The sequence below is a fragment of the Scomber japonicus genome, chromosome 21, assembly GCF_027409825.1.
Source record: "Scomber japonicus isolate fScoJap1 chromosome 21, fScoJap1.pri, whole genome shotgun sequence".
Lineage (NCBI taxonomy): Eukaryota > Metazoa > Chordata > Actinopteri > Scombriformes > Scombridae > Scomber > Scomber japonicus.
Genome location: NC_070598.1, coordinates 22402551 through 22472336, shown reverse-complemented (window position 1 = coordinate 22472336; position 69786 = coordinate 22402551). Strand labels below are relative to the sequence as shown.

At 39.3% G+C, this 69786-nt stretch overlaps 2 protein-coding genes across 2 annotated transcripts; one reads left to right on the top strand and one right to left on the bottom strand.

Moving 5' to 3' along the window:
* The first annotated feature begins 9757 nt into the window (after nucleotides 1-9757).
* On the top strand, nucleotides 9758-40715 carry zcchc2 (zinc finger, CCHC domain containing 2). The gene is made up of 14 exons (XM_053342212.1): nucleotides 9758-10674; nucleotides 15997-16117; nucleotides 16370-16440; nucleotides 21406-21477; nucleotides 23334-23434; nucleotides 25815-25918; nucleotides 28933-28995; nucleotides 30384-30444; nucleotides 30721-30844; nucleotides 32535-32602; nucleotides 32794-32867; nucleotides 33835-33951; nucleotides 34711-36324; nucleotides 38354-40715. Exons 1-14 carry the CDS (start codon nucleotides 9883-9885, stop codon nucleotides 38413-38415), a joined length of 3444 nt encoding a protein of 1147 aa, XP_053198187.1. The 5' UTR covers nucleotides 9758-9882; the 3' UTR covers nucleotides 38416-40715.
* A 7114-nt stretch (nucleotides 40716-47829) lies between these two features.
* ift74 (intraflagellar transport 74) lies at nucleotides 47830-61723 on the bottom strand. The gene is made up of 19 exons (XM_053342213.1): nucleotides 61595-61723; nucleotides 61185-61320; nucleotides 61001-61049; nucleotides 60642-60740; nucleotides 60425-60485; nucleotides 58371-58430; nucleotides 57693-57754; nucleotides 52074-52212; nucleotides 51792-51854; nucleotides 51492-51635; nucleotides 50985-51025; nucleotides 50515-50594; nucleotides 50192-50245; nucleotides 49886-49983; nucleotides 49622-49748; nucleotides 49374-49537; nucleotides 48873-48998; nucleotides 48042-48102; nucleotides 47830-47945 (listed from the first exon to the last, which is right to left on the bottom strand). Exons 1-19 carry the CDS (start codon nucleotides 61721-61723, stop codon nucleotides 47830-47832), a joined length of 1809 nt encoding a protein of 602 aa, XP_053198188.1.
* Between the last annotated feature and the right edge of the window lie 8063 nt (nucleotides 61724-69786).

Genomic DNA, 69786 nt, shown 5'->3' with positions numbered 1-69786 from the left:
CAGCCATTATTAATGCCGTCATACATACCTGTGCTTTACACAATAAATAGCTAGATCCTGGCCTTTATATAGGAATCAATGTGCTGCTCTTGCTTTGTCTGAACCACTATGTTGGATTTTTTCCAAGACAAGAAGACTTTTGGTCGGCAAAACAGGCACCAGAAACTAGGAGAAAGATACAAGAAAGCAATGTGAATCACTTATTATTGTACACTAAAAACTTTCTAAAAAAAACTGTCAATCTCTGCGTTTTGTGAAAAAGTAAGCTGGCTTCAAGAGGGGAGCGTGAGCAGAGCTTCAGTTTGAATGATGGTTAGACAAGCCTTGTCTAACCAGCTGAGCATGTCTGTTGTGATCAGCTTCACATCAGCTGCAAATTACCTGTGTCCACTTATTTCTGGAGCCTCTGTAGTATATTTTTCTACACTTGGCACTGGGCCATTACAACCCACCACTATGTAAATGTTAGTCACAGTTGTTCCATGACATCATCATATATTTAGATACTACAGTCACTGTTCCTTGAGAGACAGGAGTAGATTTAATTATATTAATTACCCCAACACTGCAATGTTTTCTCAAATACAGGATTGTGCATTGTTAAACATGAAAAAAAAGAAAATTATGCGTTTACAAGCAGTGGACAAAATGAATGGTTTGTTTGAGGAAAAAATCACGCTTAACTCATCTATCCAGCATTGTATGGTGTCAAAGTCAAAGTACCGCCTTTAACCAGTCTCCAGTTCAACAAACATACTGTATATAGACACACGCCCAGTCATACCAAAGGAAAATTAAGACTGACTGTTACTTCAATCTGACTGATCAGAAAACATGGAGGGAAAGACTAAGAGTTTAAGGGCCTGTATTCAGATTTATACTAAAACTGTCAGTACCAGAAATAGTGAGAAGAGACACAGTTTAGATGATTAATTTCCCCACTTAGAGTGGCAGGTCAGGTGGCTTGTTACATCCTAGCTTTAAAAAGTGGAATTAGTAGATTTTGCTGCAAGAGACCACTATTCACTTCAGTCAAACTCTGAAACTTCTGTGACACTTACTGCTGCCATGCTGATGAAGGTTGTTCCGACTTTAAGAAACAAGTAACTTTAACCCCTCTCCCCACAAGTGATCCCAAACCATGATTTGGGTTAAAATCATGGTACATCAGTCTTCAGTCTATTGGTAAGTCACCAGGCTTCAATATCAGATAATGAGGTAAAACATCATTGAAACTTTATTCATCACTGATGAACTGACTCACTATAGTATATGATTATTGAGCTTAAACCTCAGTACATCTCTGTGTTTTTGGCCTTTTTGTTTACATTTTGGTTAATCTGCATCATGAAAGATTGTGCTACTTTGACTGCTAATAGTTCCTGTTCAACCTGTACAGACAAAACATCATCTGCATTACTTTTATACATAAGAAAAAGTCTGAATCTGATGAGTATGGGGTGAGATCTGAAATGAAAAGCCTATAAAAGCTTATTTATATGATTTATAAAAGGATGTACCGATGTCTATCCTTGTGTGACGTTTTGGTGACAGGTCTGGGGATTGTGTCTGCTGGGGGGTGAATATTTCTGCAAAAATCTGGATGCTTTATGTATCTGTTCAGAGCGCATATTTGTTTATACACCTGTAGAACAAACCCAGAGTAAAATCTTATGGCTGTGGAGCCAAAGTGAATAACACTGAGACAACATGCCTAAAAATCGCCATATCTAAAAGTGTCTCTACCAGGATCCTCAAAAAAACCTTCATAGACACTCTTTTTCTTCTTCTTCTTCTTCTTCTTCCTTAAACCTATCTATACATCCTTTGCACCATGCCTCCTCTTTCATCTTAAAGCACGTTAGTCATTACAAACACACAGTGGGGATAGGTGGGTACCGAACCTGAATTCCTCCTAACCTCACTCTACATTTGGCAAACCAGAAGTGCAGCAGAGCAACCACATCAACCACATCAACCAGCTCCACTGGCTTCAGCACCACAGAACATTCCTTGTGCACAGATGTTGCTGGGACTGCTCAGTGCCTTTGGTTGGTGTACGAAACAAATATGACTACAGAGAGCATAGCCAGTACCACCTATATAATAATGTATATATATTTTCCTACCATGCTTATATCCGTTTCTTACTGATGGTTGAGAACATTTTATGGTCTTTGTAATAAATATATTATGACATTTAGGGTCTATTGAATGCCATTAAATACTTTCTTTCGAAGACCACACCAGTGATTTTGCATGTTGAGGCCTCTTAACTATTTATAGTTGACCATTTCCCAAAGCGTGCTGTATGGTTTTTTTTAGAACTTGAATGTGGTTTTACTACTTTCCAGGCAGTGTTTTTCTTTCTTGTCACTACGGTATGACAATCTATTTTCAGTTGCATGTAAATCATCACAAGATTATTATTATCATATTTACTGTATCATTGCATCATCAAGCAAGTGACAGTGCGGATTGATTTATAAGGCCTGTGGTTTAACATGCAGATGTGACGCTCGCTGTGGTGAATTTCCGAGCATATGAAAATGTCGCTACTAAAGTGGCACCAGTGACTGTTTAGAAGATTATTAAAAAATGAGTCTGAAGCAAGAAATGAAGATATTTTGTTAAAATAACAAATGCATACAGATTTTATGTTGCAACATATCTGTATATAGACACTTAACATATTTATCAGTTTATAGCCATTACTGTGTCTGTCCCGTCTGCATATTTGAAAATTATACCTTAAAACTGAATACAGATAGTTGAGTTGAGCAAAGCCCTGTCATTCTCTTCTTGTTTGGGCACAGCAACAGCATCCATCTCAATCTCAGTGTTCACTGAAGTGTAGCCTTTCATTTTTAATCAGAAGAAACTGCCCAAATGCTTCAAAAAGTAGCCCAAATTATCAGAAGCCAACAAGAACCATTTTTGTCCTCCCAGTTAAAAAAAAACAACCAGTCTGGCAACATTGGTACCAAGCGCAAAACTGAGTGAGGCCTCATTCCATATAGACACACATAACGTAAGATGAAAAATGGAAACATTAGTTTTCACCTGTCATTCAGCAGCAATGTGTACTTCCAATGGTATTTTTGTGATCTCAAAATAAAAATAAAATATTTGAATCCAATATTTCTACATACTGCCACTGGCCATTCAGAGATAACGCAGTCACGATGAAGAGCAGAATGGAAAGATAGATGGAAGAGATATGTTTTTGTATTTAATCGACAGCTGATAGTGGAGAGGTAGGGGACAGGGAAGAGACGGGGGCATGACACGCAACAAAGATCCCTAGACAGAGTCGAAGGAGGTTGTGGTTATGTGGCAGTCACTGTAACTGTTTGGCTACCACAGTGCTCCAAAATGTTTTAAAGTTACAGGAGACTTAAAAATGTCTGTGGGATCACTGAAAGGGCAGCTCTCTGCTGATGATGGATTTATGTCACCAAATAACAGGATAACATAGAGAACACAGGGTCACAGATAGGGCTATCGATATGCTCCTTTAAATCTAAGTATTATAGCTAAAAGTAGCTCAAGTAAAGAAAAGTCATAAAGTCTGAGAGAACTTACTCAATAATGTCAGTCTCACAAAATGTTAAGTCTGCTAACATTAGCCAGTTGACAGAGGTGGAAGAAACATATTACATATTAATTTATAGTACTAACGTTACTATAAATTGAGTGTTTTGTTTTTGTTATTTTTGAAAGCCAGTAGTTTTACTTTTTGCTCAGATCAAATATTTATTCAATGAATTCAAATGTATTGGGATAGGTATCGCTATGGGAACATGAAATGGTCTGGATATGAGATTTTGGCCATATCGCTATCGCTATATCAGAAATAGCTAAACGTTTAACACACCTCTATTAATTTTCCAGTTGATTGCATGGATGCATGTGTAAGGTAACCTTGGGGAGTAATTAAATAACTTTTACTTTCAGTACTTTTTTAGTGAGCTACTTTTGGTGAGTCAAGTACTTTTCCCTTTACTTGAGTACAATATCAATCAAATAGCAGCATTTCTACTTAAGTAGGATATTTCCGTGCTCCCCACAACTCTGCATGTTAACCACCATAAGCTGGTCACACCAGACCAAACAAAACTGAATTTGAATTTAGCACAGGTAAAACTCATCTCCATGTGAATTCCACCTTTTTAAGTGTAGTCTAATAGTCTCACTTTAAAGTACAGTATGTCACAAATTACTCCCACAAAAAGTACAGAAACATAATATTTTAGCATCAGGTATAGCATGTAGATCACAGATAATGAAATAATATTTTCATGATGTGCCCCAAACCAAAAATGACTTGATGCTTAATCCCTCATTTGTCTTAAATACCATCCCACACACACCTTCTCCATAATTTCCAATTCATCCTGTAGTTGTACAGTAATTAGTACAGAACACAAAGTTATTTCAGGCTGCAGACTTTAGTAACACCATACCTTTGAAATGCCAAAAGACTCGGAAAAAAAGAGAGAGGGAGACTGCTGCCTTGCCCTAAAGCAGAGGACCTCTCTGACCCATAATCACAGAGGTTGATGTATGCAGTTATACTGTATATTTAGCTTGTCTTCTCTTTGTCCTGATGGCTGGTCACTTCTGGCCAAACCAAACTCATGCCATGGTAACATTAAGTTTTAAAAAGGCTAAAAAAAACAGCGATGATATATATATATATACATATTCTATACACAGCTAGAGATGAAGTGGTACACCAACCTAAACAGAGATTGCTTATATTTTGTAAAACATCTAATTAATGCTTGTATAACCCTGTCTCTCTATATATAACACCAGTTTGATACTAGTTTAATGTACAAATGACAAAATCACCTCTTAACATTTATCTATTCTCTAACAGTTGCTACTCCAAGTTTAGGCATGCTAAAACTTCTGTAAAATGCTTCCGTATAACAGCACATACAGTCAATAAGTGATGGAAGGCCCTTACCTTTCTGTTTCAGCTGGAAGAAGGCAATGATGAAGGTTGCTGTGTGAGGAAGAAGGTGAAGAGAGGGAAGTCCTGACTTGGTGGTGACAGTCCTCCCCTCTGGTTGGCAGAGGGTTTGGTAGGAGTGTCAGAGCAGCATTTATAAACCGTGGCTAGTTTCACCACAGTGTGTGACACTACAGAGACCAGTGCGGGTCCAATGTTTGATATACACACATACACACACACACATATCCGATGTGTGGATTCACCACAGTGTTTGTGTGTTTTAGCGTCTGACTTTCAGTTTTGACTATTTTGGGTAACATCTGACATTCATTTCAATGTTAAACATGATTTTATGACATTTTACATGACATGTTAAACTCAAACAGCTACTCTGACAGCATGCTCCTATGTAAAGGAAGCACATAAAGGAAGCATGTTTGGAAATTTGAAGGAGTGATCAGTAGTCATGTGATAAGCTGGTGCAGCTCTGTGGTTTAACAGCCAGTGTGTTTCTACTGCAGCTGTGCAGAGCTTTAATTAAATTACAGGCTCCGCACAAGAACCAAAATTGCACGTGTGACATGTTGAATCACTGACTGTAGTGATTTAAACACCGAATGACTCAAATGGAATTAAAACTGACTGAATACATTTACATGTTTGCACATTTATGGTTGCAAACATGTAAATGTACCTTATAATAACATATACATAACATATATATTTAGAATGTTTTCCTTCTGTTTATCATCAGAAAATTTGAAGTTGACCTGGCCTTGAAAGTCAATTCTTCTTATTAACAAAAACAACAAACAAACAAAAATCTTATCTCGAGCTTTTCTTACGAGCTTTTCTTTTCAGTGGATCTGCTGAGGAAACCTGGGATGTGGTTGAAAGCTCTGGAAAAGGCTAGTAAGTGGACATCATATCACATTTTTAGCTGACTGCTCTGATCTGTAGCTAATAGTTCCTCAAATAAATTTGTATTTTATCTTAAATGTATGGAATTGTACTGTAGACCAACATATGTGTAATATTAATATGTATTCATCCTTTTATTTTGCGCTTGAAATCAATTTTCATATTATTTTACACATGCAGAAAAGGCATGAGTGTGCTTTTTAATTGTCTAAACATTGTCTTCTGAATTATAATGTTGTTCTATTGATGCTTATAATGAGGGAGTCACCATATCTGATCATGAGTTCATTAATAAAGCCAACTTTAAAAGGGTCATGATAACCTTAAGCTAGATTCATCTTAAACTACCAATAAAGAATTGAGCTCAGGTTTAAAAAATAAGCTTAACACAAGGTCCACTTACCAGCTTTTTCTTTAAAAGAAACTTTTAGCTCAGTTGTTATCAAGAAGGCTTGTGTGAAATCAACAACAAAAACTACTCTGGAGTTCCCTGGAAGTGACTGAACCAGCGAGGACAGTGTCAATTATGTGTATGGCAGGCCATGTTTTTCTAAGCAAGAGTAAAGAGTTTGGGCTTTGCCCAGGACAACAAAACTACATTCCATGTGGCATCTTTGAACAGAAGCTCAGAGAGATGCTGCTGCTTCTGCTTCTGGCTCCATCTTCATACCAGGACGAGGAACTCTGAGCTGGTGTTGCCCCCTGTTGGTGTTCTCAGAGACCCTTATGAGCAGGGTTGCTACTTTCTCTGTGCTGGTGCCAAGGTAGTCTGAGCTCCGAAAAAAAAAATAGCAGCAAAAAAATTGAAAAGAAAAAATATGTTCCCTCACTTCCTTCCTTTGTTTATTGCAGAGGAGAGCTGAGGAAATGTCAGCACCCTTCAGTTTTGGAGGCATAGGCAGGTTTTTGTTTCTTACATGCAGAGATTATCCTCAGTAGGTATCCTGTTTTACTGAATTTCACCACTGTATTTATTCTAAGAGACTTCAAAAAGACTTAAAATACTGAAGATGTACTAAACACACTTTCAGCAGCATAATATTAACCATTTTCATATTCTCTGTCCCTGAAGTCCAATGGTTCAAAAAAATTGACCATATCTATTAATCCAGTAAAACGGTGTACAGTTTTTAACTCTATGCTCTTATACACTGGACTTGGAATGAATTCAAGAGAGCACTGGATTATAAAAACATTAGAGGAAAGATTAAACAGCTTGCTCCTTTTGACTTTTTTTTTTTTTAGCACAGAGAATTAAAGCGGTTGCCTCTTTTTAGCAATCACAAGAGGGAGTTACAGCTTTAGATGGAATCATTAAAATTAATGAAAACCAGATATGCAAGTAACTTCTATGATGTTATAGACTAATGCTGAATGAATAATTTTAATCATATTTTATTCTGTTTGAAATGGAGTACAGCTCTTTTATTGCACACATGGTCAGTTCAGTGGGCGTCTCTCAGCACTAAGCTGCAGTAGATGTGGTTATATAAAAAGGAGGCAGTTGTTTTGGCTGTTCAAATACAGTCTAAGCAAATATTCCAGCAGCCACTGTCACTGATCAACACATTTTCACACACATATGAAGTCAGTGAGGCTGCAACAAGCAGACATAATCTAGTTTCCTTTTATCTGTAATTGTCACCTTTTTTCACTAGAGGGCAGTATTGGCTATATGAAAGTAGGTACAAACCCCATTAGCCATATTTTCAACAGTCTGCTGATTATAGAAATAATAAATAATTTAATAAAAGAGGCAAACTTATATATGTAAATCTAAAGTTTCAATGTAAAAAGTTTCATATTTAACAAATTATGAGGATCACATCTAGATAATATTTTTAGATATAAAAAAGTGTCTGATGAGGTGTTTTTTCTTCATACACACAAACACACACACACACACACACACACACACACACATACACGATGTCTCAGTGTTTGTGCACTGGGGTCTTAGTTGTATACTGGACCATGATTGGCTCCAAATTAGTTGTGATGTAAAAAAAACTGCAAAATGTTCACCCTCCAGCAGATGAATGTGGGGGAAAAAAAGCTTTCTAATGTTAAACTCTGCACATTTTTTGAATGGAAGGAGGCTTTAAACTCAATTCTTGTGTGAAATTTTCTAATCAACTACACAATTACACCACATTAACTTGGCATGTTATTAAAGCACAAAATAGGCTGTCACACATGCCTGAATACTGCAACTAATGATTCACAGCTACTCCACATGGCCTACTTATGTTTCTCAACTATTTTCAAAAAGATCCTTTAAAGGATGAGTTCACAATCAAGTGTGTCTTAAAATAACAGTCAGGTATACATATGAACAGTGATAGAGGTTTTCCTCACAGTGATCATTCCTCCTGTTCGGATTGACAATTGTGTGCTTTCAATGGAAGTGATGGAGGAAGACATCTACTGTGTTTGACTCATTTTGACAACTGAAGATGCATATTTGCTTAAGATAAATGTTTAAATACATATTTGCACAGACAGAGGACTGTGGATTTTGTCTTCCATCACTTACATTGTAAGTGTATTATGAAGGGATCTTCTATTATGATCACTGCAAGAAAAACAGGTTCCAGTGTTCATTTAGACTGACTGTTGCTTTAAGCGACAGTTGGAAAAATGAATCTTTTAAATGCAGATGCAACGTGACTAACTCACCACTTGGAGTAGGATACTTGTTGATAATAAGTAGAAACAAGTGAGTTATAATTAAAAGCAAAAGTTGTAAATGTTGGTTCAATTTGTCCATTTCTTTTGTAATATTACTAAATAGTGTTCTACATATGCTTGAATATTGCAACATATGATTACAGCTACTTCAAAAGCCTCCTTATGTTTCTTTAAGATCCTTTCCAGATATGAATAAAGATATACGAAAATACTAAACAATAATATGTGTCTGAGATGTCTTTTCCATTAAAAAGTGTAATTATGTCAAAATGACATCTCCTTCTTGCTGGCACAAACCTGTCACTAAGCCAGATCACAGTAATATTACTGCATTGCAGGTCAGTTCACAGTGATATTACTATACTGTAGTAGGTCATATTACAGTAATGTTACTGTACTGTAGGTCAGATCACAGTAATGCCACTGTATTTTAAGTCAGAATGTTGGTATGGTCACATAAATAGCCTATTACTGTATTGTAGGTCAGATCAGAGTTATATTACGGGATAGTAGATCAGATTATGGTTTCGCTGGTGAGATTGCAATAATATTACTGTATTGTAGGTCAGATCACTAATTTTAAGGTATTGTTGGTCAGTTCACATGTAGCTCAGATCGCAGTAATACTGTATCGTAGCTCATATCGCAGTAATACTGTATTGTTGGTCTGATCACAGTAATATTACTGTATTGTAGGTAAAGTCGCAGTAATATTAAAGGTATTGTTTGTCAAATTGCAGTAATATTAAAGTATATGTGGGCAGATTGCAGTTATATTAAAAGTTATTGTAGGTAAGTTTGCCATTATATTACTTTATTTTTGGTCAGATCGCAGTAATATTATGTATTGTTGGTCAGATAGCAGTAATATTACTGTATTGATGGTCAGATTAAAGTATTTCTGGTCAGATTGCAGTAGTATTAAAGTAATGTAGGTTAAACTGCAGTACTGTATTGCTGGTCAGGTTGCAGTCCTGTTACTGTATTGTAGGTCAGATCGCAGTGATATTATGTATTGTAGGTCACAGTACTGCAGTCGAACGGGTGGTGGCAGCAGCGGGCTGACCGCACACAGCTACTCTGCAGGAAATGAGCCGTAGAAGAAGAAAGTAACGCTTGGAAAAAAAGCAGAAAGCTCCAGTACTACCGCCGCGTCAGATGGTTAACCAACAGTAAAAACACTGCTAAACGTTTGACACTTCGTCTTTTTACTTTCCAGCGTTACAACACGGGTGTACGTCGTCAATAATGTAGTTCTATTAGCCCGTCATTTCCACTTTTGAAGCCCTTTTCTTGCAGCGCTGATAATGCTGAAGATGAAGCTACCGATGAAAACGGGCGAGGAAGGAGGCGACGAGACGGCCGAGGACGAGTCACTGGATCGGTCGGAGCACCAGCAGCATATCCCCGGGGCGGTCTCCCACCTCTCCTCTGTGTCCGACGGGCTGGAGGATTCGCCCAGACCTCATGTGCACCCACCCCAGCTGGACAAGGAGACAGTTTTCGAGTGGTTCGGCCTACATCTAAACCCCGCTAAGCGTGTCGAGTTCATGTGCGGGCTGCTACATATGTGCCAGCCTCTGGAGCTCCGCTTTTTGGGATCTTACTTAGAGGATCTGGCTAGAAAAGACTATCATGTTTTACGGGATTTCGAGTTTCGGGCTAATAGCCCGAGCGATTTGGGGTTGTTAACGGACGTGATCGACCCGGTGGTTAGATCCAAGCTCTTGGTCTGCCTGTCCCTCCTCGGGTCTGACAGGAGGGAGTGTGCCGGGATACTCTATCGGATACTGAGCCGTGTAGATCCGGCCTCGTTCTACAGAAACTACTCCCTTCCTCCGTTCAGGGATCACCCGGTTCACCCACCGTGTCAGGGCGGGAGTGTGACCGGACGGACAGAGCAGCCGTGCGGCGTCTCCTCTAACGACGCCGCGGTAGGAGCTCTGGAGCAGTTGGCGCTGCTGTTCACTATGGCCTCCCTACACCCAGCTTTCCATTTCCACCAGCGGGAGGTGGTCCGAGGGCAGCTCGACAAAATAGAGCTCGCCGTAGAAGAGGAGAGACGTCAAAGTCAGCTTGGAGTAAACGCCCAGACGACGGTAATAAGCAGTGAACGCATGTTAGTAACGTTAGAGCTGTCCTCCATATAGCAGGGCTTTAAGTTACAGCCCAACCACCAGCTGCTGGTTAAAGTCGGGGCCGGTGGTTTGAACCGGTTACACCAGCCATGTTCAAATGTATGGGATACCGCTATGACTCAGTTGCCTCCCGTTATGTAACGTTAAATGCATTGTGCGGTGACTGTCATTAACTAACAGGCTAAGTGGATGTTAAAGTTGCCCATTCCACTCTAAAATATGTTGTTTGTTCTTGTTGCTTCAGTTGAATGTGTGAGTTTCATCGTGCTGACTGGTGTTAGGATAAAGTTTGTTTCATATTCATCTGTTGGAAGTGGAAAGTTTTATTTGGAGCTGACTGAAAAAGGTCAGATTTTAAGCGGTGGGCCTAGGAGCAGGATTTGTGACGTCACAACAAGTTGTGTAGCTGATGGTGGTCCGATATTCAACTTACACAAGAGTGATGTGGTAACTTGAAGCCTCCAGTGCACAACCACTGTGAATGGAATGTACAGTGAAGTAGGAGGAGACATCTTGTGTGCAACAATTACATTTTTGAAATTAAAACAAAAACAATACTTAGATATTCTGGAATTTTGGGGTGAAGGCATCAATATTAAGGATTTTAACAAAATCATTTAACGTTTTTTAATTTAACTTTCCAAGTGGAAGCTATACAGAGTTCCCACAGTCATGGAATTCCTGGAAAAATTATGAAATTAGAAAAACTGTTTTCCAGTCCTGAAAATGGTTTGGAATTAGGTGAATGTTTTGGAAAAGTTTTGAATTAGGGATGGCCCGATCTCATATCAAAGGTATTAAGACAGGCTGCATGAACTTGGACCCCCCACACACACTTTTACCATGTCAAAAATCAGTAGATTAATTTAATATGAATATACAAATCATCAATTTCCAAATTTAGCTTTTTAATATCTTCTAATATGCGACCTGGGGTCAACGCTTCCCCTGGATGTAATTACAAAATGCACCCATCATTTAGTGAGATCATAATCAAAATACCTGTTAAAAGGCACCAGAATACAGGAAATGACATCTACTCTGTTAAAAATATTCTGGGGGAGGACCCTTTGTCAAACCTTTGTTAAACTACTTAAATTCAAAGTAATTGAAATTGGGTAAAATATTATGGAATAGTTACGGAAAAGTTTTGAAAATTCATTGGTAAAAATGTGTGGGAACCCTGGCTACAACACAAGGCAACCAGACAGTACATTTACAACAAGCATAATAATGTAATTGGATACATACGTTAATATTTGCCAGCAACCACAAGATCACACCACAAACCACAACAATCGCTGCAAACATCCCACAGGTCCTCACCAAGGTACCAACACTCCCCTCCAAAAAAAGAGACATCTTATGAACTTTGTCATAACTATTGGAACAGAAATGTGCTAAATCTATTTTATAAGTGAGAAAAAAAGTTTTTGGTGGAAAAACCAAATCAGACACAAATTATTACACAAAGTAGAGTGTTTAACAGAAATCTTAAAACATGTCTGGAGGGGATCATTAAGCTCTTTATTAAACATACTATATCAAGATTTAGCATCACTTCCTGTTCTGACAACACTGTCCAATTAGCCAACAGCCTGCACCTCCAGATTGCCAGTCCCAGCTGCTCTGTGCTGTAGCTCCGCTGCAGCAGGTGTTTGACAGTGTACTGATTCACTTGCAGCTTTTGAAATATGTGCAATGTGTTTTCAGTCCAACCAACCAGGACAGCAGCTAATTACACTAATTATTTCCAGTGCAAAAAAACAGGGTTAGATTATATTGTTGAAATCCTGAACATTACATCTACTCTGACATTGAGCTTGTCTAGTACCTAATTAATTGGAGTGAAAACTTAACAGACGTGTTACTCTTCATCAGATTCTGCTTGATGTGAATCATCTAAGAATAAAGTGATCAGGCAAGCTGACGATGACCTAAATTAGTAAACCTACTGAGCTCCTGTCTGCTTTTTCACGCAGCTGTTTCCCATTTCATCTTTTGATCTCTTGTCTGCCGTCAGAGCAAAAAACAAAAAGCAAACAAGTTTTGTAATGAAGACCAGCCTGAGAACTAGACCATATGGGTTAGAGAGACTTTATTTACAGGGCATACAGGAGATAGTGCAGTTAATTTTGGTTTGGTTTCCTTGCTGGTTGTGCCGCTGTTAGGAAAGCAGGGTTTCAGTATTAAGGCTCAGTAGCATTGTTGCTAAAATGGAAGGCCGACTATTGAAAACATCTAGTTACACAATATTATAATGTTGCTGTTGTTTACCAGTTGCCACCCCAAAAAAAAAATTGTGTTAGGAGGTAATATAGTAGCTCATTAGGCTCTTATATTTACCTGCAGGAAAGCATAGAGTGTAAACAAACTATGATGTATCGTCCTTAAATGCATATTAAGAAACCAGGTGTCTCTAACACAAAGCAGGTTCATTCAGTTGAACTGAATATGCTAACTGAACCTCATAACAAACAAGTCTACCTCAGCTAACGCTCCATGGGTATTTTTTGGAGCTTTTTCTCCACAAAGGTATCCAGATAACTCTTGTTAAATTGGTCCCTGGAGTCTGGGTTTGTGGAGCGATGGGGGGGTTGCCAGTGTGGGTCTAATGTCGGATGAGCAAGGCAACCTCAAGGACTGAGACATCTGCCAATCAAGCAAACGTATCCAAAGATGTATTCATACTTATTTGTTCATTTTTACTTTACTGCCTATCCTGTAGAGGGTCATGGAGGAGCTGGAGTCAATCTCAGCTGACACCCTGGACAGGTCACATGTCAGTCACAATCACAAGGCTAATTTATAGTATAGAGACAGGCAACCATTCACACTCACATTCACACGAATGGGCAATTTAGAGTCACCAATCAACCAACCCTATGTGTTTTTGGTCTGTGGTAGGAAGCCGGAGCACTCCAGAAAGAACCCACATAGGCACAGGGAGAACATACAAACTTCACACAGAAGGGCGTCAGTTGGCCGGTTGGTCCGAATCCAACCACTGAACCGCCTCGCCGTCCCAATATTCATATGATTATATTACAAAATTGCCAATGGGACACACAATTGAAGAACTGAAATTGGTAACTGTAACTTTATACCCAGTGGCTAGTATTTGGTGTTGTCTCAGCCTCTTTAGTAACATATATAGTTTCCTAGAATTGGCATATAGAAACCATTTGAGATATTCTGATGGTTGTTTCTGTTTAACTATCATTTACATTAATCTCTTTGCCCCTCTATAAGTCCATGTGTAAATTTGAACATTGTACGCACACATAGGAAAATCACTTCTATAATCTGAAGTAATGTTAGGAATGCAGTGCTGTTCAGAAGTGACTCTCGAGTGTCAGCGCTTCTGACGAGCACATGGAAAAACCTAACCCACAAGTGTCACAACACATGCGGTACATGTGGCAGTTTACATTATGGATGCCTAATCAATTAAATAATGATTGGATCCACCAGTATTCATTTATAAATAACTCCCATCAGTAGTGTCATGGAAAAACTGCTGATTAAAAACAACTTAAACATAATTGAAATTATGTACCAGTAAATGTGCCTTATATTTATCTTTTTTTTACGCTTACTCTACCCAACAAACGTACCTTCAAACAGAGGTCCAGCTGGTACGAGTTGCAGGACTGTCTCTGTTCTAGATTAACCCGAGAAGTTGACATCACTGTGAGTGGGGGCCATGTGTGGCGAAGATGCACTGCTCTTAATAAAATCACACTCGCCATTTTTAGAGGGCTGTTCAGTGTCTGGACTGTGGCACTGTCAAATGTGGCCAAGGCTGACAGTGAGTGAGAGGAAGGTTGTGACCGTACCGTGGTTACTGGTTTTTATCCATGCTGGTGGCTTAGCTTCAGGGATGGTAAAGTTGGGTGGTCTACTTTGGTCCAGACTTAAATATTTCAACAGCTAGTAGATGGATTGTTGTGAAATTGTCTACAGGCAGTCATGGTCCCCAGAGGATGGATCTCTGGAAACCATTGAATTTTCCTCTGGAGTCAACAACAAGCTGGCATTTGTGGTTCAAAGTGAAATATCTTAACAACTAACCACTAAGAAATGATCAACAGATATTGATGGACAGTTTCTAAGGCTTTGGTGGTGCTCTTCCGTCTTGTCTAGTGCTACCCCGGGGTTGACTTTTTAGTTTATTGAAATATCTTGACAACTATTGGATGAATTGTGAAATTCAGTACATTCATGGTCCACAGAGGATGGATCCTTCTGACTCTGGAAACCCTTGAAGTTTCCTGTCTAGACACCAACAGGTTGACATTTATGGTTCATAGTGAAATATCTTAACAACTGTTAACATGAAATAATCAACAGATATCTAAGGTTCTTGGAGGACAGTTTCTTATGACTTTCTCTCAGTGCCACCCCAAGGTTAACTTTTTAGTTTTTCATTGAAATGTCTTGACAACTATTGGACCAGTCATTAAATTTGGTACATTCATGGTCTCAAGTGCATGAACTGTACTAACTTTGACGTGAATGTCCATCTAAACCAAACCTCCAGAACTCATGACATTCCCATCAGCCTCAGCTCTAGTTTGTTTTTAGTTCTACTTAGAAAAATGTGGTATGCTAACACACAGAAACAAATGGTAGACATTACACCCGCATAACATCATCATTGTAGTATTATTATAGTTTATATAATCCCTGCTCTACGCCTCATGACTGTCAGACAGGCTGACACAGGCTGTGTTTACCTGGATGACATACCTGTTGTCTCATCAGAGATCAATAAATTGACTTTGGGCTGTTTAATCACATCCACTGTGTATGCTAGAACTCTATGTTACTACAGTTACAGAGAGGCTGAATAATATAGTAGAAAATATTGGGGTGGGGGGTTTCTATTTCTAAAAATCTCCAATAATTTAACAAACCACTTTTGAAGCTCTCTCTCTGTCTCTCAGACATGGTCTCACAGGTAATATCACGTCTGAGGATGACAAAACATAGGGAATGATCTATCTTTGCACTGGGCTCCAGCATTAGAAATGTGCAGGGACTTACCTAATGAAAGCTTTCTTGTGTGTTCTTCAAATAATTTACTTAACTCTGATATCTTAGATACCACTGGCATGATTTTACAGAACATCAAGGAAAGATGCATTTTGGCAATGTGTCTAATGATTAGCCAAACACGAAACCTGTGAAACGCATAATAAGTGTGCTAAGATCAAACTTTAAAAGGAGCCAGAATGAGCTAGTAACTAACTTATAGTGTGTTTTTTTTCCCATCTCCAGGAACTGATGGGCCAGAAGGTGGACTACCTGCCCTCCTCAGCTCTTGGTATGGGGGATTGTACGGACTCCCACCCTCCTTGCCAGAGCCGACGCTCAAGCCGCTGGGCAACGCAAAGAGAAGGTGAGTGGAAACAGTGCGCATACTATACGTTCATAAATAAATGTCATCATCTGCCACATCAAGAGAGTAGTTTGTTTGATTTACATTGATCTATTAGAGAGTCTGAGAATAAAGACTGCACAAGTTTAATGGTAAATCTGGACATGTAGAAAGTCATCCTATAGTTTAGTCTAATGGTTTTAATTTTCTTTCTGTTGACACATACTTGTTAGTGATAATACAGGTGTTTATTAATGCTCTCTTGTATTGCAGCGGTGCATATAGAGGGAATTGTTCTCAGGGGCATCTCTCGGACCAGGATAGACAAGGAATACAACTTTGAGGTAGGTAACCTCAACCCCCCACATACAAACACCTCTACTTAAAGTGCACAGGGCTGTGGGAAGTGTTTCAGCATGTTTCTTTGGCATCTTCAGTTTCTTCAGTGTACCTGCCGGGCACCAAACACACAATTTCTTGCTTTGCTGCTCCGCTGCTGACACCTTGCTGTGTGAGCGCTCTCAGCTTTGGGTTACAGCCAGTTTGCCGCACTCAAAAACTGCAGCAACCAGTTAGCATAACGACAGCTTGACATCGTGCCAGAAAATCTTCTGACTAATGAAAGTGAACACAGTAAACCTCAGGGCCACATTGGAGGCACATAGAGACGATGGTATTTTCACACAGACTCTGTCAGTCCGATTCTGTGTTCACAGACTGACCCCTGTTTACAGAGTAGGAGATTCAGGCTCCCTGCTGCGGCATTGTTGAGTTCATACAGTCTTAACAAAGCATGTGGTGATGCGTTATTTATTAGTCAACAACTTGCACTGCTGTTGTTTTGGTGCTGAACATAGACCCACCTATTCACCATCATTTGAGAACAGCCTTTATATGCTAGTTTGTGCATAAAGTGTCTTTCTGATAGTTATCTGCTACTTGTATTTATACTCATCACTTTGTCCCTCCTGGCAGCCTGGAGGGAAGGCTTTTTTTAAAATCTCCACCATGGTGACATTTATGTTTAGGTTGAACAGGATTGCTGTATGTTGCATCAGCACTAGTAAACACATTGTACTTGTCCGTGCAGGTTAAGGTTTAGCTGTGACGGGCAAGAGACAGTTTCAAAAGACAATTTCAATGCAGGCAATTAGATGTTGAAATATCCATCTGTGTAGGAAGTTACCTTTCAGACACATATTGTGTTTTATTTTTAATTTTTTTGTCATTACTATATATTTTATTTACTCAGTTATTATGATTCTGTGCATATTTCCTTTTGCTGTTTCTGTCTATACGTTGTTCTCGTTGTAAATCTTGTGAAAATATATATATATGTATTTTTTGGTTGCAAAAGTAAGTCGAGATAAGGGGTGGTGGAAAAAATGATCAATAGATGCATTGTGATGTGGATGTAGGTGATTCTGCATTGATTTATGGATGTCACAAATTGATTTTCTAAATGTTAGTAAATGACATGATATTGACGGAATGAAAAAGGCGGAACTGAGCTGTGAGGGCAGTGTATGAAGTATATTGTGAGCTTTCTACACCATCACTCAGACGCTTATGTTAGCAGAGTGGAGTAGCAATCAGCAGTAGCAAACAAGACCGGCTGACCAACACGCACTGCAGCATTAAAAAACTTAAACCAACTCTGTGGTGAAGAAAAGAACTCAGACCTGTGCCCACTCAGCATGTCGTCCTTTCCCAGCAGAGAGCCTGCTAGAGACATGGCGTTACTAACACAGTGGAGCAGCCTGCCTCCCACTCAGTTTGTTATTATATCTCATACAGGCAGAAGACTGTAAGATGTTTTCAAATGAATTCATTGATTTATTAATGCAGTTCACTTTTCAAAATAAAAAGGCTGCAGACAATTTATCTTATCTGACAGTTATGTGTGAATGGTTTGGCGGACAGTATATTAGAGCAAGAGAATGAAAATAGGTCCTCCTTTTCTATTCATTCAATAGAGAATTGATTTTGAATTGAGAATTGATTCTGAACAAAGTCAGGCACCAAAGGAATTGGAATCAAATCGTGACATTCCCAAAGATTCCCATCACTCTCTCGGACACATTTGTATTCATTTCCTCTCCCTTCCTCCCTCCCCCGGTCAGTCAGTCAAGTGCCAAGCTGGTAATAGCTCATTACAAACGATGCCTCTCTCTTGTACACTCCATAATGAATATTTTCCAAACACATATTCACAAATGGCACTAATGTAGCGCTCATTTTTAAAAAAAGGAGGAAAAAAAAGGAAATTCAGAAAGACAGATGGAGAGCAGAGACGAACAGTCACTGTTGGCTCGACCATGCTTTGACAGTCGAGCCAACAGCACTCACTACAGTGAGCCACTCTCACTCTCCATCTGTTTGTACTGGACCAAACCACAAATACACACACATATTCACACATGTATTAACGCATCCCCCCGTGAGCTGGTTTCATTTTGACCATGTAATGTAATGCATATCCTATATCTACAGATATGAATAGTGATTATCAGTATGGGCATTGGAGTAGCATCACGGGCTGCTGTTTCCTATTGTTGCTATCTGTGTCATGTTTGTGTCAATTAATTACATAATTGAGTCCAAAGTGTTGGATTTCTTAACAAAAAATTGTCTACAGCACAGTTAGTTAATTTAAGTCTTACTCAATTTTTCTAACTTAAAATTATTGCTATTGTGTTCTTAAGTCTATATCTAACTTCTAATTCTAAAAGTAATGGTGTTTTATCATCTTGATCTAATATTCATATTTTAGTGTGTAGTCTTTTGCCAAGTGTACACTATGGGGCTTTTAAAATGTTGTATAAAATCTTGTCCAAGGAGAGCAGCTCTTTGGTAGCTAATGTTAGCTGAAAAGTTAAGGTAAAATAGTTTGGTAGCTAATGTTAGCTGTGGAGTTCAAATAAAATGGTTTGGTAGATTACATTAGCCGAGGAGTTAAGGTAAAATAGTTTGGTAGCTAATGTTAGCTGAGGAGTTCAGGTGAAATAGTTTGGTAGCTAAGGTTAGCTGAGGAGATTAGGTAAAATAGGTTGGTAGCTAATGTTACCTGAAGAAATAAGGTAAAATAGTTTGGTAGCTAATGTTAGCTGAGGAGTTCAGGTAAAATAGTTTGGTAGCTAATGTTAGCTGAGGAGTTCAAATAAAATGGTTCGGTAGAGTACATTAGCTGAGGAGTTCAGGTGAAATAGTTTGGTAGCTAAGGTTAGCTGAGGAGATTAGGTAAAATAGGTTGGTAGCTAAGTTTAGCTGAGCAGATGAGGTAAAATAGTTTGGTAGCTAATGTTAGCTGAGGAGTTAAGGTAAAATAGTTTGATAGCTAATGTTAGCTGTGGAGTAATGTTAGTTCAAGTCTTTTTTTCTTAAGATTATTGATAATATCTTCACAAGTCTACATCTACTTTCTAATTCCAAAAGTAATGGTGTTTTATCAGGAGTTTTGTCATCTTAAACTAAAAGTCATATTTTCTTTTATAATTAGTAGTAGTTGTTAGTGTGTACCAAAGTCTTATTTCTAAAAGTCTAACAACTCTGTTTGTGTGGCCATTAAAGTCACTTGAAATTTTACATAAAAATGAGCAACAACAGTCGAGTTGGGTTAAAAGATTAGATTAGTAAGTAAGTATCTGGATAATGTCACATGTCTGTATACATTGATCTGGTGTGCAGACAGTAATGTGTCCCCACAGCATGTTGAGTCATAGTCTGTTTTTGTGATACCAAACTGAATGAGCTGGTTTGTGGCAGCATAGAACTGTTCATTCATCTGATTCTGACACACAGGACATTTAAAACTTGAGTGCATCTAAAAGCTGTGCGTTTTAAAGGCCGTTGTCATTCAGAGCAGGAATATTAAGAAAAACTGGCATAGACAGCAGTGTGGTGCAGAGAGTGGTCAGCCGTATTGGACCAGACAGTGAAAATAGAGTCTGACCTCATTTATCATCCTGATTTGATTTTATTCATTTTTTGTGTGTAGGAAACTTAATGAACACTAATGAAGTCATTTGTAAATGAATATCAGCCAATCCTGATTGATGTAGTTGTACTGTTTCTATATCCTGAGGCTTAAACACTTACTCACAGTCATGAGGAACTGATGAGCTCATGCAGACAAAATAAACTACATCTCATTGTAACCTTTAATAGTTGATGATTTCACACATCTGATTTTGTTCTGGCTCTTTTATGTAGAATGTAGTCTTTTTATAATCTTGTTTTGTATGAAGACATATCAATCAATCAATCAATCAATCAAACTTTAATTTATATAACAGATTCCATACAGGTTAATGTAGTTCAAAGTGCTTCACAGTTGATAGTAAGACAGAACAGGTGACAACATAAAGAAAAGGAACAAAAACAAAAGAACAAAGACCAAAGTAAAAAGAATAAATAGAGACTATTGTATGTTAGAGAAAATAATGATACAAATGTTAATTTAAATAAATCATATAAAATAGGAGAAAATAAAAAATTTAAATCAGTAATTATTCAAAATGGATTAAAAGAAAAGGTAAAATTGAGACCAATGCACACGAGAGTATATCCGAATGATAAAAATGTTTTTTTTTTAAATGAAATAAATTAAAATAAGATAAAATAAATAAAGATACTAGAGAATAAGAGAAAACGTTGAGTAAAAGAGTAACAAACTAGGTTAAAATATATTAAAAAGAAAAGAATAAAATGAGACCAATGCATGCGAGAGAAAATAGGAATGATTAAAATAAGAAAATAAATAAGAAAAATAAAATAAAGAAAGAAAATTTTATTAAATGGTATAGTAAAAAACTATGTTAAAAGAAAAAACAGAAGTAAAAATGAAATAATAGATTGAAAATGAAACTAGGTTGGCAAAAAAAGACGAAATGGAAAATAAAAATTGTAGAACAAAAATTTAAAAAGATCAAAATAAAATAGAATAAAAAAGACTTATTAATATTATTACTTTACTTTCACACATACAGAAAGTATTTCAGTAAGAATGTTTGTGCTATTGAGTAACTTGTGTGTTCTAAAGGGCGTCACTAATGTCATATCTGCAGATTGATGGACAGGGCTGAGAATCAACACGTGTGTCTTATCACATCTTATCTTTCCTAAATGCACTTGTTATGTTTGTGTTATTATGTTGTTAGACTGGAGGAATTTATAAAATAGAAGAGGAATTAGTTCACTGAAATAAAGAAATCTGTTTAGATGTGTTGTTTGTTGTGTAGTCTTATTGTGATGTTGTCAGTCATAGGATCTCTGTCACTGATGGAGAATGTCCCCTCATTGTGTTTCAGGTGAAGTGGTCAGACTCTTCTTCTAGCAGTGTGACCAAAACTCATCTAGAACTGGAGAACTTCCTGCTTAAGGTAACTTTTTATCACTCTAACTTCAATGTTAAAACTCTTCCAAACTATGTTATTATAATGATTATTATCTAAATGATTATTTACAAAGTGGGTTGAATGAAAAGAGATAATAGTGTTGATTGTGAGCTCAGCCAGTTCATTTCAGGTCAGAGTTATGAGAGGTGATACACCTGTTGTTGTACACAGAGTCACTGCCTTACTCACACATAAATCATGTGGAATGATTGAAAATAGAAATAGCAGAGCTGATTTAAAATGCAGAATACTTTTACATTGTTTTTTCCACAGTGGAGTCATATACATGTAGTGCTTTTCTATTCTGTTCTAAAACCAGCTACACACAGGTGGCTTCAGTTGTTTATTTTACAATCTGAATTTGTAATTATGAAGCAGTTGCACCGAAAGCCAGACTACTGTTGGTTTGAAATCCAGCTCAATATTGATATTGGTATGTTGGTTGGTATTTAATAAGAATAAAATGCTTGTATTTGTATTTGATGTGTTTGTTGATATTTGCATATTGTGTGTTTGTGGTCATCTGTCAATGTTGGTAATCTTCTGTACTGCTTTGGAAATATAGATTTCTGATCTGTCGTGCCAATAAAGCTTATTTGAATTTGATATTAATCCAATCTAACTTTATTTGTTAAGCACTTTAAAACAACCACAGTGGACCAAAGTGCTGTACAGAAGAATAAATAAAAGACATAACAGCTCACATGAGGCATAAAATCACATATAAAATACAAATAAAATAAATTAAAAGACATAAAACATGAGTTTATTATATTAGACCAACATGTAGAAATGTTTTTACTTGACATGTGCACACAGGACAATTTAGTTTTTACCTCTGTGTGTCTTATTGAATCGATGGACTTGGACTTTTTGCACACGTTTTAATTATTGTTGATTGTGCCCTAATGTATAAATGTTTCTTAAATTGTTAATTGTTTTCTTTAAAATTTTTATATTTATGAGGCAGCTGGAGGACTGCTCCAACAGAATTTCCTTGTCCTGTGCAATGACAATAAAGACTATTCTATTCTATTCTATAATCAGAATCAGCCTTCTCTCAGTAAACATCACACTACCACGCCCACATTTGTCTATTTAAGTCTATTCTGTGGAAGGATGGCGTTGGTGTCTGTGTCCACATCAGGCTGTGATGTAGTGAAAACACAGCGTCAGACAGCTGCTCAACAGCTGCTTAACAGCTGCTTATATATCACAGCTAAATGAATCATTCCTATATGGACATTCATCTAAAAGTGGGAACAGGACAATTTTAATGTTAGTAATGTATTATATTTGTGATGATGACGTATAACAGTAATAATAATAATAATAATAATAATAATGATAAACTTTATTTATAAATAAAGTTTATCAAATACACACAGCTTTATTTATATAGCACATTTCATACATAGAGGCATCTCAATGTACTTTATATAAAAACAAAATATCAGGGGGATGATTAAACAGTAAAAATTGGATACATTAAAACATACAATTTAAAAAGAAAACCAATTATAATAAGAAAAAGTATAGAAAAATAGAGAGAGAAAGAAAACAAAAGGCTAGACTAAAATAGAGCATAAAATATGAGAGTGCAGCATGAAATAATGATTTGCCTTAAAGTCATTAAAAGAACAAATGAAAGATTCAAAATTAATAATAAATTGAATTTAAAAAATAATATTAAAGAATAATAAAGTTAGACCATTTTTAATTATTAGACACACACATTTACACAGTATTTCAGCCTCTACAGGTGTTTTAACAGGTGGTGACGGCTTTGTGTTTCTTCATTGTTTCCCTCCTCTTTCTAATTCCCTCCTTTCTCTCTGCAGCTTCCTAAGGATCAGTGCACTGAGTCTTTCGAAAAGGGCATCCTGAGACTTCTGAACCAAGGGGACCAGTATGAGAGCAGAGAGGTGGAGAAGAACCTCAGGTACACCACATTTAACCAACTCTATACAATCATGTGGATATATTAATGTTTTAAAAGCACTCACTGGCTGAGCTTTGCACTTAAGGTAAAATATTGATGAAGAAGTGGAATCATCCCTGTTTATATCCTTTAGTGATTCAGTCAGTAATGCAAATGTTTGACATTTTCATAAGCAAATCAGATCTCAGTCCCTTCAAGCAAAGCATGATGGCTCCGTCTCCACTCGGTCCCTCCTGTGTCTTTCATTCTATTTAAGATCACATGTAGAAATTGCAACGTGAAGACAAACCGCAGCAGTCCTGACTGTGACTGCGGTTGTTTCTCTGACTTCTTTGAGGATAAGAGGTCAACATCTGTCTCCTCTTACCCTAGAAACCCTCTGCACCGGGGTCATTTCCTGTGTGAAATAAAATTGGATCACATTCGTATATACCCTCTCTCTCTCTCTCTCTCTCTCTGTCCCTCGCTCTCTCTCTCTTTCCTGACCGTGTTTATTTAGACGAGGACTGGACGCTGTGATTTCAGGCTGCTCGGAGCTGTCAGCAGAATGTGAACAGCAGAGTTGTCAAAAGTTTTTGATAATCACTGAACGAGAGCAGAATATGTCGTGTCAGGAATGCTTGATGAGAGATATGATATGATGAAGCTAACTACACCCTTTCCTAAAAACCCAGTCAGTTTCATTTCATGCAGTGAAACTGGAAAAACGAAACCTATCAGCCAGTAATGATGTTGTTTAGAGCTCAGCTGCATTGTCATCTTGCAGGTCTGACTTTTTTTTTTTGTTAGCTGAGATTTAATTGGTATCAGGGGAGGGCTTTTGATATTGTATCAGTTTAATTACATCGCAGTCGTATGGTAAGATGCTCAGGGCCAGTGTTGTGTTGTTTTGTGGTGATTGAAAGCAAAACACTCCAAAAAATGAGGAGAAATAAACATGTTCAGCTGCGTTTTTTCACTGATTTTAACGTGATTCTGATTGGATTCTCGTCTCCGTAGATACGCAGCAACAAATGCATGTAAAAGATATACAGACAAAGTTTTAACTGTTCATTTATCTGTTGTTATAAGACAGATATATATAAAGAAATCAGAGTATGTTTACATCAAAATCTGTGTTTTCTCTTTCTCTTCTTGTAAAATGGTTTCACATGTTTGATGACTCATCCTGCACTCAGGGGTGTTTACAAAAGTTCATCCAATCACATGTGACTTTGGGCGAGTTGCCACAGTAACCACATCAGTCATATAAAACCACATTTCATAGTTTGTGGATGGCAGTAGTTAAAATAGTCATATGGAGAGACAGAGAAGAGATGTGTGCTTGTTTATCAGAGTTTTAGATATTCTGATCTAACAACAGGTGAGGAAGGTGAGTGTAGAGTCTCTGCAGCTCCATAGCACACTCAACTCTATGACCCGCCCACTTTTTTAAAGTCCAATCAAATGCAAAGGATTTGATTTAAATCACTTTTGTAACTCTACACTGCTCAAATACTCTCTTTTAGTTGGACTTTAAATAGAACTGTATATTATTTATTTAAATAGTTTAAAAATAAACGCCCATTGTAGACCTAAATGTTGAAGAACCATGACACAGGATGAACTAATCTCAGGAACTAAACAGGGAAGTGTCTTCCTGTCTGTTCCTGTGTGGATAGTCATTTTAATTAGACCCACTGTGGATTAAAAAAACAGCAGCATGTTAAAGCCATTGTTCCTACGCACAAGCAAACAATGTCATCCTGTTGTTAGTTTTCTGTTGTTGGTGATGGCCTGTATTTCAACCTTCCCCCTAGTGTTTTGATGCTTTTTCTTAATATGTTAGAACGTCAGCAGCATCAGAAAATAAAGTTTTATTTCTCTTTGTTCTCTGCGTAGCTCTGCTCTTCATGTTCTGCTGCTCTCTCTCTCTCCCTCCCTCTCTCATTCCCTCCTGCTTTAAGCTCATTAACACCTATGATTTTTGTTTAGCTTCGACACTAGAGTTCCTCCTTGTAATATAAATGAAGCGGTAGCCATGGTGCTTGTGCTTAACCCATCAGTGACAGTCTACCCTGCATAGAGTTCCTAAACTTTTGGAAAGTTCTACCACTGAATCAGGAAATATTTTATCACCAGGAACTGATTTTAGTCCCTGGTTTAGTTCCTGAGTTCCCTTAAGTTCCTGCAGTGGAAATGGACCACAGGTCATCTAAGTGATTAGGCATAGGAATTTGATACAAGACAAAGACAATGTGTGGATGGAACTGTTCCATTGTGTTTTCAAGACATTTAGAGAGTTAAAAAAAATGAAGTGAAGCTGCTGTTCTCATTCTGCTGCCTGAAGTGTGATCGTTACAGAAAAACAATCACATTTCCCCTCTCCTTCTCTCTGTAGGGAAAGGTTCCTGTCGGCCCCTCCAGTATTCAGACAGACCAGAAAGGTCTGCAGCTTCTTCAATTGTGACTCCAGTTACTCCACCAAACCCACCTGCTGCAGATGTAAGTATCACATGAAGCTCCACATGGTCTCCAACATAAGGCTTTTTTTTTCATATGTAGTATGTTTCAACAGTCAAGCATGTCTCCTTTTGAACACGGTGCGTTCAAAGTCATCCCTTGGATTGGGAACTATTCAATGTGTTGTATTCTGTTGAAATCTCAGTGATATGACCTCCTCACTTGTATGCTGTATTTCTTATATTCTCTACCTGTTCCTCCAGGACAGATCTTCTTTTATTAGTTCAGATTCAGATATTTCCTATTATTAAATAGTTGATGATCTGAATTGTTGTTGATAGGTGTCTTTCTACCTGTCTGTAGCTGTTAAGACATAAAATTCAAGTCCACGTCAGAGCAGGTGTGGCAGAGGTCCAGATATGAGGACGGTGACTCTAAACTCTGACGTCCTGGTTGGCAAAATACACAGATTTGCTAAATTCCGACTTTGCTTTTATTGGCAAATAGTAGCAGTGTACAAATATTTCATCTCTTTCACTGGTTAAAGTGACTAAAGTCAAAAGGGGAGGATCATAGCAACTGTGTTATTACTGTTAACTCTGTGAGGAATTTGGTGGCAGGCCAAAATTCAGCTGAACTGTTGTTGGGGTTGTGTACTCTGTCCAAGATCCAACAAAGATCATTTATGTTGGAAGAAGCTCCACTCTAACTTTTCTGTTCCGTCGAAAGCTGACTCTGTGTTATTGTGGTTCTAATAACTCAAACAGAGTGAGACGTCTTCTGTAGTAGAACATTTCACATCAATTTCAGGAGTATAACTTATATTCATATCAATCATTTTAAACTGATCAGCGTAATAGTTTAATATCAAGACCTTCAGTATGTGGATCAAGTAACATGTGAGAAATATTTGCTTGATTCAGAAGGCATTACACGTCTCAGCTGATATGTAAATATGAGTATCAGAGTGGACACCATGTTGACAGATCTCCAATATTAAATGACTCAGATTGGGATCAAGGCCAGAAAATCCTGATCATTGTGCTTCAAGGCAGTGATGGAGTAAAGAATAATGACATCCAGTTGCTCTTTTTGTGTCAAGGATATTAAACTGTACACTGTAAATAGAAAGTGATGTTTTTTACACCTGTAGTTGGTATGTATGGTTGGACTGTTATTGGCATGTGTTCTTGTCTGAACTGGAGGGTCTTAATTGTACGAGAGCAAACTGATCCAGAGAAAAAATATTCACTTTATACGATAATATCAGCACGTCATCTGTATCACCTGATAAAAAGCTTTCAAACTAAATATGGGCACTTCTTCTGATATGACAGGCTGATTCGTCGCCTTCTCCTACACCGTTGACTGTTCGACTAACTGCCTGACAGATCTGCTGCTTCTTCCTACTTTAACCTGAATAACAAATCAGGGGTCAGTGCCCCAGGTTGGATCTACACAGAGGGCCGGGGCTAGCTATGGGGCTAGTGGAGGCCACACTGTGGTTAATGCTCCTTTAGCCTGCCAGCTAACCCTGTTTCTCCTTGTGGATCCAACTCTAGCACTGAGCCCTGGTTGGTTATCTACTGGGAAGAAGCAGCATGTCTGTCAGGCAGCTGCTGAAGCAGAGAGAGGCTAAGGCAATAATGACCAAAATCTCACATCTTAATAATGATGCCTATCCTGATACATCATATCTTTATACAGTGAATAAACAGCTGGTCCGTGATGGCTTGTAGATCAGTTGTTGTAACTGAGTGGCTCTAAGCTGTTTTTGTTTTTTGCAAAATAAAGGACATACTCGATAACGTCAGCTCACACATCGTTAAATTAAACAATTAAGATTATCGTAACTTATTTTATCCACATTATAGAAGACGGGGTGTGTGACATATGACCATATATGTCACATACATTAAATCTTACACATTAATCTTCTCTATTTAATAGATGCATAGAAAACTCTACTACAGTCTCCCTACATTCTTCAGTCATATATCGTCTCTCTTAATTATAGTTAAGTGGGAAATAAGTATGTTCATATATCAGTATCGACATCTGCAATCTGCCAACATGAGATGGAAAATATCAGATATCAGATATTGGCCAAGAATCCAATATCATGCTACGAGGCCTTTCACAATAATTATTGACTTAGCGTACAATAACATAATTATCAACATCATCATATCTATATATGGACATATCATATGATACATGGACATGACCTTGATCATCATAGTATTGCCACACTTCACATTAGCAGCTAAGAGTCTATTCATGTCACATTGGCTAAGCAACTAGTGTCCTCCATTCCTCACTGTGTACGTCCTGAGTGGAGACTGCAGAAGAATTAAAGGTAAATAACTCTGTCCCCAACCATAATGACAGTCTGTGTAGCACCCACTCTCCATTCCCACCCCCATATTTTCATTATATCAGTGGTATAAAATTATCTATAAATGACAATAATATAGTTTATCGCGATTATTTCTGAGACAATATATCGTCCAACACAGTAGGTTTTATGACTGGCATTGTACAGGCAAATATCAGCGGTCACCAGCGTTCCTGCATCTTAGTTGAACACCGAGCTGATAACCATGATACCAGATCATAGTCAGGTTGGCTTTAATATAATATTGTTTATCGCGATAATTCCTGAAACAATATATTGTTAAACAAAAGTAGTTATAGTGACAAGTCTAATTCCTACTTTATACTACATGTTAACTGTTAGATTAGAGTTATTACTGAGGTATTTAAAACTACAAGGTACAAAGTTCAACTTCATCTCATTTAGTCAGATTATTTTATTATGTCTTTACACAGAACACAGCCTTTGATGTATTTATTAGATATGTGACTGATACTGGAACATTCTGCTCTTGTAAACCTTCAAACTCCAGCATCTTAATACACACTTCCTTCAGTATTTATCCACACACTGGTTAGTATTACCGGACTGTTCTGGATCTTTGTGCCATAATGGGAAACCTGGGCTGTAATAAATCTACAACAACAACTTTGACTGAGCTGATGTTTGTCTCTTACAGGCAACTGCCAGCTGGGAAAGGCCTACCAAGGAGACTGCTCTGATGCCTCCAGTCAGGAGGAAGGTGGGAACAAGTGATATTTATTCTACAGGTCATTTCCCCACATGTAGAATCAGTGGACGAGGCTCTAACTGAGCACTCAGACAAAGCGAGACTAAGCGGAGCAGCAGGCCGTAGCTTTGGCCACACAGTAAACATGAAAAGCTAACTTGTGTTTATTTTTGGAGGTCGTTTGGAAAAGGCTGAGTGTGTTTCAAATCCTCATATTTCATAGCTATATTTGCCTGGTCATGTGCTGGACTGTGTAGTGATGACAGCCTCAGCCTAACTCATATGTACATGTTAATGTTAAAAGATCCTGTGAGTATTAATGTTATATTCATTATTGTTACTATCATTTGTAGAGTTAGATATTTTACTAAGGCTAAAACAAGACAATATAAAATCCTTTGCTAACCTTTAAGTGAGGAGATTTGTTATAAGTAGTTTCCCAGTCAACTGAGTTAGAGTCAAGTTTCAAGTCAGATTAAACTGAGATAATACAGTGTGAAATGGGCAGGTTTGTCTTCATGCATGATACAAAACACTCATATGAACAGATTTGTTCTTAAAGTGCACGTATGAGTGATTTAAGATCATTTGTGGCAGTCATCAGTTTTCTCTTATGTATGAAGGAAATGTACGAGTGGTCATCATCATGGCTGCCAGTTTACACAATGTTATGATGTCATAACATTGTGTAAATAATTATTTCCGTTCCACCTCCCACACACACACACACACACTGTTGTTCATATGTTGTTGTACACTTTAGTCTAGTTCATTTGCCAGAAAAAAGACAAAACAGCATTATGTTTTTTGCATCTTTTGTTATCATGTTTGTAGGCTATCTTTGTGACTGTCACATGACCACCTCCCATCATGGAGCACTTTGCTTAAATAAGATGTGTTTTTAGCATGTAGCTTCATGTCAAAGCATTCTTTCTTTATTACTGTTACAGGGCAGAGCTGCACGTGATTCATATCCAATTTATGTGTTTGTCTTTGTGTGTTTTTACTCTTTTGTACCTTAATATATAAGTGAAGTCACTGGTGTGCTGCAGTATCTTCAGCAGCTTCTTTGGGTGCTGTGGCCCATTGAACTGTTTGCAACAGTGTGTCCTATTCTGAGAGCTCTGACCTCTGCCTGCAGAGAGGCTGAAACACAAGAGAATCCTCCAACTCTGAAATTAGTATCTCACCTGAACTGCTGCTGTAACCTACGTTACTTTATTATCAGAGGATTTCATATAGAAGCAGAGTACAGCAGCTCATAGGAGGGGTGATGCTTATATGATCAGATCATTTTCTTTATCACAGCATCTCAAACATCATTTGACTACAGGACAGTGATATGTGATGTACATCCAGCATCTAACTCATGTATGCATGTTCTGTTGATGTGCTTTCAGATTTAGAGTCGTATGTTCAGGGACACAAGAAGAAGCATGGGACCAAGAGTCCATGTCCAGGGTGAGTAGACTGTGTGTGTGTGTGTGTGTGTGTGTGTGTGTGTGTGTGTGTGTGTGTGAAATATTTTCATCTCCAGCATGAATGTAAGAGAAGGCTGCAGCAAAATGAAAGACAGAATAGAAAACAGCTGATTGAAGAGGACTTTAAACATCTTTTCGTGCTGTCATAAACTCACACTTATTTTGTTGTTGTTGTCGTTGTTTTCATGTCCATTCACTAAAAACTCTGACAGCCTTTTTCTACAATCTGACTAACACTTCCTCTCCTCTCTGCCAGTCTCTCTAGTGCCAAAGGCCCCCAGGGGGACATCCGGAGGGGGGGCCATGCTGCCGAGCTCAACGGTCCGGCGGAGAGGAGGAAGAAGGGCTGCACGCTGAGGAGCAGCCAGGAGGCCGAACAGGTGAGAGCAGAGCCTCAGCCAGCAACTCACATGATTGAAGGAGTTGGTAACATAACACACAACCTTCTTGATTATGTGTGGTGCAATTTTATGCATGTGGTCGAACCCCAGGAAGATTAACCACAGGAAAGCTGCAGCTAGTGGAAATCCTATGAAACTCAACTAAACAACCATATGCATATTATTTATAGAATGAAACTACTGTAAAAGCCACTAATAAAAATAGCTTTGTTACAAAAAAAGCTCCATCATTCATTTCTATGAGGAAATGAATCATTATTTTTAATGTGATTTTGTGCCGCAGCTATTATTGCACTGAAATGACACATAAACACTGTGCACAGGGCATCTTATAACATTTAATAACAAGAAAACTGCTACAGCCTTTAATTTAAAAAATAATATGAAACAACTGAACACTGTTTCCAAATTACTCAATTTCATAATGTGTAGATTTAGCATTAATTACCCCAAAATACACATGCATAAAAGTATATGGATATATACTAACTGTCTTCTGGCTAAGACTTTTCAAATCACTTTGTGTAATAGTAATAATAGTATTAAACTCAGCTGGAAAATAATGATTGCACATTACTTAAATGATGCAATGCTTTTGGGTGTAGCACATTTACTTGTGTGGTTTAGGGTTAAGTGTATTTAAAGGGGGATATAATCAGTTCTTTGGTGGAAAAATGACTGATAAAAGAATCAGTGGGTCATGATGTTTCCTGTAAGTGTTCTGTTCGGAATGACACACACACACACACACACACACACACACACACACACACACACACACACACACACACACACACACACACACACACACACACACCAGCAGGATGACAACACACGTCAGAGATTAGAAACTGCTGAATTTTTACAAATAGAAATGTTGATTTTAAAAAAGAAAACTAGCTGAATGTATTTTTAGCTTTTAGGTTCTGGTGGTTTCCATGGTGAAAGGCTCTGCTGGGTCAGGCTGTGTTAGTCTGTAGTCACATGTAACAGCAGCAGCGTCAGTCTAATGATTAACTCAACTGTAAAGCACCACCACAGTTTACAGTTCAGGACATTTCCATGAACACCGGGTTAATGATTACAGGGCCATAGTTACACAAAGGTGTGTGTGTGTGCGTGTGAGTGTGCGTGTGTGTGTGTGTGTGTGTGTGTGTGTGTGTGTGTGTGTGTGTGTGTGTGTGTGTGTGTTTGATTGGATCTGTTACACGCTGCCACGTGAACGGGAGTACTCACAGCTAATCTCACTGATATAGGTCAAGACTACATGTGTATGTGTGTGTGAGTGAGAGACACTCTGCTGACGACGCATATCCTCTGCCCCCCCACCCTCTCTTCACACACACACGCACACACACACACACTCTCTTCCCTGTCACAATAGAGGCTTAACACAGCAGATGCCTCTGTGTGCCGCTGGACAGTTATTCCACATTTGTTTGTTGTTCCAAATGTCAGTAACTTTGTATAGTTTAGTACTATTACAAAGAAAAGTTCTCTTCTAGTATATTTTACAGAACTTACTGACACATGTATGCTCCTTTTAATAGTTTTATAACTGTGTAGTGACTCATTAATGCTAAAAATCCCTCTATCAGCCACTTGTATGATAAAATAAAGAGTTGTAAATGCTTGTGAATGTTGTAAAAGCGTTTGGTCCTCTTCACAGCACCAGGACAGTGAGAAGAGAGGACACCCAGTCACTAAAACCAAGAGCAGGGTGCTGCCCACAGACAGGTAGGTCAGCTGGTCTCACTCTCAGGGTGATGCTCTGTCACACTGCAGCCAGCAGCTCTAGTATGAAGACTGAGGTCATGCTGAGCTCACACAAATGTCACAAGCAATAGAAATGTTTTAAAATTCATCGTATGTCCTGTTAGTTGACATCACTATGTCTGCTTGTTTCCATGTCTCTCCTCCTTTTTCAGAGATAAGGGGAAGGTGAAGGCAGCCTATGTGACTAATGGTGGTTTGGTAGCTGCTCTGCCCCCTCAGAGGAAAGGTAAGTGTCTGAAGTCACCGCTTTCCAGGATGATGCTGACATGAAACTGTCTCCCCTTATAGAAGTCAGTGACTGTGTCCTAAATCACTTCCTGTTTACTATACAGTGCTCTACATTTGATTTGAGTGTGTAAATATAACCACTGCATATAGAGACACTCAAACATTCCACAGTAGAATGGAAAGAGTAGTGTTCATGGCATGTTCAATACTTCTTGATAACAATCTCACAATGAGTGATGAATAAGTGAATAAGGGAGCAATTTCAGACACAGTCCTGATCATTGACTCTCAATGTGATTCAGATAGAAAGGACACATGTTATCAGTATCTTTTATCAACGTATCCCTAGCTGGTTTATCACAGTAAAGTTTTAATATGTATATTTATTATCTGTATTATATATTATTTATAGGTTATTATATAATGGTTTTACTGGGGCTGTATGTGGCCCCTGAACTAAAATGAGTTTGACATTCCTGTTCTATCTCATCTACTTTATGTTAATAAATAACTAAATATGCCTTTTTTTGGTTTGTTTATATTCATGATTGTACGATATATATAGTGTATCATTTCCATTTTTAATTGTGTTTATCAACATAAGAAAATCTTTCCTCTAGATATATTTTAGTGCTTCATAAAGTTCCTAATCTTATCTACGTGTGCTTTTGCTTCTCAAATCAAAAACGTCTTTCACAGAAAGTCATAGAATAAACATATTGTTTGACTTTACCGTCTCAAATCCACACCTTATAACAATGTTTTCTCCATATTTATTCTAAAGCTCATTCTGTTTGTTGAATAAACTGAGTTTAAGAGATCTGTCTTTTTAGTGACAATGATGAGTAGCACATGCACACCAGTAGTCCAGCTTTATTTAAACAACACATACTTTAAACATATGCTTTCCTGTCAGGTTGGATTTGTAATAACATGTAACAACACTAACACACATGTTGTTGCAGATGGAGGTTCTGGCCCTGATACGTTTGGTGAAACATCGTCAGAGAGCTACAGTTCTCCATCCAGCCCCCAACACAGAGGACCAGAGAGCCTGGACAGCGAAGACGACAACAACAAAGGTAAAATATACTGTACGTACAGTCTGGGGTTTGGCTTCATGTTTTCTTGTATTCTTCATACAGACAGAGAGCAGCAGCTAGACTGAAGTGAGACAGATGCTGGCTGCAAAACTGTATAAAACATACAAAGTTTGTAATAGCTTCATTTGAAGTCTTGTTAGACTGAGTGACTGCCAAAAAATCATTTACATTTCCTACATAATACGTCAAAAATGTAAACACAAAGCAGCCTGTCTTCAATCTGAAGTAAAGGGAAAGTAAATACACAGTATCTACAACTAAAATGTGTTCTTTTAACTTTCTTTTCTTCCATTTGAACCTGTTTTCATTTTAAGAAAGTAACATTTTTAAATGATTTTATAGATATTAAATGTATCTTTGTCAGAACCACTAATCAGCAGCTGAGATTGTTACTGAGAGATCTACTAAGGAGCAGGGGTTCACATAGATATTTACTCCATCATGATTGCATTAAGCTGCTGACCTCAGTTTATTACATATATCAATTTACCAAAAATTGAGTTTAGCTGTCCAGTCAGCTGTTTCTCTCTTCAGATATGACTCAGCCAGAGTGAAGTTATTGCAGCCTGGAGTAGATTTTACACAAATGAGACATTTAAAACACATTTATATGTTAAAACTAACATCAATCAGTCAGATTCTGTTTGTATCTCAGTATTGATGATATGTATGTTTCATCTCTGTCACAAAACATGTTGGAGGAATGCTGACTGACTCTTCTCACATCACTTCTCACAGATACTGACAGCCATTCTGATGACTCCAGCAAAGGCCCGGGCCCCGACATGTTCTTCACCCACCAGACTGCTCCAGCTGTGATGGGGGAGGTCTCCTCTGTCCATCCTCTGTCTCCCAACAACCACCAGGCCCACATGGAGTACTCCTGCCCAGAGACCAGCAAGGACTTCCCCCCTCTCTCCTTCATGCCTTCTCTGCCCTATGTGCTCAACGGGGCCGCCGACCCTCCGCTTCCTATCGTCCCTGATGGGAAGCCTTCTTCTGGGCCACTGATGATGCAGATGCCCCTAGTGCCTCCACCCGTGATTGGCCCCGGAATGGTGGGAGACCCCGAGAAAAGGGACATGCTCTCGACTTTTGGCATTGCAGCTATCGGGCTTCACCCCTCAGGGAGCCCCGCTGTCCAGCCTCTGGTTCAGAGGTTCAAAACAGTTTTATCTCACAGCCAAGGCGGCCCCGATGGAGTATCAGGAAGTGGTTCGACTCCCGCCGCCCCGCAGGCTCCTCACCAAGCCCCTATAAGAGCCATCAGCATCTTGTCTCCTGGCCCCACATCCTTCTCCTCTGCTCCTCAGCCGTCTCTGCCCTGCCAAGACCCAGCCAGCGTCAGCTCAGGCCTGGCTTCCTCTCTGCCGCTGGGGGAGCCTTCACACGCCAAGCACCCGGGTTTAACGTTACCTTCTGGCCTGCCTTCTCCCTACAACATGCCCCCCATCCCCACCTCTGTCATGCCCACTGTAGGAGCACCTACAGTCACTGGAATAGCTCCAAACCCCGGGCACTTACAAGCAGCTGTTCCTCCAGCTGTGCCCACACACACCCCTGGACCTGCCCCCAGCCCCAGCCCAGCGCTTACTCACAGCACGGCACATAGCGACTGTATATCCTACAGCAACAGCAGCGCTTCCTGTGGAAATGCTCCTGTCGCCCCCGGCAACCCCATTACTCTTCAGCAAACCCAGCAGCAACAGGTGGCTCCCCAGCAGCCGACACCGCCGCCACCACAACCGCAGCCGCAACAACCGATTGGCTGCGGGACCTGCGGCTGTCACAACAACTGCGGCGGTCGAGGCGGCAGCAGCAACAGCGTCAGCGGTTGCCAGGCGCCCCTGTTCTTCCCTACCCACCAGATGGCAGCAGCGCCGCGCCAGGTGTTCAGTGTTCAGCAGCCCCTCTTCCAGCTCACGAGCCTGTGCAGCAGCAGCTACCTCACCCCGGCCCAACCTCCTCATCAGGCCAACGGCGCCGCCACCCTCCCACCCTTCTTCCCCACCGCCCCGCCTCCCGGCCACCCGCCCCCTTACGGCCCCCTCCACACTCACCCTCACAGCCACGGAGACGTGCCGTCACACATGCTGGGCACCCAGGCGGCAGCGGTGGTGGCCGCGGCGGCAGCAAACTACAACCTCCAGCAGCAGATGGCACCGGCGGCGACATTCTGCCAGCGCGTCTACCAGCACGTGTACCCGAATCCTCTGGGGATGCTGCCCTCCGCCACGCTGGGGGGCGGCGGAGTCAATAAGAAGAACGGGAACGTGTCCTGTTATAACTGCGGAGTGAGCGGACACTACGCTCAGGACTGCAACCAACCCTCCATAGACTCCACACAGCAAGGTAACAGCTACACACACACGCTGGTCTTTACCGCCTCACAGCCACCAGCAGAAAGTCCAACATTCGGCTCAGAATATGACAAGTTAGGGTCAACTCTCACCAAATATATTTCAGCCCTGGTGGATTCATATTGTAGCAAATAACAGAAGTAAGAGGCTTAAAAATGCAAGTGTTGATATGGTAGAATAAGACCAAACTAAAAACCTGGTGTGTGTACCCCTCTGTTTTAGGAAGAAGTAGACTTAAAGAACGTATCCACAAACTGAAAACACCTGAGATCACTAGCTCATGGTTAACAGGCTGCAGGTTGTCCACAAGAGGCCGCTGTTTAGCTGCTGTCAGAGTGGATCCAAACCTCCCAGCCTGCTCCAACTAGGTCGATCTGCAGATGCACAGTACTCATGACGATATGACACACCCACTTGGTTAGGTGTTGGCTTGAGAGATGGTTGGGGTAACAACAGTGGGAGGGGGAGGAGGGGGATATTAGTAAGTCTGCAAGATTGCAATTAGACTCTTTTCTTCTGCTCCAGTTAGAGGAAATGAAAGTGATTGTAGCAGCTGTTTAGACCTGAGGCTGTATTCATGAAGCCTATTTTAAAGAGTTGCTTCAAGTGATGTAATTCTAAGAAAATTCTTATAATTGTGACGTTTACCAAGAATATTCCCTTACAGTTAAGACTAGATCCTGGTGAAATCTTTGCCCTTAAGAGAGCTCCCAAAGTAAAAAAACTGTTTGGCTTAAGGAGTTTTTTACGCAGAGGAAAGATGGTGGAAAGATGGAGAGGGAGGAGAAATACTACAATATACTACAATAATACTTCAGAGTATTCTCATTATGTTTATGAATACAGACCCTGAAGATGTACATCTGTCAGTGTCGGCTCCTACAGGCAGTTAAAATAATAACCAAACGTTGTGAGGCCAGTCAAACAGCCGAAATGAGACAATTTCAGAAGAACACATTACACTTGAAAACACATTATCATTATTATTATTATAAATATTCCTGTTTTTGCCCTTATTCCAAAAAAAGACTATATTCCTACAAAGCTGTTTACATGGTTAATGAAAATGAATCTTCCACTAATACTCCTGTTTACATGCAGAGGGGTTTCAGGGTTTCCCTCTGCTCCACTGGACAGGAATCACAAGATGACAACAGGCAGTGAAGTAGACAAGCAAGGTGAAGAATATTAGTGAGCTGCTGCCTGATATTTATCATTGACATTCATATTCATATATTGTGTAGACACATGCAGTAGGTCCAGTAGTTCATTGAGACACATGTCCAAAGAATGAAGAATGAAAAATATCATAACCCACATGTTTTAATAGGAAAATGCTACATTCATTCTGAGGCTTAATGCGGAATATGCTGTTTGCATGACCATTATCAAATTCGGAATAATAGTGGAATGTTAGTGTTAGTGTTAGTGTGTGTGTGTGTGTGTGTGTGTGTGTGTGTGTGTGTGTGTGTGTGTGTGTGTGTGTGTGTGTGTGTGTGTGTGTGTGTGTGTGTGTGTGTGTGTAAACAATCAATCTTAAAAAGACCCATCATTTCCCAATGAGCAGCACTTGGTGACAGCGGCAAGGAAGAACTCCCCTTTAACGGGAAGAAACCTCAGGCAGAACCAGACTCTAGGTGGGCGACCATCTGACTCGACCAGTTGGGTCGAGTCAGATGAGTCAAGAGTCATTGATGAGGTTAACTTTCCCTCCTGCAGATACAAAAAGCAGAGAACTGAAGTGAAGGTAAAACTGACTCCAAAAATCAGTATCAGTAGGAAAAAGCTAAAACTCTTCAGCACTTCTTTTAAAAATGTTGAGCAAAAATGTGAAAATATACATCAAGAAAAACACTTAAGATTGGTGTCACTCCATGTCAGACAAACACAGATGATATTCACAGTCCTGACTGACCTTTAATAATGATATTAATAAGAATAATAATAATAATGATAATGATTATGATATCCACTGATGGGATAACCTGTCGTTGTGCTCATGTTCTGTGTTCTCATTGCAGGTGGCTTCCGGTTAAAGTACGCAGCCTCCCACATTTCAGAAGCACTTGATAACGCTGACTGAAGAAGACGAAGAAGAAGAACAGATGAAGGTTCCTCTTCCTAGACACTGCACATGAGCAGTGCAAGTGACGCTTCTGTGTACTTCAGGAAAAACGACATTCAACGACAAAAAAAACATTCTCAAAGAAAGAGTGACCTGCCAAGGGCTCAGCGGACAAAAGCCTAAGTAATCGTGCCTGAGAAGATCTTGTTGCCGTGGAGATGACTTCACTGTCTCGCGCACACGAACAGTCCACGTGACTCACGGTCCTTTCCCTTTCAGTTAGTTTTTGGTTTTTTTTTCCATATTTTTGCACTGAGGGTTGGAAACGATTAACTTATTACTTAATTATTAGGAAGATCAGAGATTTTTTTTGAGGATTTGTTTTAAAGCGGAGACTAGTCTCAACTAAAAAAAAAAAAGTTCTTATACACTTATTTCTAAAACAGCGTATTTATGTTTTTTTTCCTCATTATTACTGTTCATCTAGGATTTTATTGTCAGAGAATTGTACAGCAGTTTTCAAAGATTTAAAGGAGAATCAAAAATGTAAGCGAAATGGATTTTTATGTTTGTTCAGTTTTCAATCTTGCTGTAAGGTTGTTTTTTTTTGAATGTACACCTCTTCTTCTCATTTAAGGAATCTGACTGTATCAAAAGTATATGGATTTAATCCATTTTTTTGCCACTTGATGTGTTATGTTGGATGGTAATTGCTGCTTTGTCATTTTTCACGTTTTTTTTTCTCTGTTTTTAAAAAGCTGTTCAACTCGGTGATGTGCACTATAGCGAAGCAGGACCACGAGTGCACTAAAACAGTCCTCAGCATCACACTACATGTAAGGATTCAGTCGTTTTCATCTGCAAAATCAACACAAAGGAGCAAAACCGATCAGAGATAACAGAGTTTTGACTGTTTTAGTATACTCGAGTGTTTCGGTGTGAAACGGCTTTTTATGGCTAATGTTTTTTTAGAGCGAGTGAGACTTCTTAGTGTTTCTAAATTAAACTGCAGATACTGTAGAAATACATTTCCTCAGCCCACTTGAGTGTCAGATCATCACATCTGTTCCAGACGATAGCTCCACTACTACAACTACAACTAGCAGTACTACTTTCCCCCAAACTTTATCCATGGCCATTTCTGTAAGGCCACTATTGGGCCAGAAATGTACTTACTACATTTATTGAGCACATTGGAGGACACTACAAAAGCTTTGATAACCTGAAAAACATGACATCATGTTTTTAGCCACGACTGGAAAGTATCTAAAGGCCTTAGTGTGCTTCAAATGAACAAGGTCACATTGTTGAAAAGGCTAAATTGTCACTGTAGCGTCTTCCTACTGCTTTCCCCATGTCTTCTGTCTGTTCTGCATCTTGATAGTCTCAATGCAGATGAATAGTAATATCACCAGAGCTGCACTCTTTCTACCCTGCTTACTGTTACACCTCTGCACACACTGACCAGTCACTATGTGAAGGAGGTGAGGGTTCACTATACTTTGTAGGTACTAGTTCATACAAAGTTTTTATTGGTTTTCCGAACAACTGAACAGTGATTTTTATGTTGTTAATCTCTCTCTCTGACTGAGGTTGTGCAGGAAATGAAAGAAGAGCTATCACTGCTGTCACTCCTCTTCAAACCTGCTCAATTCTTGCGTCAAGTTGTGACTTTTCAGAACAAAATTGAACTTTTTGTGAAGCATACTGAGGCCTCGAAAAATATTAACCGTTAACAGTGTTGGAGAGACTCCTTTAGACTTAAGGTGTTGTTTTTTTATGTTTTAATGTAGGCCAATTGTCATCCTTTGCTTCTATCACTGTATGAGATTGAGTTGTGCTGAAGGTGCATCCAGCTTGTCACTATTTGATGTACACAGACTGGCAAGACATTTCTATAGAATCAAAGCACTACTTGCCTGTCCTGTCCCGTTGTTATATTGATGTTATGCAGAGTTGATTTTATCTGACAGCTGTGTGTCAGAGAAATCCACCTAATTGTTCACAGCTGGTTCCATTATCAGCCTCTAAAAAAATCAGCAGAATGTGAGGAGAATGAACACATCTGAATTATCTGTCGTTCTGATTGTTAAAGCTGCTTTTTTTTTAATTTATAGAATTAATCTGATGGACAACTTGACAGTTCATCTGACATAGATACAGTATGAACACTAAGGCTTGAAGACACTGATTGGAGGCAGCGTGTGATAACGTGAGGCTCTAATAGTTCTCATATAAAAAAGCTGTGAGAAGTGACACTAACGTTGAACATAATGTAGCACTTTGAGTTGAGTGTAACAAGGATCTATAAGATTACCACCCCCCCCCCCCACCCACCCACCCCCCCAAAAAAAAAGTACTTCCTTTCTTTAAGCCATCAGTTTTTTTTTCTGGCAGTACAGCAGCCAATTTGTCTCAGTGATGCTCTCATGTGTTTGAAAGTTCTAGTTTCTCATAATTTATGTAATTAATGTGATCATACTGGATGTCATTTATGCTTCCTTAGCATTATTTTTGGCCACTTGTTTTTTTTCCTCATCAGGTGTGTGTGTGTGTGTGTGTGTGTCTCTGTGTGTGTAAGTATGTGATGCTCTCTGGTTGCGTTCAGGGGCTTTTTTGGAAGCTTCAGTGAAACTCTATGCATACACACTTTGTTTCTGACGGTCTCCAGTTTTGAATTTGAACATTATTTTATGTCTCAAACTGTTTCTTCACCCCCCCCCCACCTCCCCACCTTCTGAAAAGTTCTTCCTTTTTCATGCGAGACTTGAAAGCGGGTCGAGAAGATCCGGCGATCACGAGCAGCGGCAACGATTGATGATGTGGACCAGTCAGACTGTAGTGGATAAAGAGGGGAAGTCGCGTGTAGATAACTGAGGACGCACCGAACAACCCGAGTGTAGTTTTGTTGACCTTTTTTGACGGTTTGAGAAAAATAGAAAAATAAATAAATAAAAAATGCTGTACTGTACATTTGCAAGGGGTCACTCTGCTGCCACCCTCAGTTGTAATGTTTACTGTACTCTTTGATATCTATGTACTGGAAAGGTCAAATATATTTCTAGAGCGGAAATTTGGATTTTATGCAAATTGTTGATCTGTTTTTTTTCCCTGTAATTAAAAGCAATAAATATAAAAAGGTAAATGTAGCCATGTGTGTTTTCTCAACAGTTTTTAATTTATTATTTATGTGAACTGCTCCTTCACACATTAGAATACATTTATACATTTGGGTTACTAGTTGAATAAATGGTCAAAATAATGTAGATTTTATTAAAATTATTATGAAAATTATGAATTATTAATGGGTTAAATGCATAGACTGTATTAAAGAAATGATTGACGTCACCCATTGGTTTGTGGCATAGACTGTAAAAAGAATGGACGTAGCACCCGTGACGTCACCCATTGGTTTGGGGGAGTGTGTTTTGTGACTCTACTATGGGCATGTGGACTGCGCCATCTTGGATTTTAGTGGGCGTGTAGTTTCCATATTTGGAGGAGAGGCAGTAACTCTACGGGTCAGCCGGGGTCAGCCGGCCGAGATCCCGCCCACTGAACTCGTATTAACCGCACCGAACTGAGCTAGCCTGAGGCTACCAGCTAAGGCTAGGCTAACAAGCAGCTACTGGCAGCAGCTACACGGCAGTCCAGCCTCCAGACAGCGACCTGACAGCCACCGACTCGACCGCAGGTAACGTTAAGTTCCTTATAAAACAAATATAACGCTGCAGCACTTGAAATAATGTTGTATTGAGATTATACTACATACGAGATAAAGTTAAATAAGTCCGCTGGGGACCAAAACTCATCTTAACCCTCAGATCCTATTAAAAATGACTAACGTCCTCCTGTTGTTTGCAAACACACACCATGATAAAGTTAAAATAGGTATTACAATATATTTTTTTGTTGGAGCTGGAGCTTCTGGGACTGGTTCTCGTTTTACAGTTTTTTTTACGGCAAATTTTGATAATATTTTAAATCTGGTGAAAATCAGAGACAACATCACTTCCAGTATCATCAGCCCGATGAAATCCCTCAGCTCGACCCCCCCAGCGCGCCCCAGTTGCGGCTCCGGGGGCGTTGAGTCCCCTGGGGGCAGCGCGAGTAGCTTTAGCTACCCCGGGAGCCGCGATAAACAGAGAATAATAAGGTGCAGACCATGACGCAGACAGGAGATCTTTTAGGAGCATGATGTACCTTGCTAAAGCCACCTCTCTGCAACCTATGAACATTATAGCATGATCACAGCCAAATGAAAAATCTGATGGTCCATAAAATGTGGCAACAGGATCTGAGGGTTAAACGTTACTACTCTGTGAAATGACTATGTAGAATAATGTAAAGAAAGTTTGTTAAGCATTTTATACACTTAAATATTTTTTTAAAAGAAGTGAGATACAGGGTTCTCACATGACAGGGATCATATAGATAAATCGACTCAATAGTATATTTAATTGTTAAATTGTGCTAAACTTAAACAGCCTCAGTAATAAAATGCATCATATGCAGTGATTCATCAGTGATATCAATCCACAAACATTCTATAACAGTAAAACAGAGAGGGACCATTTACTGCACAAAGACTGTTTTTACTTTTATACTTAATTGCATTTTGCAGATAAAACTTAATGTTAACACTTTCACAAAAGTGAGGTTTTGAATGCAGGTCTTTGTAGTGGAGTATTTTCACAGTGTGGTATTAGTAGGCTACTTTTACTGAAGTAATGCATTTCAATACTTTGTACACCACTGGTTACAAGATGTTTGTCTTTCTTTATATTTAGAAAATGGAAAAGAAAGCCGCCCCAGAGCAGGCCCCGGCCAGGCACCCAGGCCCCAGCCCAGGCCCCGGCCAGGCACCCAGGCCCCATCCAGCCTCTGCTGGTTGCCCAGACCAGGCCCCGGCCAGCTTCCACGCCCGGGCCGCCCGCAGCAAGGACTACAGCCTCACATGGGGTGGGCGCTCCACCAACTGAGCCAAACACTGACCCTATTTTTTTATTTTATTTTAAAAGCTTATTATTATTTATTATATATACTGATTGTTTTGTTTGTTCATTGTTTGTTCATTTAAAGAGTACCTCCATGTTCAAATAAATTATTTTCATAATTGCACTCCTTTTGTCTTCTACACTTATTGAAAATGTTAAAAATGTCGTAGTCAGTTAAAAGTAATATCAACTTAAACACAAATATTAAGCATTAAAGTTTTTAGTCAAGTTTTACTAAAAAATGTAAAAATTCTCATGACAGTGTTTCTGTTTTCTGAGCTTTCCAGGGTGTCTATGGAACCTTAGAAAGTCTTTACCAGTACATTTTTTTTATTTTTTCAAATGTGCTAAATCATATGTCTATGTCTTACCTTTACTAAGGGTAGAACTCTAATATGTAGATAATTATCTACTTACATGAGAAATCTCTCCACATGATTAACTGGTTTTAATAAGGTTTGAGATGCATGTTATACATCTAGTTTTAAGTAAGTCAGAAAAAAGAACATTTCAGAGTATCTATGACAACAGGTGGCAGGCAGACGCTGAGTTCACCCTCAATACAGATTTTATTGAAAGCACAGAGGAGGATTGGGGCTGGAGAGCAGGGTCCAGTTCTGTCTCCTCATGCTGACGACCCACTTGTCCAGCCTGTCCGGATCACCTAGAGGGAAACTTTAAAATGACACATATAGATGCTCAGCAACTTATAGATCAGAGGTCACAAACCTTTATGATACTCAGAGCTATTTGAGGATATGGAGTAATAAAAAAGGGCTTTGCTTGATAAAAAGTTCCTAAATAACAAAGTTACACAGTTCACCTTTAATAATAATACCAACAATGAATATGATAAGAAATATATGTTGTATTTATTTATTTTGATTATGAACATGATTAACGATTTCTGAAATCAGTATCACCAATACAACACAGATCACACATTCTCTGAATTACAAGCTTGCTTTTTGCAGTGTGGCATTAATTAGGCTATTAATTTATTCATTTAAGTTACTCTTGACACTCTATATAAGTATTATTAAATGAAAGATAATAATAATATTAAATGAAAGATAATACAAAACATTATGTATATTCTATATAATATCCCGCATTAAACGGACTCTGAGAACACAAAACACACCGCAACAGCAGCTAACATTAGCTGCTCTGGTCATCTGTCATAAAGTCATTATACAGTGCCAAAATCCAGGTAAAATATATGTTATACAGTCTATTAGTAAAATAGTACTACGGTTTACTCACCGAAAAAACTGCAACACAGAATCCTTTGTCGGTCGATTGGTACAATCAACAGCACAACTCGCCATATTGCCAGCAAAAAACTACCCGAAAATAGGCAAACAAACACGGACACCGCAGCGCCTGTCTGCTGGATGTCGCCGCGGACCTCTGGGTGTAGCCTAGCCTAGCCTAGCCAGCCCAGCCGATGCTTTAGCATAGAGCTAACTGCTGGCAACTGTCTGTGAACCTGTGACTCAACGTAACCACGCCCTAATTTATGCCAGAATTTAAGCCTAAATTACACTTAAACGGTTGTGGTACAAAAAAATTCACCCCCCCCAGAGTGTTCACTGAGGTGGAAACTATCGGTAAAGACCAAAAAAATAAAATGTACCAGGCTTTAAATATGTTTTTTTAAGCTGTAAAGTCGGCTATTTTAACATGGGGCTCAATGGGAAATTGCTCACTTCTGGTGCCAGCCCCCAGAGGCCGCGGGGGGGACTGCAGCTTTTTGAACGCGGAAGTGGTCCTCACTCGGAGAACCCACAACTCCCCCCTTGGTTTGTGGACTGCTGCTTGGAAGCCATAGGCCAATTATAGTTTCGGATCTGGGCAGCGTCATCTTGAAAATTTCAGGTGCATGCCGGGGAAAAAAGAACACGGATTCTACTTATATGGGCATGAGGCGGAGTCATGGGCGGAAGTATGGGCGGTCAATCACAACGTAGCCACGCCCTAATGCATACCCTGCTTATCGTCAAATATAAAATCAGGGAGGCCAAAATGTCCCAAATGAACATCATACTGCATTGAAGAAAGCTTTAAACTAGCGATTGAGACCATAAACACATTTTGAAAACGTTTACTGAGGTTAGAAATCAAGTGAGAAGTTGGTGAATTCTCCATTGACTTGAGACGGAAGTCCTTTTGAACACAAAACGGTCGCCCCCTGGTGGCCTTTTGATAGAATTACTTCCACGTTGGCCTTCAGAGGACCGGAACTCCCCGCCTGGTTAAATGTGGAGTTGCTTGATTACTGATGGTTTAGGGCAAAAATGCTCTAAGATGGCGCCAGTGTGTGGCCTGCCGTCTGTCACTGCTGTGTGTGTTTATGCTGTTCGTTTTGCTTCTTGCTCTGGATGACTCTCTACTGGTGTATGATCGCCTAACACTGCTGGATCTTCGACATTCTGCCGAAGATGTAGTAACATTGGAGGATGGTGGGCATGAAACTTTGCCCCTGCTCTTGGCGAGGGTCCCGGCTCCACTTCCTTGGTGTAAGCGCCCCCGCCGCCGGGGAAAAAAAAACAAAAACGCTTTCTTGGTTTGAGAGGTTGATTGGAGCAGTGCCTATCCTCGTTATTCCTCGACGCTCGCTGGACCCTGTCGCCGCCTGGCTGGTACCTGTCATCGTCCGGAAGAGGCGTTCCAGCCCCGCGGCCCCTGCTTTCCTTGTCCCGCTGTTGCAGATGAATCACCGCAACTTGCGGCCTTTGTGTTGGGCTCCCTGGACCCGCCGGTTCCTGCCAGGATTGGCCTGGTAAATGTCAGATCGCTAGCGAACAAGACTTTTGTCTTGAAGGCTTTCTTCACGTCCTGAGGATTGGATTTCCTCTTTGTGACATGGCTGAATGTTGGTGAGTCCAGCGCTTTCACTGAACTTCTACCACATGATTGCTGCTATTTTAACTCCCCGCGGATGTTGAGCCAAGGAGGAGGAATAGCGACTGTCTATAAGAGTCATTATAAATGTAAGCAGCTATTGCTATCATCCTCTTTCACCAGCTTTGAATTGAGTTTAATTGAGCTTATTTGAGCTGGGTCGCTTTTGTTACCACTCGACTGGATTACTGTAATGCACTATATGTGGGGGTCAGTATAGTGGGTCCTCCATCGCCCGTCTCCAGATGGTGCAAAATGCAGCTGCACGTCTTTTAACTGGCACACGTAACCTAACCACGAGCACATTTCCCCCATTTTAGCCTCACTCCACTGGCTGCCTATTCAATTTAGGATCCATTTTAAAAAATGTTTATTTGCTTTTAAATCCCTGAATGGTGTTGCCCCGCCCTGCCTCTCTGAGCTTCTACACCCGCCCACTCTCTCAGGTGAGTTGATCAGCTGCTCCTGAATGTGCCTAAAAGCTCAGAGGGGACCGTGCCTTTGCTGTGTCGGCTCCTTCATTATGATGTGCCTCAGCACGTTAAACAGGCCTCTTCTCTGTCTGTTTTTAAATCATTTCTTAAAACCCATCTCTTCTCCTTGGCCTTTGACTTTATCTCCTTGTTTTAATTTCTTATTTTCATTGCGTGGCTATTATTATTTTTACTCATGTTTTATGTAGGCTATTTTAATTTATTTTTGTATTTTATATGTAATTCTGGGCCTCATTATTTATTCTTCTGTACAGCACTCAAATTTGGTTGTGTTAAAGTGCTTAACAAATAAAGTTGGATATGTGTGTGTGTGTGTGTGTGTATATATATATATATATATATATATATATATATATATATATATATATATATATATATATATATATATATAAAAAATAAAAGTTTTTTTTTTATTTATTTGAGTTAGGGTTGAGTTTTGTAGAATGTTTTATAAAAGCCTACACTGTGTTGCCAGGCAACCAGTAAAATGACTACATGAGGTTAACAGAGAGAGATTACTCATCTGAAAAACAGCAGCTGCCTAAAAAATATTTGTGATGTTAATGAGTTTAAACCTGCCTGGAAGTTACCACACAGTAGAACTTGAAAAAAAGAAGAAAAAAAACAAACAAACAGTTTAGAAGAAGTTTTATGTGGAAACCTTGCTGCAGATCAGCTTTAAACGTTGGCTTTACACTGGCTCATATTTGTTGCATATGATATCAAACATTTTCTCCAAATCTCTTATTATAATGATATATATGTACTTTATAGATACATTCACACATCTCCTGTTAGATTTAATACAAAATATAGAATATAAATAGAAACTTTGCCTAAACTGAAACATTAGGGGAATTTTAAAGAGGACAGAATGAAACAAGCCACTTTCACAAACTGCACAATTGCTGTAAACTGAATGTTTAACTTGCAAAACTCAGTTTGAGAAAAGGTTGAATTTGGTCGAGTTATGATATAACAAAAGATTCAGCAAATCAGACTGCAGGTGTTAAATAGTGTGTATGTGTGTGTGGTTAACTCCTGTTGTTTTGTAGGAAGTCGATGAGGATCTTGTTGTACTCGGCCACCTGTTGGGAGACATTCTTGGCGACGGAGGCGAAGTCGCTCTCTTGAGATTTGGAGGCGATGACTGAGGCTGCGGTTGAGGAAACATGGGTGTAACAAACAAAAAAAAACAACAACTCGCATGTATCACTGAGCTGTGTGTCAGAGTTTAGAAGGATACACTCTTTCATTACAAAGTTGTTCTGCTCCAAGTGTTGCCATTTCCTCTCCAGGTTAACCAGCTGAAACACAGACCAGTTGCATTAACAGCAGGCAGCACATGATGACAGTCTGAAGTTACATCACTTTTTTTATTGTGTATATGTTGCTTTTAGTGGTTGATAGTGTGATAGATAGAAGTGCGTGTGTTGGAGCTCTCTGTAGAACATATTACAGTGTATGCTACAGCAGTGGTTCTCAAAGTGCAGTCAAAAATCTTATTAGATGGGAAATCCTGAAACAAAATCTTATGAAATGGGGGCCTGTGGTCTAATTTGTGTTGGTTTAGGGGTCCTTGAGGTAAAAAAATATATTTAAGAACCACTGTCTTACAAGAACAAGTCATAGAAATGCAGAAGGAAACTTTCAGTGGGTTTTATTTCTGACAGTGGTTTTGTGGTGGTGGTGGTGGTGGTGGGGGGGGGTTTGGTTGAATACAGATGTATCTCAGTGTGGTTATGATTTGGCAGATAAGTACAGTACATGTTTTGAGTTTGGAAGTGAGAATGTAAATGTGTAAAATGTGCTGCAGATGCACAGAATTATGTTGCTTGTCTGTGTTAGAGTGAGAAATGTATTCAGGAAATGTAAAAGCTGTAGTCACTGAATGATTTTTATGTTCAAATTAGGAAATGATATGTCAAAATGTGTCACGGTTTGCTCTGTAATTGTTGTTGATGTGCTGACAGTACTGATCCACGCAAGTCACCTCAGGAAGACATGACAACTAACAGTAACTTAATCCATCCAGTGTGCATGTTCACATCAGTGTCTACATGTGTCACGCGCTAACCTGAGCATGAGTCTCGTTTTCTTGCAGTTTGGTCTTCAGAGCTTCGTGTTTCTGGTTCATCTCCTCTAACAGCTGTCTGAATGAATCCCGGCGCCGAGTCAGCGATACACGATCCTCCTGTAGTCTCTGCAACATAAGAACGTACATTAGGTTAGCTTAGAGCAGTGTTCACCAACCCTGCTACTGGAGAGCTACTGCCCTGCATGTTGTAAGTATCTCTCCACTCTAACACACCTGGTTCTAATAATTAACTCATTATCAAGCAGCTGAAGCTTGTCAAGGACTTAAATAATGAGGTCATTATTAGAATCAAGAGTGTTTAGAGTGGAGAGATACCTAAAACATGCAGGGCAGTAGCTCTCCAGTAGCAGGGTTGGAGACCACAGGCTTAGACTCACTGTATCCTATGTAGTTTCAGGTAATCTGTTAGCTGATGGGGTTGTTATATAATATCTGTCTCTACAGTATATGTTGATGTGAGTGGATTCTGAAGCCTCTTACAGTCTTCTTGTCCTCTGCTTCACGTCTCAGGGTGTCCAGGTCTCTGTAGGTGTGCAGCTCAGACTCCATGTTGCTGACGTGCTCCTTCAGGGTGCTCAGCTCCCCTGAGATCTTCCCCTGCAGCTGCTGCACCTTCTCCAGGTCGTGCTGCAGCCGCTGGGACTCTGGAACAGACAGTGAGCTACAGTTAGCTGTTGGGTTTTTTATAGTAATAATCATTTGCTGTGGTGTGTCTGTGTGTCACTGACCGGTCGTCAGTCCTCTGGCGGTGTTCTCTGAATGGACCACTTCTGTCTCCTTGCTGACCAGCACCTCCTGCATGTTCCTCAGCTCGCTGGCTGTCACTGTGTCCACCTGTCGTAGCCGCAGCATGTTCTACATACAGACACACACACTTACTCTACTTTACCATTCTATTCTTTTCTCTCTCCCTTTCTGTAACATTTACATTCCTCAAATCCCCCTTCCCTCCTTCTTTCCCTCCTTCCCTCCCTCCCTCCCTCCCTCCTCACCCTGCTGCAGTGCTCCAGCAGGGAGACGATGTCCTCTTGGCTCTGGGTCAACTTCTCCTGCTCCTGAGCTTTCATCTCATCAAATGACTCAAAGTAACCTGAAAAAACAAAAGAAAGGAGGGTTACTGCTACTTAATACAAGATGTTTATACAATTATTATAATTAATATATTATATTGAAACTAATGAAGCCATCATGGTGGTTGCAGAGTAAGAAAAACAAGTCGGCTTTAGCACCATCTAGTGGTAAAATAAATAAATAAAGCACTTTGTTACAATATTGACAGAAAAAGATTTGGTACTCACGATCCACTTCATCCTCTTTCCTCTTCAGCTCCTTGAATTTCTGTTGACTCTCCCCTTATAGACACACAAAGAAATCCTTTTAATGTTAAATAAATAGGCATAATTCCTATTGAGTTTGGTAATATGTCAAAGTAAAGCCACATTCAGAGCTTTAAAAAAAATAGTCGATGGACAGAAAATGAATTCAGGATGAATGATCAGGAACTGTAAAGTAATTATTAATTCTATCATCACATATGTGGATATTTGCTGCTTTTCAATGTTTTATCAAACTAACTAAAGATTCTTTGGAGAAAGTTGACAGCAGTCATGAAGTGTGTTACCCTGAGCTTCCTCTGAGTCCTGCTCCATCTGTCGGATGTCCTCAGTGATTTGTGTGGTCCTCTCTTTGATCTCCGTGAGCCTACACACACACACACACACACACACATATATTTAATATACAAGCGGAGGTCAAAGGTCACAATGTGAGTATCAGTGTTTCTCGTTTTGCACTTTAAAGTGGTTTTTGTTCCTCCAAATGGATCAGCTCATGATCCCTGAAACTATTACTTCTACTCAGAGATGCTACAGTGCAGTAAAGAGATCACTAAAATATGGATCTAAAATGGAATCAAAAAATGACCACTGATCTAATTTGTGATTCTAATTGTGAGTCTACTGGTTTTGAGGTGATTTTCCTAAATGATGAAGCTGTGTGTTATAGAGTTCAGCATCTGACCAGTGTTCCTGACAATATAGATAATGAATTGTGAAGTTACAAAAGCATATTGTGATTAATATCAATACGTACTGTCTCTCCATGCTGGCAATCTCCTGGTTGTCTTCTTTTACCTGGAAAACAAAAAACAACAACATCTATGCTTTACTCACTTTAAATGTATGAAGTCATGTTAATTCTCTTACTGCCTTTTTACAGAAGCCTTTGTGAAATACATTTAATCTGCTGTGGTTTATTAGTGTGCTGATCTTGCACACATAAACAACATTATACTCAATTTATTTTACTCATTTGGTGACTATGTTGTGTAAATCTTTAATTTCATTTAATACTCGATTTTACTAGAGGCAAATGAGGTTCAGATACATGACATATCAAACAGATCTTGTCTTGTATGATTTTAACATATGTAAACCATTTCCACATTACATTAAATTGAATTTTTAAAATACATATAGAACTGTTAATGATGTAATGTAAAAAAGTCTAATGCAACTTTATTGACACATATGATTTGTATGCTTTAGTTTAATATTGTGACATTGTGATATTCATTATAATTAAGCTGATGAGGCAAACCTGTTTCAGTAATTTCTCTCTCTCCTCGCTGGGGGAGCCCAGGCTCTTGTGCTCTGCCTCCATGGTGTCACGCTTCGCCTCCAGCACCGACAAAGTGTCGTGAAGACGAACTACCTCTTGCTTTATCTGTGAGTGGGAGAGTTCCTGCACACAGACACAACAACTGACACTACTGCTGCCAGATGTCACAAAAATCAATATGCATTTACTTCATTTTCTAGACTATATTCCCTTCCTAACTCTCCCCACACATCATATCTTTCTTTCCTTCTATTTCCTCTCTTTGTAGAGCTGACTCACTGCTTCGTAGTCCTCCTTCCTGGTCGTCAGGATGTCCAGCTCCTCCTGGAGAACAGTTAGCTCCTGGAAAACAAGGAACAAGGAGAAGATGGAGAAAAGGATATAAACGTATTGTACATGATGGCAAACATGGCAGCAGGTTAACATTAAGTAAGATTATATCCTTGTCCAACATGTCAAATTACAAAAGTTCATCCTGAAATGGCCATAACAGTACTAATACTTGAGTAATATTTGGATAAGAGTAGAACTGACGACATGAGTGTAAAACTACATTAATACCTGTAGCAGCTCCTCATTGGTTGTCGTCATGGTGAAATACTTCTCTTGCTTTGCGGTTGGCATGGCCTGGACGACCTCGTCAGCGACACGTCTTTCCCTCCTTATCTCCTCTTCTATCGCCCTGATAGCTTCTTCTCGTCTGGAGAGGGAAAACACAACAGGGTGAGGAGAAATTATTTGTTTCTTGGTGGTTTCTTTCTTTCTTATTGTCACTTATTAGGCAATAACTGGAAAAAAGGAGACCTTTCTAGAGTCAATGGTGCCCTAGACATGGGATAAGGTCCGGGGTTATATTAAAACATAGGATGGATAGTTATGATAGACAGTTAGTTGTATATGAAGTTAGGGTTAGGGTTAGAAAAAACTAGTATATGGTGTATCAGGGGCATGAAGCAGGGTTATGATTGCAATCTAACTCTGCAAGATGGACTGGGTAAACTTGTAGAAAAGGTTAGTTTTCTTACTGATGTCCTTCATTCCATCTCCTTTATTCTTTGTCATTTCCTTTCCCCCATCTATCTTCTTTAATCCTCCCTTTCTCCTAGGTTTCTCACTTACCTACCTTCTTGTCCTATTTCCCTTTCTTCTATCACCTTCTTTCCTATAGTCCTCCCTTCTTATGTCATCATAAATCATAAATGTTAACCATAAATGTTTAGCTAGCAGAAAGCATGCATGTGAGCCTTCAGATTTTACAACAAGGAACAAAGGTCTTTTGCTGCGCTGGCTGCTCCGACACGACAGTTGAACTGAGTTTGTCTCGCTGCGCGTAGAAGAACAGGTATGTGTCTTTGTTTATTATTCAGTAATGTAATGTAGAACATCAAAAAATAAGGTTAAATACTGAGATCAATAAACAAAATAAAACAACACACACATCCTCTACCCAGCTAGGGATGGGTGCTGAACCAAAAAACAACTATAAGAGAAAAGAGAATTGTCCGGACACCGCAGGTATAATTACTGGCTCAAAACGTCATGCTTTATTAAATTATACCTGCATGGGAGCTCCTGTGGTGTGCAGACTTTTCTCTTTTAAATACTGAGATCACCAATATAATAAGCGGCAAACAGTCGTGAAACCGGAAGATGATGTACTGTATAGGAGGTTAAAGGTCATTCAGCTGACACATATCTATATGGGTTCATGAGAGCAGCAGGTGTACATGGTCTTCCATGAAATCCACTGTCAGGAACTTTAAAGAGTTTGTTCTCTACAAAAGAAAATAGAAAAAAAGAGACCATTAAATGTTCTGCTTTTTGTTATATATTCTTTTTACTTTATCTTGGTTCTTCTCATCAGAAACAGTGTTATAAGCCAAGTATGCAAGCATAAAAAGAATGGGCCTTGGTGTAGTTTTCTTTCCTAATTGTTGCCTATATCAAGGTGTTGACATGATCCCTTCCTGTTTATTCAAGTTTCTTGGAAGGTTTTATGTTGAAAAGGAGGATGTGAGGTAGTCTACAAGATCAAAGGGTGAAAGGGTCAATACATTCTGAGAAAATGGGGAAAATTGTGCCTTTTATTTTGATTTATTCACATCATCTTAATCTAGTCTCACTTCTTACAGTATTCGTTGTTAGATACAAGTTGTTTAATTGTTACCCTAAAAAGATGAGAAATGGCATTTATAAGAGTAATTAAAGATGGACAAGAGTTATGATTTTGCAATAATCGGATTACCTTAGAGCACGAAACTGCATATTGTGCCATGAGGTGTAACCAGTGTAGCAATACATGTAAACACAGGAACCTGTGGTGTAACAAGTCTATGTTTGCCCATCATGCTGAACTCAGAGTGATGATGCAGAATTTTTTTGTATCAACATCCTGCTAGTGCACACTTGCAGTTCAGTGACAAACACAGTTACAAGGAGCTAGTCAGAGCTAAAAGTGTAAGAAAGGCAGACTGATCTACTCTGCATGCCAGGTAAAACAGAGAGTATATAGTCTATATTCAGTTATTCTGTGTTTTTCCACGTGTCCTCTTTCAAGGAAGGATGATGGGAGGGTGCTGGCAACATCTCCTACTGCTGTGGCTGATTGCTGTAGGAGCAATGAATATACTGGGAAACGGTGCTGAGGCTGTGAAAGACGCTGAACTGGTAGAAAAATGTTATTATTTTATTAGTAGAAGTTTCATCTCACTCAAATACAGTTTGATAATCTATTATAACTTTGATCATACTGAGTTTTATGAGTAATGTCTGTCCATCCCCCAGCAGGTAATGAACTGCACCAACAAGAGTCTACAAGTCATTCCTAAGGCTTGCAACAATTCCAATGTTACTAAACTGATGATTGAGGGGAACCAGATTACTCTGAATGAGACTGACAGACTAGCCCTGGCTAGCTATCCCAAACTGGTAGAACTCCACCTGGATGGTAACCTGGTAACCAACATATCAGCCATGTACTTCTCTGTTGTACCACAGCTCAAAGTGCTTTCTCTGTCCAGAAACCATATCAACAGGTAAATATATGCATGTACAACAACAGTACTTGTACTACTAATATAATAATTAATGACTGCATCTATCACTGGGTGTTATTGCAGCCTGGATCTTGAGTCTTTCGCTGGTCTAGATGACCTCACAGAGCTGGATCTGTCCCACAACCTGTTGACAAGCCTTTGTTCGCAGCTATTCAAAGGGTTAAATTGTCTAAAGGTAAACTCCAAAATCGCTGAGTATATTCTAGAGGATCCTCCATAATGTGCAATGATTTCAATATTCATAATGCCTATGTTTAAAAAAAACCAAACAAACAAAAAAACTTTACTATGAATTATCCCTCTTGTCTTCCCATGGACTATGCAACCTTTATTCTCCTGGGTCAAAACTGACCTAGCTTGGTTTGACTGTTTATACAGCATAAGGTATACATTATTACCCAATTCTGTGTTCTGTGGGGGGGTGGGGTGGGGGGGGGGGGGTGTTGTGTTAACCTGACCTTGTTTTTTGACTAAAGACATTGGTATTGTTGTAGATTTTTGTCAATAGGAGTTGTATCATTTAGCTGTGTTAAACAGGTTATTATCGGCCCTGTAACCTCATCTAATCTGGTCCCATCAGGTACTGAACCTACAAGGAAACCCCTGGAACTGTTCCTCTCCACTGCTGAGCACCATTAAAGAGATCAAAGCAGCAGGAGTTACCATTGGTAATAAATGTACAGTTTTTAAGTTTGGTGTTAATATCTGTGATTTTTACCCATGCTAGTCTAGAATTTTACCTGCTCATGTTTATCCTCATTACATTTTGAGCGGGTAAAAATATAGATTGAAAAGTATCAACGGTACAAAATCTAAGTGAAAACTTACAATTTTCTCTTCACTTTCTATTATAAGAAGCAGTTTTATCAGATGTCAGTGTTACAAACCATTCTGGGACCTTTTTGAATCACAACTGTTAAAAACTCTGAGCTTTATTATATGAGATATACACAGCTAGTCTCAAGTTGACTTCCAGAGGTATCTATTATTTACAATATTCTAACATTTCAGGCATAGGTGGTAGGAAATTTGGACTCGGAAGGAACCAAACACTTAACATTGCCGATTTACATTCAAAATGTTGTGTCTTTGCCTGTGTAGATACATTCCTACAAAATTCTCAAGACATAGACACTTCTGAATCCAATTTCTGTCTGAAAGCTCAGTTCAATCATTTGATCTACTCAACTAAATGAATACTCATTAATTCCATCAACTGAAGTACGATGTCCTGTCTGGCTCTACAGCAGGACCACGTACCACATGTGCTTCACCAGGGGAGATGATTGGAAAGGATCTTTTAAAGGCTACAGCTGAGTGTTATCCATCACCACCACCGTCCTCCACCACAAACCCAACAAAAGAATCAGCTAAAACAACCATCAAAGTTCTGCAGTACGGGTTCACAACCACAACCACTCCGGCAAAACCTGCGCTGACTTCAACCCCCAAAAGCATCATCACTTCAAGCCACAACAGCATCATCACAGGTAGGAGTCTTTCTATTAGGTATGTGGATGTCTAAATAAAATCTAACTTAACGGACAGGTGTCTCTGTCCACCCAGATGATAAAGTCGTGTTCGGTAACTCATGGAAGTTTGCGGCGGGTGTTGCAGCCATGGCGCTGTGCGTCTGCATGCTGATCGTGGGCGCCATCAAAGGGCCTTCCTGGTACAAGCTCCTCCACAACTACCGGCATCAGCGACTAAACGGAGAAGACGACGGCGGGGAGAACTTTGCGTCAACCATCTTCTCAGAGACGGGCGCACACTTGAGCCATCAGACGTTCACCTTCGGGCAAAACAACAGGCAGCGAGTGGAGGGGGAAGAGGACGAGGATGGGTACTATGAGGATCCATACATTAGGAAACAAGATTGATGGAAGGAGCGGAGGCGAGGGTTTTTGAGCTGGAAAATGAAGAAGCACGAAGCAGCTTCACAGTGTCAACAAGTGGGGATAAAATCTAAAAAAAATAGGTGCACATTGGTGGGGGAGGGGTAGTTACCGGTATAACCGGTAGTTATATTGTATAAACATAGCCAAACATAAGATTATAATGTGTCTTCTAGATGGAATGTGTACAATTTGCATTTCCTCAGATGGAACTAATCATGTTGTAATTTATTGTAATGCTTAATGATCTAGAAATTCAAGTTATGTCAACCATTTGTCCTGATTCTGATTGGTGTTACTCCGAAGCATCAAATCAGTGCCACAAATATGAAGTAAAAACTTAACCTTCACGTTGAAGCTCTTGCTCAACTAAGATGTGCACTTGAGGTTATGTATTTAAATCTAATTAACACCCAGTTTGTTTGCTGGCACTAGTTTGAAGAGCCGGATGGCACAGTAAATAACTCCAAAGTGCAAATTAAGACGGGCAAAGTGCAAAGTAACACAAGAGCTTCTGTGAGCTCTTGGGTGAAAGGAATAAAGATGTGATGTGAATGAGTGATTGATTGTGTGTTGAATTAGTGCTCAGACTGGAAACCTCTTACACTAAAACAATACAAGAGGTTGTTCTGGATTGTTTCAGGTAGCGGCAACACATAACTGAGTGACAGATCCAAGAGTCTGAAAGTTTATCAGATGCTAAAACATTAATATCTGTATTAGTTTTATTATTTTTGATGTTTGTTGAGTTTGACTGTGCAGTATCATTCACTTGGATTTTTATTTAGCTACTTGTCCCTGATAAAAACCAGGGACTCATTTTTCTGCTCATTCATTTTGTGCATTGTAATGTTTACCGCCTTCCTAAAAAGGTATTTATCATTCTAAAAAGTTGAATTAAAATTCTAAAAAAAACAATTAAAGTGTTGTGTGAATGTGTAACTCACCTGATGGATGGAGCATACTAACATTACAGTTGTTCTCCAAAAATGCAATTAAAGTTCATAAACATGACTTTGAAATAATGTCAATTCAGCAGTTCTTACTTGACCACTGGCCATTCTACTGTCATTTAAAGCTCATCTTTATACAAATGTATTCATTCAAATCCAAGTAATTCTAATACATTTTGAGAAAAGACAACATTTTATATATAAGTAAATATAACATCATTTCTTGGCATGGATCTATTTGGGAGAGAATGCACAAAACCTCCACCATGTACTTACTCTCTCCTCTCAGTGAAGATGCTATCAATGCTTTCAGCCTCACTGTCATTCTGGGCTTTCAACTGGTAGTAAGAAAAGGAAGGAAAATGGAAGTGTGAGGACGTTTACGTTATTATTGGTATAGAAAGCAACAATCGGAGCATTATTTACAACACATAAATTCAACATACTGAAGGACATTCCTGCTATCACATATTTTTATATTACATTGCATACTAGGTACACTCTTTGCTTGTTTTCTTATATACTGATGTGAGTGGAGTCACACACATCAGACTCTGAATTCCTAGAATATATCATATATATGATATATAATATATATTTTGAAGACCTCAAAGTATTTGACACTTATTTAACACACATTGAATTACACTTGAAATCGCTTTGGGTGGTCAAAATGACTAGAAAAGTGCTATACAAATACAATCTATATACCATTACCATTAACTACTTGGTCTCAGACTTTTTCAAAGTGTGTAAAATGTGGCAAAAAAAAAAAAAAGGTCCAGAGACGGAAGGACACATGACCTCAAATCACATCAACAGTGCACTGGAGATAAATGAGACTTTACTATTACTTGTCTAAACACACACAGAAAGTTTGGTTCACATACACAAGTGTCTATTGACATGAACAATCTTGACTGAACAACTTTTTATTGTTTATGTTGTACTTACACTGTTGTAGTCATTAATCATTTCATCCATGTCTGTGTTGGTGTTGAGCTTGTCCACCAGCTACAAATACAAATACACACCCAGAAATTAATTAAACAAATAGGCCACATATCACCTACAGCATTCCAGTGTTTAGTCACAGTTATGCAGTAAGCCATGCAAGACTTGAAAACACATATTTTGTTAACAGGACTTCAAATAATGTTTAGTTTCCTCTGAGTATACTCTAAGTAGAGTAATAGTTAGTTAATCATTTAACTACAGTGGTAGTAGTTATTTGAGTATTTGTATAACCTTAACATACCTAAACATTTAAAATGCAAAAAAAAAGAAGCTCTTTCTTGTTGGTTGTGTGATGACTATTTCTGTGAGTGCTCTGTCTGGTTGGTCCTTTTTTCCTTTTTCTTCTCCTTCTAGGAAGTATTCAAGACGAGCCCAGATCAACAGGCTGAAGCAGTTCACCTGGGCTGGGGGCTGGGCCACCTTTTAAAACCAGCTGGCCTGCTCAGTCTCGCTCTCTCTACCAGCAGCAGAACCCTTTTCATTTGTTTGCTTTATTTTGATTGATTTCTAGCACACAATAATGGCCATGGCCTCTGTAGTGGAGGATTTTGTGGCTTCTCCCTCTGAGGAGCTTTTGGAGCAAGTGCACTAGGGACCAGCTCTTGAAAATTGGTGAACACTTTCAGATTGAAATTCCTGATAAAAAGCTGAAAGACACCATAAAACTGTGAAATGTAAATTGCTGGATGGTGGTGTATTGGTAATTGAGGAGGTGACTCAAAAGCCTGTGGTTTCACAGGATATTTTGACCTTTTGAGCAACAAAAGGAGATTCTATTGTTACAATTGGAGCATGGTAGACTTAAGCACGACAGACACTTTGAAATGGAGGTGTTGAGGCAAAAAACTGAAATGCATGCGGTTCACAATAGGCATAGGCTTGATGTGATTAGGGAAGGACAACTGGCAAGTGAGGGATCAGTTCAAAATGTGATGTTGGAACTAATCTCCGTTTGGTCCCACACTTCACAGAAGCAGATCAGGACCTCTTCTCTCTGTTTGAGAGGGTTGCTGAGTCCAAGGGATGGCTGGATGAAGAACACACTCTCCTCCTCCAATGTGTGTTCACGGATAAAGCACAGGAGGCTTATGCTGCTCTCTCACATGAAGATTGTGTCAAGTATGAAAAAGTTAAGGCTGCAGTTGAGTTTTTGAGTTGGTTCCTGAGGCCTATAGGCAGCACTTTAGGAACTTCAGGAGACAAGATGTTATGACACACGTTGAGTTTGTTCGTGGTCTTGAGACTCTCTGTTGCATCCCTGGTGTTAATACATTTGAGGAGTTGTGTAATCTGGCGATTCTTGAACAGCTTAACTGTGTGCCTAATAGCATTGCCATTTTTATTTAATGAAAGACTCCTCATGATGCTGCTGTTCTAGCAGACGAATATATTCTGACTCATAAGACTACATTTACTGACGTTGTACCAGGTGACACTGGTCTTACCCTAATTTTAGAGGTAATGGGGGAGGATTGGGGTCAGATTCAAGTAACTGAGTGTCAGCCTTGGAAGAAACCTGTGTCTAGCCATACTTGTGACTACTGCCGATGTGAAGGACACTGGAATAGTGAGTGCCCTGCACTTAAAGCTAAGTCTGAGTCCATTCATGGATCAGTGACATCCAGTGCTTTGACTGCACTTATGCGAAAAAAAGTTTCAATAGTGTCTGGGGAAGAAAAGAAGTCTGTTAGTAATGCTGCATCAGATTACTCTGTCTTTATTTCACAGGGGTTTGTCTCTATGCCAGGGTCAGATGAGAAAGTAGCTGTGACCAGAGAGAGATACTGGCTCTTTAGAATGTGTGTTCTCCTCCTTGGTTTGTCTGAACTTTGAGCCAGTTCATGACAGTTGCTTGTGCCGTTTATGTTGTCGAAATTTACTTAAATTACTTCAGCAGCCACTGAAAATAAATACTGTATCTCCAGACAGAGCATCACCAGACTTGTCTAAATGTTTAGGTAGAGTGTGAGGTGATGTTTACAGCTGTTTACCATGTTGTAGTCAGCAAGCTGGCCTTGTAGATCCCTGATCTCTGCAGCCAGGCCTTCAGCTCTGCAGGAGAACACCAGAAAATGCAGGGTTGGTAATTGTGATATTCTCTTCAGTAATTATGCTATGCATTGTTTTATCTATTCCTTTACTCATGTTTCACCAAGAGACTCCAAACAATAGACACTGTCAGCACTAACTTGTAAAACAAGCACCCACCTCTTCTCATAGGAGAGATAGACAGAGTTCTCCTGGTTGTAGTTGTCAATCTCTTTGTGCAGTTTGCTGGTCTCAGTGGTCAGCTCGTTGATCTTACTCCTGACAGAACAACCACACCAATTGTAATATATAATACAATATAAAGAACTGAAGGTTGAAAATTGAATGGACTTTAAAACATACATTTAAGCTATTAAAGTCTCCAAATTCAAATATGTTATGCAGTCTGGTGAATAATATGTAAAATAAATATAATGCAAAATACAAATGAAATACAGCCTAATGTGTGCATAAGCTTCTGTCATAACTTCAGCTATGGGTGGAAATGTTTTAGATGCAGTAGGACTGATGTGCATTACCTGAGAAGACCCAAGTAGTAAGATTTATCCAGAATCTGCCTCTGAGGTCCTTTTTCAGAGGATCGAAGAAAGATGGTGGTAAAAGAGAGAGAGACAGACAGACAGATGTGAGTTTGTGTTAAAGTCAAATCTCTGTGGAGGCATTCAAATCATGTGACAGTGGTATAACGTCTCTTAGATGTACCTTTCATGCCAGTCTTCATCCCACTGAGGCCCTGCTGGGTGACAGGCCTGTCAGTCACTTTGATCGGTGCTGACAGGACTCCAGGGGTGGGAACACCGCCCCTCATACCAGGATGACCACTTGTACCTGGGACCATCTGTATCAAAATGAATGAATGAAACTACATCAAATACAGATTCCCATAATTCAACCACAGTAAATGTCGTCTTATATTTGTTGTTTGCCGGAACATGTTAGTATAAGACATGTATGTATATAAGGGCACTGTGATTTTTTTTTTTTTGTTGTGTTTTTTTTTGGGCTCTCAGACTTCTGCTGTCCAAGTTGATGCTGTAGCAAAGTGAGTATAGTGAATGGGGAAGGCACTTGTATTTCAGGACTAAAATGCATCCAAACTGCAGTTGACTTACCCCAGTTGCGACACGTATGGCTGTAGGAGGAGGTCGGACAGCTGTTGGAGGTCTTCCAGCCCCAGGAACCACAGATCCGCCGCGGCTCATAGGCCGGCCCATACCGGAGGGAGGCCGCTGGCTCGCCATGGTGCCTGGACACAAGTGACAAATACAATTTGGAGCTGCTGGGTGGACACTAATTTATACAACCTAAAAGCACTGCTATGTATGGCTTAATGCTAGGAAGTGTGTTTGTGACAGCAGCCAAGAGGAAATTGAAGCTCCCTTCTGACTGGAGGTTTGCTGGTTTGAATCCTGAAGCAATCTCCATTTCTTTCTGTACCCTACAAACACCTGATCCAGCTCATACAGTGAGCACCACTTAACTTAAAAATCTGTGCAGGGGCCCAAAGCACGCAGCCTGAGGTGTCCTCCGACAAATGACAGCTTTGTATTTAAGTGACTTTAACCTTCATGCATGCACTTTGACATGAAAGTTGTCTCAGCTACATTATGATGCCAAATTTATGTTATTCGAGTCTGCCTTATTTACCAAAGACAGTGTTGACTTGCACCAGTGAGCACGAACAAATCATAGTAAATCTTTGTTTCATTCAACGTGATTTCATGCAAAGTAATTTATTAGAAAACTCTTGTTTAAATGTTACGACTAAACCAGAACAGGTTCCTTAGCTCACTGCTACCCAACACCGATTTTAAAGGATGAAAGCTACTAATAACAGCCCGTTGATACAATTTCTACAAGTTTAATGACCACGCAGCTTCATATATTTGGAAAATGTTTGACGAAGGGTTAACAGTCAGCCATAATTTGCCATATAAATCCGCAGTTATGTCTATGAAAATACTGGAACGCCAACTATCTCTCAACTCAAACAATTTAGCGTTAGCATTAGCTCGTTAGGACGGAGTAGCTGCTAGCTTAGGAGGGTTTCGTACCTTCAACTTCCTTCCTGGTCTTTTTAGTCGACAGCGTAGGGCTACAAAATATCAAGCTGTGGTGGCTGTTTAATTTATTTAACTGGAATGTCTATCAAATCTATTAGTTTACATAAAACAAAGTAGCAACTCGAGATGATGTTGACGTTACCACAGTAACCATCTTCTTCTGCTAACGTTAGATTGCGTTTAAGCTTAAAAGTACGCTGCTGCCCCCCATCGGCAGGTCAGAGCATCGACACACTGAACAGTGGAGCAACAGGTTACATCCATGTATGTTTCCTCCTGCGTATATAGCTGTGAAAATCACTCCTCAGTCCTAAGTGTTAAATACAGACATTATTCTACAGTAGATGTTTGTCCAGTCCGAATTCCACATATAATTCACATTTATTTGCAGCGCGATTTATAAGTGCTGCAGTCAGTGACATGATCAAACAGTGAAATTCTTCTCAATGAAACGAAACTTTTGCACACATTTGTTGTTGTTGTTGTTGTTGTCAAGGCAACATATCTTATAGGTTATATCACATATTATTATTATTATTATTATTATTATTATTATTGCGCTCACCAAGGTAAGGCTAATGTGTCCTTGGGCAAGACATTTAACCACAAATTGCTCCCGTTGCTGCGTCAACGGTTTATGAATGAGAATGAACGATTCATTTCCTCCTGATGTGCAGGTTGGCACCCTGCGTGGTAGCCCCTGCCATCAGTGTATGAATGAGATGTAATGTAAAGTGCTTTGAGTGGTCGTAAAGACTAGAAAGGCGCTATATAAGTACAGTCCATATACCATTTACCATGAGTCATTCCACACATTGATCTCATCAAGGTAGACTAATCAGTTGTTATGATTTTATGAGTCATCCACACATTGATCTCATCAAGCTTTACTTAGATGTAGGGGTTGTATTAATTTTTTTATAACTGGTAAAATAGGAAACATACTTTGAGTAGATTTGCAAAAGATTTGCATTACTGTATTCAAATAATTATATGAATCTTATATATGAATAGGCCCTTTATTTGAGTCCAATAATGCATTTACATTATTAGATTCACTTTTAATTATTTTTTTTAAAAAGTTGTTTTAAATTGCTCTTTGTTCCATTTCATCATTTAAGATGAACATGAAATTATTATATCTGTAATTGCAGCTTTTCCCCCAAACAGTGAGTCAGACAAGGTCATCTAAATTCCCACAGTACTCAGCCAAAATCTAGCCAGAGACTGCATCCCTGGTGAAATGACATTTGTGTGTCTTTTAATCTAAATCCTCTTTGATCTGCAGTTTTTGGCAAGATGAGTCCTGATTTTGTCAGCTAGCACACTATTCAAAAGCCAAAATGATAATGCCTTCACATGGCATGGGCCATGTAACACTAGAAGGAAAGACCGCTGAAAATTAAGTATTTTGGTAATGAAATATTGACACTGTATGACTTATGACTTAAAATGCACAACTGTACAATTTTCTAATGTTGTAGTAATGTGCATTGCTTTCAATGAATATTCTCTGAACTGATTGGACAATAAAAGAGTTGAATTAAATGTAAAACTACTATACTACTATACTGTCATACTATAACACTTGACCAAATGTTAAAGTGTTAGACTGTATGGGGAAAATGTAGCTTTTCGTCCCTTTAGGCTCCACTTGAGGTGTCTGTCTTTGTTTCCAATTTAGCAAATTCAGGGTGAGCAAATAACGACACAAACAGACCACTACTAGTCACACAGAGGCTATAACTTCATTTGAAGTCAGACTTTGCTCTTTAGCATCTTAGTTTATGTTTTTATATACTCAAAGAACTACACATTACCTGATGAGAGTCCTCAAGTAATCACAGGTGCAACTAACTGGCTGCATTCCATTTAGATTTCCCAGTTTCCAGGGCATTGTGTGCACTGGCTTATTGGGACAGTTTAAGGGACACAATTGTATTTAATGTTAATAGTTAGACCTGTGCTTCCTCTGCAGGTAACACTATACAGTAGATCTGCTGTGAAAAAGGTCAATACATCTCTGGTCAATTTATAATTTGTTTACTTGTTGTTTTACAAGTGACATGCTAAAAATGTAGTGTAACAGCAGCACAAGTTTGTGAGCTAGCAAACTGATTGAGTAAAGTTTATTAAGCAGCAGGTGCTTGCTTGCAAGTTTCATGGCCACCATAGAGTCTCCTATTTCATTTAAAGGGGAGGTGAGGGGTATTCAGTTGTTTGCAATCTCCAACCTCACCACTAGACGCCACTAAATCCTATACTGTTCCTTCAAGCTATCACACCAGAACAAGTGTCTCAATTAAGTATTAATTTAACTTTTCATTTGCAAGAAATGTGTTATTTCTCAAACTTTACTACTTTAAGTCCTGAGGAACTTAAAGTACTCTCTCATAGGTGTGTCCATTTATGAGCTGATTAAACCTTTTCCTTTTAGAGGAGGATAATTTACACTTTCATCATTTTTAAAATACAATATATGAAGTTCAGATGCTCTAAGCAAAAGTCCAATCAGAATAACCAGAAATACCTGTGCAGCAGTGACTGGCCATTAAAATGTCTGAAATTATCTGAAGCAGAAGAAAGCCGAATACAAATGAGAGTTTTAGTCCATTTTATTTCATGTTTAATAATCACATCACTAATTAACAAGTAATCACAATAAACACTTTTTTTCCAAACCAAAAAATAAAATTCAAATTAATGAAAAAGAAAAAGAAAAAGAAAACACACACACACACACACAAATAAAACAATAAGGAGGTTCTGCAAATGACATAGTAAGTCTACCTAACACATCCCATTGTTGTTTTTCAGCATGCTCTGCAGGTACAATAGGTGTTTATTAGCTAGTGTTACACTTGCATGTCTGGTATGAGCGTGGCAGCAGTAGATGAAGCTCTACGACGCTCCTCGGATAGATCGCGGGAGCCTTTTGTTACACAAGCCAAACCTGACAGCTACAGTTAGTCTTCTTTTAAACCTTAAAACAAGGGTGTGTTAGGGTCTCGGTGTGTGTGACTCTCCAGGGCAGACCGCTGCTCTTTTAGTGCCATATGTAGTGGACAATATGAAATTGATATGCTGGGGCAGCAGTACTCCCAAATTACAGGCCTTTACATTGACCTCTAAACTTACTGCCTGCTTCTAAAGAAATTGCCATGTCCACTGTGTGATATTCAGTGTCAGGCTTCAGGTGTGTTTGCTTTTAGTCCCAGTCTGCTTTGCTTTTTTGTTATCATATGAACCTGCAGAGGTCACAGTATTCTGAAAGAAAAGTTTACCAGCTAATCAGAACATTATATTCATCTCTTAAGACTGGGCTTGTGTTCATGTTTTAATAGTATGTAGGCATCAGCCCATGTGACGAATTCTGTTTAAAACCTCTTGAATTAGTGAAGCTTTATGTAGCCAGTTAAACATTTCTATATCAAGATGTTGTTACAGGGCTGTGAGGAAAATCTGGTTTTATGAGATTCTCAAGCTGGCTTTGTAACTGTTGTATAGGGGGTTCAAATCCTCGGAGAAAACTCCAGGACCAGTTTGCGAAGCCGCACAAACCAAAATCATGAAACCCCCTCCAACCGTGAGAGCACAACCGCCAATGAGGCTACAGGAACACAACGATAAATACATATACAAAAGTGTTGCGTCTTTAGTACAATATATCTCAAAAGACATTCTTTCACTTCAGCGGCCCCTTTCTAATGAAAAGGGCGGACCTTTTCAACAGTAATTTCGCCATACTAATAATTAGAACAAAGAGTCATAATAGTCATGATAAAATGTTCTTCCCCTTTTCAAAAAACCATTAAAAGGTACATGGACATAAAAGCTGTTCTGAACAACCTTGAAACCCCGCCCTCCACCCACCCCCACCCACCAAACCCCCCAAGTTGCCGCTGTACTTTGTTTTGTTCTTGATTTTCGGGCCAATAAGAGAGCATCAACAATAAAATATCTATATACATCTGTGTGCAATCTCATAAGTAGTGGTAAGTAAAACCCCCAGGGGTCAAAGCAAAAGCTAAAACATGATTGTGGGACAGGCACGAGGAGAAATCGAACTAGGCAACAGCCCTGGCACAAAAAACAAAGAAGTCCAACTATTTGATGACGGCTGCTTTTTTTTTCTTTTCTTTTTTTTTTGTTGCAAGACTCAGTCCTCGGCTGGCAGAAAAGCGCTCCAACATGTCCAACATGTCCACTTTCAGAAGACATTCATTAGTTATTGCCCATTTCTGTCACAAACACAAAAAACAGGATCATTCTTGTTTGGATGTATTGTTTTAATCAAATTGAAAGGGTTTCCTATGTCGGACAAAATAATGACTGAATCTAAACTGAACATGATTTCAATAATAGAGGAAAAGTCCCGCCGTTCAGTTTATTGCTCAGTTTCTGTCATCACGCAAAAGCTCATTCATAGTTAAGTCATTTGGGATCACTTACTAATAGAGGAGTATTTGAATAGTTAGTTAAACACCACCACTCCATCACAATGAGCCCTCTTTGATATTTTCGAACATTAAGGTGCAGTTTAGTCGCGTCAAAGCTTCTTCACCAATCATTATTAAAGTGACAATTTGAATTAAAAAAGGATGTTCTGTCATCTCCAAGGGGATCGTGTAAAATATCTGACAACATATTTGCCATGATATCAATGATTTTTGTGGAATTATAGTCAATTCTACTCAATACTCAAATAAAATATATGTGATGGAGATGTTGTATGCACTGCTTATAATAATATAACCAAAGCTGTCAGTCGTTGTATCCTTTTTTCACTAAATTTGTGTTATAACTAGAGCTGGGTATTTTTGCCACCGTCTGCAACGTGTCTATAGCATTGAGTGTCTAAAAGTGAAAAGCTGGCAATGAATGACCAGCTTGATTCATAATAAATTTTTGTGTGGCTGCTTGTGTAGCATTTGAGAAGTTTGGCTTCTTTTCTTAAATGACACAAGGGTTTTGTAAAGAAAAAGTTAGAGTTGCAATCAATAATATAATTAATATCTATTTAACATGTTGCATGTACATAAAACTCCTTTATGAAGTGATCATTTATCAGTGTTTGTTTCACTGCCCCCAAGTGGACAAAAACAATTACTGCAAGACTGAGATATTGGTAATTATTGTTTGTGTATCATTCGCAATGCTCAATCAGCACAGGTATTGAACATTTCAAAATGATACCCAGCCCTTGTTATAACACTATACTTTAAAACTGTGAGGATGCGATGCAGTGATGGCCGGCAAGCTGATGATGAGCAGAACCAATTTTACTCGGCTATAAATCACTGAAATAATTAACTATCTCATGAGTAGTCCATCTCTGTAAGTTTGAACCATGGAGTCGCCTGCGCCTAGTTTGGAATTAACTAAAAGGAAATTAAGAGGTGAAACTGTGACGATCGGAAACAATTTCTTCCTGCCCATCACCGCTACAGATCGTCCCAGGGGGTAGACACACGGTACCAAACCACAACACTTGAGTCATAATGCACATAGGCTTTCAGCTCTGGGCATGATATTATATTATCTGGCCATGCATTATAAAGGCAATTGGAGGCAACAGTTTGAATACATTGCTACGAGAGAAGAGGAATAAGCCACATGTTCCACTGCCAACAAGAAAAGAGCTGAACACATATCGGAGATGTTTTTAAAAAAATGTATTCAGCTGAAAGCTTTTGTCAACTGCCAAACAACATGCTACCATTACCCTAATAGAAACACCTGAAATGGGACAAAAACCATGGCTACAAACGACTACCAGGACACCTTGATTTACAGAATCCTCTTAAAACACCAAGCTGTTCTTTGCTTTTCCTCAACAGCGATTTTCTCTTTCTCTAAGCGATTTTTAGTCATCGTCCTCATTTACTGCAGTTTTCAGGTAAGAAGGTCAGGAGGCACATACGAGACACACAGCTCCTTTTAACATCACAGACATTTTATGTATCTGCAGCATTTTAAACGTCTTCCTCATCTCCTCTCTGGACTGCACGCTCGGTTAAAGCTTCTCCACTTGAGCGACTCTCTCTATCGTATTTCGAACACCTTCAGGCTCCACATATCTTTTGCTACTTCGCCATAAACGTGAAACACACCTCAGAAAAACGCTTCTTTTTTTAACCCTTCTGGCAACGCCTCCTTTTTCACATTCTTCCTCCCTCTGTATGTCATCTCTTTCTTCACTGTGTGCGCCTTGGTTTTTTACAAGAAACCTGTGCGTTTTTTCTGATTTTCTGAATGCTATCGGAAAAAGAAAGACCGTCCGCTGTATTGCTTATACAGGAAGAAAAATACATACATAATTAAAACTTTGCTTGAAAATTAAAAACAAGAACTAGGAGGGAAAAGAAAATTTGAGAAAAGACGGAAAGTAAGATCAGATCAGAACACCGAAAGCTCATTTTTACACAAAGTTTGTCACTCAAACACATCATCACAAACACAGAGAATAAAGAGTTAAACAGCCTAAAATGGTTCAAATAGACTACTTGTTGTCTAGCTTTGATTTTTTCTTTTCTTTTGTGTATCAGCTTGTTTATGGAGTGAGTGATCCTAAGATGGAGAGTGAAGAGAGAAGAGGAGATGATGAGATGGTGGACCGTGAATTACTATGACGTTACTGAAGCAGAGAATCGATGGTTATTGGGAAAAAACGACCCCTAAAAGTCACAAGGAAAAGAGAAGCTAAGTATGTGTGTGTATGTGTGACAGGAGCCATGGGTTAATCCAAGAGGGGGATCTCCACATCATTCAGTAGACAAATGATCTACTGTTTTTTTTTGGGCAGGGGTGTGGAGGCGGGATGACGCAGGGTACAAGAGGGTACCCACCACCAGGCCGTGGGTAACGAACAATTTAGCCTCCTCGGAGAAGATGACCAAAATATGCGAGGAAACCTTCCGTCTTCTGCTCATTTACTTTCTCGTAGATTCCCACACAGGCCCAGTCTTAGTCTGTACAGTCACTTCAGCCAAATGCATTTAAGGTGGGGGGGGGGGGGGGGTAGCGACGACGATGAGGGCGATGGTGCATGACGATGAAGAGGCATGACAACATGATACTAGAGTGGCAGATCTTTTTAGATGAGTCATAATTAATTAGAGCTTAAAGATAAAAGTGAGGGGATGGTGGTGTAAGAGCTTGATAGGGTCAAGAAAGGTCAAGATCCCTTTAAAGGGCTGCTGTTGTCCCCCTGGACCTCCCCCTGGAGATGCAGCAAGGAG

Coding starts and splice junctions, on each gene's coding strand:
- zcchc2 (XM_053342212.1), top strand. CDS start 9,883: ATGCTGAAGATGAAGCTACCGATGAAAACGGGCGAGGAAGGAGGCGAC. Junction 30,845..32,534: donor GCAGCCAGGAGGCCGAACAG/GTGAGAGCAGAG, acceptor TCCTCTTCACAG/CACCAGGACAGTGAGAAGAG. Junction 32,868..33,834: donor TCTGCCCCCTCAGAGGAAAG/GTAAGTGTCTGA, acceptor ATGTTGTTGCAG/ATGGAGGTTCTGGCCCTGAT.
- ift74 (XM_053342213.1), bottom strand. CDS start 61,723: ATGGCGAGCCAGCGGCCTCCCTCCGGTATGGGCCGGCCTATGAGCCGC. Junction 60,741..61,000: donor TACTACTTGGGTCTTCTCAG/GTAATGCACATC, acceptor TTGTTCTGTCAG/GAGTAAGATCAACGAGCTGA. Junction 48,999..49,373: donor AAGCAGAGGACAAGAAGACT/GTAAGAGGCTTC, acceptor CTTATGTTGCAG/AGACTACAGGAGGATCGTGT.